The sequence below is a fragment of the Vigna umbellata genome, chromosome 3 (assembly GCF_029865625.1).
Source record: "Vigna umbellata cultivar VRB3 chromosome 3, Vumbellata_1.0, whole genome shotgun sequence".
NCBI classification, from domain to species: Eukaryota; Viridiplantae; Streptophyta; class Magnoliopsida; order Fabales; family Fabaceae; genus Vigna; species Vigna umbellata.
This window is the reverse complement of record NC_142167.1, coordinates 34,413,377-34,485,465: the sequence shown is the minus strand read 5'-3', so window position 1 is coordinate 34,485,465 and position 72,089 is coordinate 34,413,377. Positions and strand designations below refer to the sequence as shown.

Here is a 72,089-nt window from a genome sequence, read left to right as displayed (position 1 = left end):
TCAAGACCCTGCAATGGTGAAGAAGTATAGAATTAGGTGAAAAACATTAACATTATGTTCGGAAAATATCAAAAGAATAAGACCATTGTGAAAAAACGATCAATATTGTTTAATCTTTCATACTAATCTAAACTTAATATATGACATTGTATAAATGTGATGCACATTGAAAAATATGTATGTGATAGTGTTATCGAGATTTTACTAAACGTAAAAGGAAAGACAAAAGGTGAGTAAAAACACGACAAGATTTGGTTGACATGTGCATTCGTTTTGAGTTACATCCACAATCATTTAGAAGACGCACCTACTTATCCCTAACCTGTCACACTCTTTCTAGAAAAGAAAAAAAAATTGTAAATGTTTAAGCATTATGTTATTCTTTAAATATTAGTAGTTTTATTTCTATGCAAAATTTAAAGTTAGTTGGTTTAAAGTCTCACGACTGTCCTGTGTTGATGCAACAACTTTTACCAATAGTTATTCTAGCCTTACTTGCTTCTGTTGGATATGCTTTAACATGTTTGAGTATGTTTTTTAATGTCATTTGAAAAAAAGTTATTGATCCTCGAGTGTTAGATGATTTGGCAAATGAGATCATCAAACTATTGTGTCAATTGGAAATGTATTTTTCACCTTCATTTTTTGTATTATGGTTCTTTTGATAATTCGTCTAGTGAGGAAAATTTGATTATGTTGGCCGATTTTCTTGAGATAAATGTATCTAATTGAGAGATACATAAAGATCTTAAAAGGATATGTCAAAAAATTAATTTTGATCAAAAGTTTCAGTTATAGACTGATAGAGTGTATATATCTTACATAAACAATACATAGTCTCTTTCCAACCAAATACATCTAAAGTTAACCCTTGAAAATGCACAATAACAAGAATAACTCCAATAAAGAATTTTGAATAAAAAAAAAACATATTACCAATATATTTACCTCTGTTACCTTTGAAAAAGTCACCGATAGTGAGACCAAAACTTTCACAAGCTACATCATTAATATTTTTCTTAATCTAACCAACATCGTCAAAACACGTGTATATGAGAATTATTTCTCTCAAATATAGTGGTTATATAAAAAGATTTTAAAATAAGAATATGATACATATCATTATCTGTATGCTTCGTAGAAGAATTACCTATTAATTTTACATGTTCTCTAATAGTGTGTATAGAAGTTTGTAATACAACACTTTGTTGGGAATGAAATATTTTGTTAAAATTTATTATAATTTTTTATCTTTCAAACCATCTAAATAGTATAAATTACAACCAGTTAATCAAATGATTTTCAAAATAAAAAACTTCCTGAAAACTTAATAAAAATAATCAAATGAGTCCGCAAATTCACAAAAATGTCACTACAAATCCATAAAAATATTGTGAATAATTTAATGATAACAAGATTTATATTTTTTTCTCTATTAAGATCAAATAATAAAAAGTAAGTTATATTTGTGTAACTTCTAAAATAAAATATTAAATAAATTAAGAGTATTGACATCTTCACCTTTTAAGGTATTGTGGAAATTTTGTAAGATTTGATAAATTATTGTGTTGGTTGAGCTTTGTTCTCGTGGACGATCTTCTTAGGAATTAGTCTATCAAGTGTGCGGACCCTTGGGCCCAAGAATGAGTGAGTACAGAAATTATTCCGTCAATAAAATAATTTGTTTAATATAATTTTTATATATTTATGTGAGTTATTTATATTCTCTCAAGTACGCTTCCATGTATGTTTTTAATTTGATTATTTTCAAACATGTATTTTTGTATAACAATGGGTTAATTTGCATACATTCAGAATACGTATTTCAAAATGAGTATTTAAAAAAACCACTTATTATAAAAAAGAATTTATCACTAAAAAAAAGTAGGAACGGCTTATTTTTAAAATACGTAGATTACACATACGGAAAAGGTAGTAGACGTATATTAATTATTATTATTATTATTATTTTAAAATTACAAAAAGAACTCACCCTACAATTAAAAGGAGATAGTTTTTAAATGTACACTTAATTTAGCTTTTATATGTAGACTTAAATTTTAAATAAATCTAAATAAATCTTAAACTGCAATAATTAAAAATAAAAGTCAGTTGATAGATATGATTTATGTATTTTTTTTTCAAATGTTTTTTCTTAAAATGTTTATACACACAATAAATATATTAAGTTTACAAATAAATAAAAAAATACATATAATTTGATACTATATTACTTTTTTTCACAATACATTTTAACATGTATATATGAATTCATTTTTAATAATAAATTTTAATAACCATATAAAAATTATACATATAATATATATATATATATATATATATATATATATATATATAGATAAATATGCAATATTTAAAACATTTAAAAATAATACGTTTAATGAATATACGATATTTAATCATACGATATCCAAAAGCATTATTGAAACAACTTTTATACTATAGAATCATTTTACTTTATATATTTATAAAAAATTGCATTAATAGCCTTAAATGGTAAATTTGTTGCATTTCTTATGAAAAATAGATGAAAAAACACAATTAATGAGTTGGATTGTGTTTTTGGAAATTTTTCATAAAATTTTGTATGATGAATGAATGATTTGTTAAGTAATTTTTTAAATGATAAAATTTTGTATAATGAATTAATGATTTGTCAAGTAACTTTTTAAAGAAGAATGTCTTACATAATCTCAAGTTATATGAAAGTTGATTTACCTCTAAATAATATTTCTATTGTATATAATAACATATAAATTTCATATGTACATAATTACTTAAGGATAATATCCACGTGTAATTTGTATAGAAATTCCTTCTATACGTGATTATTCGCATGATCCATTTTGTAATTACATACAAACCTTATTGAATGTAATTATATACACATTTGTAACCATTGAGTGTTATTAAATTTAACTACAAATTTCAAACGTTTTTTTTTATGAATTTTGGCTACAAATAATCTTGATTTTTCTTGTAGTAAGTTTGACAAACACAATCAAACACATTTTTGTCAAATTTTGTTTTCACAAAAACTCTTCTTTTTAGTTTATATGTAAATCAATAATATGTAATGTAAAAGGTTTAAAGGGATTAAAGATTTATTCTAAATTTTTCTATACTAGTTTGTTTATAAACAACAAAATACATTTATATATCAATCAATTTGATTGAGTACCAATAAATAAACTAATGTTACTTATATAAGTAGGTATTATTTAAATCTCATCCACTCGTATCTAAAACAACTAAAGTATTATTTGGACACAATTATTTTAGGTTAAAACCTATGTATTATTTGGAACACAGTCACTCTTCATGATGAGTCTCTAACTCCAACCAAGGATGAAGACACATACTTAGGAAAAATAAGCTTCTTTAGGGGGAAGTTTCTTCATCTTCTTTCTTTTATTTGGTTTAATTTTTCTTCTTTTTTATCTTAGAATAAATTATAGACTCATGAATTACTTCTTTTTTTTGTAAGATTATTGTTGGACACCCTTAGTTTGATAAGGGGAGAACCTAGATGGATTAAGAAGGGCCTTAGAGCTTGGTCCAACATGTGGGGTTTCATTTGAAGTGGAAAGGAGCTTGATTGACCTTCTAGATGGTAAAAAATGTGGGAGAGAGCTTTGGAGAGAAAGGGAGACTTTTGTTAACCTTCTAGATTGCTTTGACACTCTTGGAGAGCAAGGAAGAGAGCATGGACTACCTAGGTTACCCTAACATTTTATATTTGTTAAGAGGTCCTTAATCGTGCCTAAGGGAGTCTCCATATCACATGTAAAGGATTGATAAATATTGAATTTGAGAGACACATTTGTTCTCATTTGTGAGCTTTGCTCTTGTGAGAGTGTTTAATCTTGCTCTTATCTTGAACCTTGGTTCAAGTGATGACAACTACCTATTGTCTTTGGTAGCCTAGTTCCCAAAGTGGTGTGCCTCGTTCCATTTCCTCGTTCCATTTCCCATCCCATTCTATTCTCTTCATCTTTTGTTATTTTATTCCATATTTTTTTATGTTATTACTTTTATGCTTTCGCACCTTTTAGGTTCATTATTATTATCTTGTTTTGTTTCAATTGAAACCTTTCTTCCTCTATTTTTAGCTCCTTGAAGTGAACTTTCATATCTAGATAACTATTTGATTATCTTAATGTCCAATAAGAATCTTCTTAGAGTTTTCTTGAGAAACTTTAACATAAAACCTTGCACTCATTTAAAATTGTAAGATGGATCTACATCAATTGGCTAAAACCATTAATTATTGTTCGGAATGCAATCACGTCTTCCTAAGATTGAGTATTTTTTAAAACACAACCACTCCTGACTAAGATTGAGTACTATTTAGAAACATAACCACTTCAGGCTAAGATTTAGTATTTTTTAAAACATAATCACTTCTAGTTAAGATTAACTATTGTTTGAAACACAATCATTCTTGACTAAAACTAAGTATTCTTTGAACAACAACCACTCCTGGATAAAATTGAAAGGTTTTAAAAGAAAGTAATCTAAAATATTAGTGGGATGCTCACTAGAAAGAGGGTTATTATGTCTTACGATGGATACAAGATAAATTTGATTCTTCTAAATAGCCATGAACACAGATAATGTTCTTCCTCACAAGTATAAATTAAGGATTGCTTAAGAAAACCAGGGTTTGTTTATGTTTTTATTGTAAAAGTTTCATCAGCCTTCCTTCTTCACCAAAATCTTCTTTATATAGAGCTTGAAAATAAGATTCATTACAAGTTCTTTAGAGTTTTTATGACATAATTGTAAGTTTTTCTTTTGCTAATGCTTTTTCTTGCGTTTGACCACATTTTGAAGTTGTAAAACACACAAAAATGATAAAACAATTGGCTCTATAAGAGGGTTGAGTAGAATTTTAGATTCTTTTTCATATAACACTACACTAGATCGTCTAGTTCACAAAGATCAAACATATAAAATATTTTATATTGGTTTACCCAAATTCATAAGTTATGTCTAATTCTCTTTTAAGCACACTACTTAACAGGTTATACTAATCAACGAACGATTATAATGAGTACATCAATCTCTCCAAGTTACAATGAGTACACAAACCTCTCCCGATTGTGAATACAATTTAAGCTCACTTGTGAAAGCTTCACAATGTGAAGCATTTACACATTTTTCTCACAAGCCATAAAGAAAATAAATTATACAAGAAGATCTAGAAATATGTATTGTTGATGTAGGTTCTAAAAAATCAACTTGTTCTCTTTATATAACTTCTTAAAATTTGACCGATGATTCTATATAAGGTAGACTTGGATATATAAAGTTTTCGTATTGAGATCTCAAGTTGTATATTTCCTCTTTATGATAGAGAATGCTTGCTTTGGAATGATTTAATTTGATCTCCTCAAAATTCATATGTTTTAAGTCTTATAAAGGAAACAATTGGAATAATGTATGCAAATATAACACTTAAGTATAATTAATCATACTTAAGCATGAGCACATAAGATTATTTGTTTCCTAAATAATTGATCATAGACACGTTGGATTCATACAACCAATTTATTCATAAATAAAATAGTCGTTTGAGATTAATTTTAACTTAGTCTATAATGCATTTATCAGTTTGATTTGATTGATTTTATTAAAACTAATTTTAATATATCAAACGTCGTATGTAAAAGCGTTAAACGATATCTTTATGGTTGTTTGATTAGAGATAGAAACATACTTATCAAAATATCCTTCAATTGGATAAACACACATGTTATCATCATATGAAATGTTAATTCACATTATTTATATTGTTTGTTATCATTAAAATCATTAGGTAGCTTATACGCATTAAATCGTCTAAGGAGGTTCATTATATATTTTGATCTAAAATTAAATGCTCTTGACTAAACATTAAATGCATGTTTTCTCAGGCAACATCTCTAGAATAGGCATGTAGCATTTTTGTTTTCACTTTTTAAGCAAAGCACATGGCCTTGAAATAGTTAAGTGACTCTCCAACATTAACATCTCGCCTTTTTCATAAAAGGTCTTTGTATGAGACAACTTTCAACACATTTTTCAAGAGGTCTTGATGCTAATAAAAAAAAGTTGAGTTATTCTTAATATAATGAAGAAACATGTATTTATAAGCCTAAAATAACCATTTATATGCTTGATGTGTATTATGAAATGTACAAGATTTTCATCTCTTTCTTTCTTATAAACAAAGTATGCTTATTTGAATCTACCGAAACAAAAACTTATGAAGAAGATAAAGAGTATACATAACGTTTATGTTTAACAAAACATACTAAATCACATTTGCAGTTAAGTTAAATTTGTTTTACATTTTTGTTGTTGAAATACTGCCAAAATCATACAAAGACTATATTAAACTAAGAGCTAACAATTTTCTAAGTATATTTTTATTATATAATTATGCACCTACATGTATATGTATCCATCTTTATGAACCAATAATAATTAAAATTTAATTTACAGATAAAGTACACATATATTTATATACTAAATATTATATTCTATAATAATAAATTTTCTTCAAATAATAATTTTACAATTAATCATGAGTATAAAATCATATTGTGTATAAGAAAATAATAGGTTAAACCCCTTTAGTTGCCCCTATTTATGTGGGTTTTTCCCAGTTTGATCCCGTTTTTTTAAAATTTTCAATTGAATCCTAAAAAGTGCTAATTTGAATCAATTGAGCCCCTACCGTTAATTTGGCTTAACAGGGTTAAGGTTTTTCTGAGATTGGAAATTGACATGTCAATTTTTTTAAACGTGACATTCTCATACCTTTGTACGTGGAATATATTATTAAAAAGAAAATTCTGAAAATTGAAACCCAAAGGTTCATCGTCTTCCTCAAACATCGAGCTATCTTTCGTTGGCATTTTATTAGAGAAAAAGAAAATGGAAGATGACTGGGGCTTGAATGGGTTTTCGCGTTTGGAATCGGGGTTGAAATTGGGTTTCCTGATTGTTGCGATTTTGGGTGTTCTCTTAAATCTTTTCTGCAGTTTTGGGTCTCACGAATTGGGGGTTAGGGTTTGCAATTTGTTCTTGCAAATTGGGGTTTTTGATCTTGTTTAGGAATTCTCTTCTAGGTGCTCTATTCTTGTTTTCTCAAATTGCACTTTGGGGTCAGAGTTCTGCTTCTTGTGTTCTTGATCTCGTAAGTTTCATTTGAGTTGATGATCGAGATTTTGGGATTATGGCTTTCAGGTTCTGTTTTGGAATTGGGGTTCATATTTTGAGATAACAACAATTATTCTAGATGTTAAAGCACGATTTGGAGAAGCCAAGCGATGACTCAAGACCGGTTGGAATGTTAAGCACGTGGAAGAAAGAGGTCTAAGATGGATCGAGATCGGTGTTGCCAGGGGGAACAACGACATCAATTGGGGCAACCAAACTACCAGGGGGAACATCAACGACTTGTAGTGTTGGGTGGTGTTTGAATGACGACGAGGTAGGTTGATGAAGATGTTCGCGAACTGGTGGAGAAATCGAACTCGGGACGGCGTTGCGATTCGCGTTCAAGGGTTCTGCTGGAGAAGATGAAGATGGTTGTTGGAATGCTATAAATTGATTGCGTGACGGCGGCACAAGGTGGTCTTGCGGCGGCGACGCTGGTGTTGGGTGATGGCGAGGTTGCGACAAGGTGGTAGGGTGGCTAACGGCGGCCTAGGGTTGCCCATGGTGCTGACGATGGCACAAGCACATTCCTCTCAACATGCCACGTTTACAGAAATTGACACGTCAACCTCTAACCTCAGCAAAAACTTAATTCCGTTAAGCTAAATTAATAATAGGGGCTCAATTGATTCAAATTAGCACTTTTTAAGACTCAATTGAAAATTTTAAAAAAATAAGGATCAAACTGAGAAAAACCACATAAATAGGGATAATAATAAATAGGGATAACTAAAGGAGTTTAACCAAAATAATAATATTATAAAAGTTAATTATATATTGTATTTAATAAACACTACCTTTAATAAATATTAAATTAATCATACTGTTAAAAGTTTTGGTGGTCTCAAAGTCGAGCATTCAAATTGTTCATGACTTTTGTCTATTCTTTAATTTATAGGTACATAGTATGGTTGTAAACTGAATAATAAATATATATCTTTGAATCTAAAGATAAAAAATATTAGAAAAATGATATTATTTTTATCTGCAAATAAATTATTAACTTTTAAGAACATAATGATCTTTTTTATTATCTTATATTTAGAGAATTTATGTATTTTATTTATGAGCTTTATCTTGTTTATTTGATTTTGATCGAATAATATCTATATGATTCCAAGATTCCTTAATTAGCACTTGAACGTTTTCCAAAGCTATGATGGTACATATACTAAAACTATATTAATGTTATTTTTATCATATACAATATAACTTCAATAAATTTACTAAATATTACATTTGTTAGTTTTAAGGAGTATATTCAATTTCACGTGATTAAAAATTGTAAATGCTAAAATAAATTTTGAGATAATTATGATAAAAGTTAGAAAATTCGGTATAACTTCGAAATCTTTTTCAGAACAATCAACTTTATTATCTCAAAATATTTGATTGGATTATACACAGTTTTTTCTTTTTTACCATTTACAATTTAAATTCTTATAAAAACACACATTATGATATTTTTTAATCAAACAAATAACTGATAAAATATATAAGAAGTAATCAAACAAATGTTTTTCAAATTTGTGAGTGAAGTTTTCTTAGAAGCTTTTAACAAAAATACAAAATTTGAGAAAAAGATTTATGAGACACTGTAATTTATTTGGGTAGCGATATTCCAACAACGCAAATTTGACAAAAATTTGACAACGCCACGTGTCAACTTTTAAGTGGACGTAATTTGAATGTTATTTGTAATTAAAAATCTGATTTGGAGGGGCAGAAGTTAGGATTCCGAAAGTGCCCTCTTCATTTTCGAACTGTAACTTCTGTCGTTATCAACCTATTCTCTCTCCATTTTAGGGATTTGAAATTCATTTGAACTTCTCTCTTCATAACTGTTGTTCGTCCTCCATTGTAAGGGTTTCGTTTGTTTTGAAGATCTCTCTGTCCCGCTTCCCTGTGACCATTTCTTTGGTTTGAATCTCTGTGGACATTGGGTTTGTTTGTTTGAGTTGTAGATCACCGTTGTCTCCTTCGGTGTCTCTGTGAACTCGTCTTCTTTGTTTGAGTTGGAGATTACGCTTGTCTCGTTCGGTGTCGATTTTATCGAAGTTGTTACCTTTTTGTGCAATGGGTTCGTCCGGTGACAATGGTTCTTCGAACAAGGTATGAACTTTTTCATGTTTCCGTATTCGTATTTTGGGGTTGGGTTTTTGGTCTTGCATCTGTTCGTCATTTTTTTGATGTTTTTTACTTTTGGGTTGTGACTTACGTTGGTTATTTGTATCAAAAAACAATTGTTTTTTGCAGTTGTTTGTGTATGTGTTGCAGGTAAATTTGTTACATGGATTGTTTGTTGGTTGTCAATTTAGATGATTTGAAGAAACAAGAAAAATCAACAATCAATAGAAAACACATAAAAGTTATTAATGATGCTTTAGAGGAACAAGATGCTGTAATTGAAGAATTTGAAGAAGAGTTATCTGCATTGCAGGCTAAGCTGCTTGAAGAGAAGAATAAAGATGAAGGTGGTTACACTGTAACCAACATGATTTTTACAATAACTTTGAATGTGAAGTGAAGGAGGAGTTTACAGGTTGTTTATAGGTTTACAAGTGAGGTCCTGCACCATTGACACAGGACAGATGCACTTGTAATCGATTATTGGGACCGTGTAATCGCTTACCAGGAAAAAACTCCCCTTTTGTGCTGAAAGTTGAGAAGAACTACCAGGCCTGACTTAAGCACTCCCCAGGGTTATTTTGGAGTCCTTTTGACTGTGTTTTGAAGGTTTTTTGGATGGATCATTATTAGAATACTTCAAGTTGGAATACTTCAATATTAAACAAATAAAAAAGGAAAAATAAAGGGTATTGAGTAATGAAAAATTATAACAATATTAACAACCACATAGATTAATAGGAAAACGTAACAACAGTTCAACAAACCATAAGTTTTGAAATTAAAAAGTACACAACAGTATTAGAAAACGTACATAACAGTTCATCATACATTGCTGCACTAAACAACTCATGACCATTAAACTCAGTCAATCTCTTTAGGCTCGACACTAAAACACCAAACATTATTAAACCGAATACTATTAACTAGAAACTGTTTGGACGAACGCTCAAAGATAAAGCCTCCTCGAGACCCAACGCTGCCTATGACGGAAACTATTAGGACGAACGTTTATAGTCTGCGTCGAATACCTAGATCACTTAACCGAACACATAGAGTACAGACCGAACGTCTAGAACCTTGGCCGAATGATCTCGACTTAACCAAACAGTATTAAATCAAAATCTGACCGAACGGTACTAAATCCATTCTGACCGTTCGGTACTAAATCAAATCCTGAGAGTACTAATTTTATCCGAGCGCTAAAATTTCTAATACACTAAAACCGAACGTTCATGATCCAACCTTAAGAATATCAATTTATAACCGAACGTTCAAGATCTAAATTTACGAATATCAATTTAAGACCGAACGCACACTAATACATCAAAACCGAACGTGAATATCAAATTAATACCGAACGCTCATGATTGCAACCTAAGAATACCACGTGAAGACCGAACGCTCAGGATTGCTTCATGAGAATACTAAATTAAGGACGAATGCCTAAAATCACTAATTCACTGGATACTGTTTGGACGAATGTCTAATATATTACTAACTTTACCTAAGGACGAACGCGAACGCTCGTTACCTTAGAACACAAAACCGAACGCTCATGCTATTTTGGCCGACCACTAATTGGTCGAGCAAATTGGACGAACGTCCAATTTTGACTAACCAAAATTGAACGTACGCGCGTTCTGCAGAATTCTACAGAATCGCATCAGATTTTTCCAGAAACCAGAAACCCCATTTTCATCCCCTTCCATTTCTCAGTGCCAAGCCCACTTAAGGAGATGATGATGGAGGTTTCCTGGTGGTGGCTGGAGCACTTCCAGGTGGAGAGACCCACCACCAACTGCTGCTGCCCACTTTTGCTGAACGTAATTTGGGTTCCTTATCACCCCTCCGGTAAGCAACTTTGCAGCTAGCATAATATATTAGGATCCCCTGATTAATTGGGAGGTTACAGTAACTTGGTGTTATTTGATTCTTTCCGAGTCAGAGTGGGTGAGCGGTGGCTGACTTAGTGCAGATTTGGTAACAGGAAACCTAGGTTAATCTGGTTTGGAGAGGTATGATAAGGGGAGAGAGGTTTTATGGTTCGGGAACGAGAATTCCCTGTTGTTTTACTGCAGAATCGCTAAAGGAAATAGGTGTACTGAGCTTGTGACAAAACCACTCGCTAACCAAAGAGGAAGGAACAATGCACCTAAGCGACGAAGGAACAACGGTGCCAGCGGAAAAACGAGAGCTTTGGAGAAATGGCGCACAGAAAGCACTTCAATGGCGTAGAGAGAGACGACTTCCTCCAAAGACACTGGTGGACCCAAGCGACGGAAGAACAACGGTGGACAGAGACACCACTTCAATGACAGAGAGAGTTTCAAAGGAAGGAACTTCAATGACGGAGATAGAGTTTTGAAGGATATTTCGGTGAAGGGGGAGAGAAAGTTTCGAAAAGGGGGAGAGAGAGTTTCAGAGGGGGAAAGAGAGTTTCGAAAAAGAGGAAAGAGACTTTTGCAGGGTTTCTGAAAAGCGCCAAAAAGTTTCTGAAAATTATTCCAAAAATGCCCTCCAAAACAAAATGAATCTTTAAACAAAATTTAATAAAAACAACCAATGACAGTGAGACACGTGTTGTTGTCAAATTGTTGTCAAAAATCTATTGTTGAAGAAACGTTTTCCTATACTTTATGCATGCAGTCATGCAGGCTTGGTTGAGGAGGGCGAGAAATTCTTTTCCTCCATGATCAATGACCACAACATTTCTCCCCAACGTGAACATTATGGTTGCATGGTAGACCTATATTGCAGAGCCAAACTCTTGAGAAAAGCATTGGAGCTTATTGAGACTATGCCTTTTCCGCCAAATGTTATCATCTGGGGATCCCTAATGTCTGCTTGTCAAAATCACGGTGAGCTTGAATTAGGGGAATTTGCTGCAAAACGAGTACTTGAGTTAGAGCCTGATCATGATGGGGCCCTTGTAGTTTTGTCAAATATTTATGCCCAAGAAAAACGGTGGGATAATGTCGGACTGGTCAGGAAATTAATGAGTCATAAAGGTATCTCAAAGGAGAAGGCATGTAGTAGGATTGAACTAAATAACGAGGTGCATGTGTTTATGATGGCAGATAGATATCATAAGCAATCAGATGAAATATATAAAAAGTTAGATGAGATAGTGAGTCAACTGAAACTAGTTGGTTACACACCAAGCTCTTCGGGAATTTTGGTTGATTTGGAAGAGGAAGAAAAAAAAGAAATAGTTCTCTGGCATAGCGAAAAATTAGCACTGTGCTACGGCCTAATTGGTGAGAGAAAAGAATCATCATGCATTCGTATAATTAAAAATCTTAGAATTTGTGAGGATTGTCATTCCTTTATGAAACTGGTCTCAAAGGAGTACCGAATAGAGATTGTTATGAGAGACAGGACTAGGTTTCACCATTTTAGTGGTGGAATTTGTTCTTGTAGAGACTATTGGTGAATTATTCCAATCTGTAAATTGAATTAAACTGGCATATCCTCATTTTGGGCCTTCCCTGTATATGCCAGGGCATGTACTTCAGCTTGGCAAGGGTTAACTACTATAAAGTTGATCATCATTCCTAATTTTGTTTAAAATTACCATAAATTCATTTTCTTTTGGTTGAACACCGCTCATTTGGCAGTAAATAATTGAAAATTTTGACCATGTTACTTTACAGATACCATATCTATAGTAGTATTAGACTGACATCAAACTCGATCCAACTTGACACAGGCATAACAAGCTTACTTTCAAAATATGCATTAAGAAATTATATGGGATAAAAAAGGTGCCTCTAAACCTTCATTAAGCGGCTAGAATCTTCTTCCCTCAAGGTTCTACAAAATTTCCTTTACCAAACCCATTTCATATTGGAAATCTAAACAAGTTCGTATTTGACTCCGGAGGACTCTTTTTTTTCTATTATTTATGAACCTTATTTTGCTTAAAAGATTAGCATACAGATGTATTAAACGTATTTTTGTAACAAACTTAAGATTAGCATACAGATGTAAAATAAAGTGGTAGAAACAGTCGAATTTAGATTCACTGGGTTGAAATTCAAGTTCATCACTCAGGTAATTTTCTACTAACGCAATCGACATCCTAGGCGCATACAGCCTCTGATCCCTCAAATGACAGTTTCAGAATCATTCAAACTAAATTACTAATCCCTTAGCTAATTCAGTTCTCAGATTTGCCTTAAACACAATGTCACGATGACTAAAAGTTCCAACCTATGTCTAGGAATTGAAATCCTTTAGTTGTTCTATCCTAGGTCCGCGGTCTCATACATTTCCCAATGATTTAACCGTTCAATTAGCTCAAGATTTCCATCGTAGGCATGAATAATCAAGATAGAACACAAAATTCATACAAGATCATGCATTAAGTTGGTCTAGTTGGTATTCTTAGGCTTCAATCTCGAGCGTTCGGTTTTGGTGTAATAGTTATTGTAAGCGTTCGGTCTTAAGTTGGTATTCTTAGGCTTCAATCTCGAGCGTTCGGTTTTGGTGTAATAGTTATTGTAAGCGTTCGGTCTTAAGTTGGTATTCTTAGGTTTCAATATCGAGCGTTCGGTTTTGGTGTAATAGTGATTATAAGCGTTCGTCCTAATTTGGTATTCTCGGATAATGATCCTGAGCGTTCGATCAATCTTGAGTGTTCGGTCTTAAATTGATACTTTTAGGTTTCAATCTTGAGCGTTCAGTCTTTGTGACTTAGTGATTGTACTCAGAAAGTGATCTTGAGCGTTCGGTCTTGGTTTAATTGTGATTGTGAGCGTTCGGCCTTAAGATAGTATTCTTAGGTTTCAATCTTGAGCGTTCGGCCTCTGTTTAATTGTGATTGTGAACGTTCGGCCTTAAGTTGGTATTCTTAGGTTTGGATCTTGAGCGATCGGCCATGGTTTAGTTGTGATTGTGAGCGTTCGGCCTTAATTTGGATTCTTAGGTTTGGATCTTAAACTTTCGATCTGAATTTAATAGTCTTAGGTTTCAATCTTGAGCGTTCGGCCTTGGTGTATTAGTGAGTATAAGCGTTCGTTCTTAACTTGGTATTCTCAGGTAGCAATCTTGAGCGTTGGGTCTTAATTTAATAGTCTTGAGTTTGGATCTTGAGCGTTCGGTCTTAATTTGATAGTCTTAAGTTTGGATCTTCAACGTTCGGTATTATTATGTGATTAGTGATTGATAGCGTTCGACCAAACAGTACCCGACCAATTAGTGGTTGGCCAAAATGAGCGTTCGGTCTTGTATTCTTAGGTAGCGAACGTTAGCGTTCGTTCTCAGGGTGATTTTAGCGTTCGACGTTAATTTAATATTCTTAGGTTTGAATCTTAAATGGTCGGTCTTGGTGTATTAGTGGTTATGGCGTTCGGTTTTAATTTGGTAGTCCCAGTTGGTGAACCTGAGCGTTCGGTTTTAAATTGATAGGTTTCAATCTTGAGCTTTCGATCTTCGTGAAACAGTGATCGTAGGCGTTCGTCTTTAAATTGGTATTCTCAGAGTGATCTTTAGCGTTCGGTCTTGGTTCTGGATTAGTATTTGTAGGGGTTCGGTCTTAAGTTGGTATTCTTAGGCTTCAATCTCGAGCGTTCGGTTTTGGTGTAATAGTTATTGTAAGCGTTCGGTCTTAAGTTGGTTTTCTTAGGCTTCAATCTCGAGCGTTCGGTTTTGGTGTAATAGTTATTGTAAGCGTTCGGTCTTAAGTTGGTTTTCTTAGGCTTCAATCTCGAGCGTTCGGTTTTGGTCTAATAGTTATTGTACGCGTTCAGTCTTAAGTTGGTATTCTTAGGTTTCAATCTCGAGCGTTCGGTTTTGGTGTAATATTGATTATAAGCGTTCGTCCTAATTTGGTATTCTCGGATAATGATCCTGAGCGTTCGGTCAATCTTGATTGAGTGTTCGGTCTTAAATTGATACTTTTAGGTTTCAATCTTGAGCGTTCAGTCTTTGTGACTTAGTGATTGTACTCAGGAAGTGATCTTGAGCGTTCGGCCTTGGTTTAATTGTGATTGTGAGCGTTCGGCCTTAAGATAGTATTCTTAGGTTTCAATCTTGAGCGTTCGGCCTTGGTTTAATTGTGATTGTGAACGTTCGGCCTTAAGTTAGTTTCTGTTTCACGATTAATTAATGATAATTAATTAAAATAAAATCATTAAACATAATTTATATTTTGAAAAATAATTTTAGATTATTTTTCTAATAGGTTTTAGTCTGACAATAAAAATAAAAGTAATAAATTTTTATTTTTTCATTTTTCAAAAAAATTGAAAAACATGAACATATAAATATAGAGACTTGAGACGTAGAGACAAAGGAGGAAGGTGGGGTGATCCTTCCCTGAAAAGTAAAACAAAATAAAAGGCTTCTCTACATTGAAAACAAATCACAAAGAACAGCATATATAAAATTATAAATACATGCAACTAAAGAATACGTTTTCCTTAAATTAGTAGCATAATATAAGATTTTTTTGGATTTATTTTATTTGTTGAATTTTTTACTGTTAATCTTCTCTTGTTAAATCAAAACCAGAATAACGTCATGACTAATAATAATTGATGTTATAAAAACTGTTACACTAAATATATTGAAATAAAAATAAAAATTACATATTTATACAGATTAAAATATTTATAATTTAAAAGGTTGATTTATAATTTAATTATTTTTTAATTAAAAAAATTACTTATATAATAAATAAAAACTACTTACAATAAAATTATTAAAAATATTTATATTTAATTTTATTACTATAATAATAAGAATAATTTTTTCTACCATCACAAAAAGTGATCAGATACAAATGTTTTCACTACTATCTATACGTATGAAGAGGATTTTCTTTTTAGTATCCGCATTTGTTTTTTAAATTTATCCTTTAAATAATTTTTTTTAAATAAAATAATTATTTTATCAATTTTAATTTTTTTTACATATAACTTTTTTCTAATTTGTCATTTTTTAATTTAATTATAAAAGTACCTATAAAATAAATACAAATTATTTAGAATAAAGTTATAAAAATTATTCATATTTAATTTCATAACTATAATAATAATGATAATTTTATTATTTTTTATTATCATGATGGATACATATGTACTGTTTTCACTAGTATTGTCTAATAGCAATATGATCAATTACTAAAATTTTAAACATGGATAATATATATGTATTATTTAAAAACTTAAGATTACTCTTAAAGTGATTTGTGTAACGTCCAATTATATACATCATGCATATATAATAAAGACGTCATCATGCATAATATAGGAAAGCAGTCAAGAATAATTTAAGGATTACAGTCATCCTCAGAATAGTGCGGAATTAACAACAAGAGTATTAGAATTTCTCCATGAAAATCACGGAGAATTTAAAACTTAAAACACACACGAGTTCTTCCAAACATTAAGAATTACGAAATAAGACTAGCTAATCTAAGCTGCAACACTGCCGTCTTCATCAAGAGCTGCTTCCAAAGTATCCTCCCCGTCATCTGCTCCCATCCAAGTGGATGATCATCGCCAAAGAAACATACCCAAACAGCACACAACACAAACAATGCAAGGGTGAGCTAGATATAAAAAGCATGTTATACATATAGCACAATTAATTCATGCAATCATTCATAGATTCATATAAAAGAACAATTAAAGCATACTCATTGATCCATATTTCACACACTCCCATGACATGTAAACATTCATCCAAACATGGTAAACTGACGTCACAAGACTTGTTACTTTATACTCCGACTTGTTGCTTTATAGACTGACTCGTCCGGACTAGAATGATTACCGAGCTATGGTGGGTCTTGCACTCGTGGTGGCTCTATGAAACTTGGGCACTCCCGCCCTGGCACTACCGCCTTGTGAAACTTGGGCACTACCGCCCGGTGGAACTTTGGGCACTCTCGCCCGACCACAATCACGAGGTGAATCCGTTATCACTCACCTTGGATCATATGGAAGCATCCAAGACTAGGACCTCCTGCTACTCCTCACCACATGTTCAATCCTCTCTACATGAGAAGAAAGACCATTGGAGTTTCAGGATGACCCCCAAAACTGAGCTACCATGTAATCATTCTATACAACCCCAAAACACCACCATGTATCCTCTCCTTGAGGATCATGGAATTACGTCCATGAATTATACTGTTACTTTAAACCTTATCCCAAGTCATGAATAACCAGATACCTCCATAATATCACATTAAATCCAACGTATTTTGTAACATCCCAAAATACAGTAATTACCATAATTGAGAATTAATTACAATTAATAATACAAACAGTGCAGTCTTTAAATTTATAGATCAAAGTTCAAAAGCCAAAAGGCTTAAATACAAAATAACGTACGCACAAGACAGAATCAGGGATGATTAGGACGAACGGCTTTACAAAATACTTAGCCGAACGTCCAAACTACACTAAGATTTACAGTGCTATTCTAACGAGCGCTCTAAGGCTCGGCTTTTACTTCCACTTCAACCAGATTTGCATCTTCCAAATTTTCTTCTTCTAGCATTTCTTCAAGAGATGCTCCACCATCTGCTCACATCCACACGGATGATCATTGCAAGACAAGACGAACGTACATAGACAGAAGACAACACAATGGAAATGCAAGGGTAAGCTTATATTATTTAATTCATACAATTAAAACATACAATTAACATTTCAATTTACACATACAACATGTAACTTAACATAGAATAACATAGAGATAAGTATATATATATATATGACAGACCGTCCGGACTGTATGAACCATGTAGTTACAAGCGTCCTTGCACCCGAGTGGTGTAGTAGCCGGGATATACCTAATCAGCTGCCACTCGAGGTTAATCCTTCGCCCATGCTAAGTGATGAACTAAGGACCTCCTGCCATTCCCACACATGACTACCCCCTTCTACGTGAAGATGAGTATCACGGAATATCAGGATGGACCGCGAGTCCTAACTTATCCATGTTCATACTTAAACAAATTTAATATTTAACACATCTGAGACGTTCCTCCTTGGAACGCTCGTTCAAATTCCATAATCATATAACCATTTAATATAGTGTTCAAACGTCTTATCCTTTCATAGTTATAATATTTTCATTCTATGTTCCACTCTCTTAAAAAGACGAACGTTCAATTTACTGAAGGAAGAGGACGAACGTTCAAAAGTCAGAGTTAGAAGAACCCATAATAAATCATAAAGATTTCAGAATAATAAGACCAAGCTTCAGAATAATTTTAAATACTAAGAAGTCAGATTAACTCAACTTAGATGAAAAGACATCAAGGAGAAGACTTGACTATATGGGGAACTTTGTATTTGAAAGGGATAGGCTGCCAGTCAATGACCGAACGCGTCAATATAAATTTTACCAATTGTTTGAACGAACGCTATTTACGTTCGGTAAGGAATTTAAAGATAAGGACGAACGTGCGGTTTAAGACCGAACACTTTATTAAAGCGAACGCTCGGTATATGACTGAGCACCAATCATGACGAACGCTTGGTAAAAAACCGAGCGCCATTTAGAACGAACGCTTCGGTATAAGACCGAACGTTATTTAGGACGAACGTTCGACATAAGGCCGAACGCTATCAAAGACGAACACTCGACATAAGACCGAACGCTATTAAGGACGAACGTTCGACATAAAGCCGAACGCTATCAAAGACGAACGCTCGACATAAGGCCGAACGCTATTAAGGACGAACGCTTCGGTTAAAGACCGAGCGTTACGTATTTATAAAGTTTCAAATATTTATATACAGCTGAGTTGAACCGAACGCTCATTCACTCAAATGGGGACGCTCGTTCACGAGCGGAGTTCCTTCCAAATGAAAGAATTCCATTCTAAGTTATTTTCCAGGAAAACTGAACGGTATAAGACCGTACAGTAACGAGCGTCATTTATCAAGGGAATGATTTAAATTTCAGATTTCTCAACCTTAAGAACTTTCCAGATTTCAACATTTTAACTTATACTTTATACTTCATATGATTCTCAGATTTATGAACTTTATAACTTTCACTTCAAAATGATTCACATTCAACAATCATCACTTTAATAATTCATACATTACAATATTCATCCATCATTCATACGTATCAAACTAACATGCAAAACAAACCAGAACTCATATCCAATATCAGTGAACGTTCATAAAGGCTCAAACATCATACTTTCATACATGCAAATCAGATCAGACAATCATGCAGTATAAATTAAACATATAAGCTTCCCTTACCCGGATTGCAGTGTTCGTTCTAATGCGAAGATTGGGTTTGTCTCTTACAGCGTTCTACCCTCGGTTTCCCTAACACTTTCACTTGATCTAAACATCAAAATCAGAGATGGCTCAGATATAGTCCATGCATGAACCGAGAGTATGATCTCGCATGAAACCCTAATGGATAACTACTAGAGAAGGGAACTTACCAGCTTGGATTCTAATTCTGTTCGGTCCAAAAGGAAGATCACAGCTGGACGAACGTTCCTACGGCTCTGAAATGGAATTTGGAGAAGGCTTGGTGAGTTATAGTAGAGAGAAGTTTTACTGGTTTTAGAGAGAAGTTGGAGAAGATGAAGAGGTGAGCTTCGTGAGGAAGAAGATGAGTGATGCAGGTGAGAGAGAGTTTTCGAAAATTCTGATTTTGTTAAACTAACGTTAGTTTGGACGAATGTCTCCCAAACTGACACCTGCACACCAAGCTCTGAATTGGAAGCTTCCAACGTGACAAGTGGTGTGTGTGCATGCAGAGTTTAGTGCGCTTTTAAACCCTGCGCGTGTGACGTGGTGCGTTTTTCAGTGCACAGCAGAGATGCATCAGAGTTGGGAGTGGGTTTTTAATGGAATGAACATTGATTGTGGTGCGTGTTAAGTGGTGAGGTGTCAGAATTATATTTGCTTAATTATCCAGGGTTTCACATATTTCATACATTCACATAAATCCCATCACAGTATATATTTTCCAAACATTTTGCACATAATTCAATTCAAGAGAAATGAACTTAAAACCCAATATTTTCATAACACAATTTCAACGAACGTTATCTGCCGAACGGTATTGAACGAACGCTATTTACCAACCGGCCGAACGCTATTTCACCGAACACACTATTAGGCCGAACGCTGAGATTGATACTTAGGACGAACGCTATTTACCGAAAACACTATCAGAACGAACGCTAAGATTGATACTTAGGCCGAACGCTGGGATCAAGTACTTAGGCCCAACGCTATTTTATCGAACACCATATTTGACGAACGCTAAATCCGAATACTAAAAGAATCGAACGCTACAATTTCTAGTACATTAAGACCGAACGTTCATGATCCAACCTTACTAATATCAATTTACATCCGAACATTCCAGATCTAAATTTAGGAATTTGAATTTAAAACCGAACGCACACTAATACATCAAAACCGAACGTGCAAGATTAAATCCTAAGAATATCAAATGAAGACCGAACGCTACAATCACTAATTCGCCAAGCGAACGTTCAAGATTCAAGCCTGATAATACTAAATTAAGTCGAACGCTACAGTTACTAATACATGAAGACCGATCAATTGAACGCTTAAGATTGAAAACTAAGTATACCAACTTAACAACGAACGCTCCAATTCAATTAGACACCCAGACGAACGCTCAAGATCACCGTTGGGGACTACCAAATTAAAAGTGGATGCTACAATCACTTATACATCAAAACCGACCGTTTAAGTTTGAAACTTAAGAATATCAAGTTAATATCGAACGCCCATAATTGAAACCTAAGAATCCACAGTAAGACCGAACGCTCAGGATTGAAACTTATCATACCGAATCGGGGACGAACGCTCACAATCTCTAATCTACTAAGACCGAACGCTACAAATTTCATCTAATTAAGGACGAACGCCTAACATTACTAATTCAATGGGGTATTGTTTGGATGAACGTCTAGTGTATTACTAACTTTACTTAAGGACGAACGCGAGCGCTCATCTTAGAACACAAAACCGAACGCTCATGCTATTTTGGCCAACCACTATTTGGTCGAGCACTGTGTGGACGAACGTCCAATTTGGCTCATCAAATTGGACGAACGCGCGATCTGCAGAATTCTGTAGAATCGTACCAGATTTCCAGAAAACCCAGAAATCCCAATTTTTCATCCCTTCCTTCCCAGATTTGCATCAAACACAACATATATCATCAATCAAACAAAAGATCTAGCTCCCCTTACCTCTTGAAGACTTCCTTGGATCTTTCTCCAAAAGATTTGCAGTAAGGTCTTTACTCCTCCGGATGCAGCACCCAATACCCTTCTTGAATTTATCTCTCCCAGAACTTGCAGCAACTCTTTCACTCCTCCAGATGCAGCACCGAACACTCCTCTTGAATCGATCTCCCCCAAGACTTGAAATCCAAAGCCTCCTTGCACTTCAGCAGCTTCCCACTTCACCCTCTCACAGATATGGCAGCAATGATTTCACTCCCTAAGTGCAGAACCCATACCCCTTTTTATCTCCTACGAGGAATGATTTTTGAATGGTGCCAAAACTGAAAGGAAGGGCTTGAACGTGTGTTGTTCCCCTTGTTGCCAAATAAAATAAAATCCCACTTCTTTCAATGGGACGGCTGGTGCTTTCCAGCACTGATCGTCCCCATCCCCTTCTTTTTTATTATTTTTTTTTTTTATTAAAAAATTTATTTAGGTCCTTACAATTTGATTGTTAATATAAATAGACTATGTTTGAGAGGGAAACAAGGAATCACTATGGTAAGGCTTGCAATCTTTGATGGAATTGTTGAATACTAGCATGCCTTACTCCACCAATATCAGACCCATGTTGTTTCCACAATTCAGTGATTCTTGGTTCTAGCAACAACCTTCACCAAAAGTAAATAATGTGCATGGCAAGTTCAATAATTTAACCTCTAAATTAGAGCTAATACAGTTTCAGATTCCAACTAATAAACTGTTCCTGGGAGATAGTAATAGTGTAACATCCCAAAATTTATACAGTCAGCAACTATATAATAGAATATTAACATGTATTAATATGATAAAGCAGTTTTACAATATAAGAGAACAAAGCTCAATAATGGCCGAACGGCCTTACATAAATACAAAAACTACGAGCGCTCAAAAATAATAAGGACGAACGGTTTACAAAAGAAATACCGAACGTCCAAATACTAAGCATAAAACCAAAAGGACGCTCGCTCTAAAGCCGCTCGCTACTAAACTAAACTAAGGTATAACCGAACGACCTACTGTTCGGCCTTCACTTCAATTTCTACTAAGTTATCTTCAGCAATAACTTCCTCTTCAAGCGCTTCCTCCAGAGATGCATCTCCCTCTGCTCACATCCACACGGATGATCATTGCATTGACAAGACGGACGTACAGATACAGACAACACAATGGAAAATGCAAGGGTAAGCTTATCGAATTTAATTCAAGTAAAACATACAATTCATACACATCAAATACGTCACAACACATACATAAAATTCATTCATTCATTCAATCATATTCCTGATACTAGACTGACCGTCCGGACTGTATGAATTTTGTGTAGCTACGACGTCCGTGCACCCAGGTGGAATAGTTGGAATACTCGTCAGCTGCCACCTGAGATTAGTCCGTTCTGTCCAAGTTACAGTTATGGACTAAGACCTCCTGCCATTCCCACACATGACATACTCCTCTCTACTTGAGAACGAGCACTCACGGAATATCAGGATAACCCGCCAGCTAAGCTTACCACATTCATACTTTACAAATCTCAAATTTCCATTCAAGAGTCGTTCCTCTCTGGAACGCTCGTTCAAAATCCACAATCATAATTTCATCTCTTCTACCGTTCGCACATCTTAATCTTTCCTCTTATTCACATTTTCACTCTTAGTTCCACTTTCATAAAAAGACGAACGTTCAGCTCTCTTTGTAATAGAAGACGAACGTTAACACAATACCGAGAAAGGCTCATTCACGAGTAGAATAAAACCAACACAGGTTATTAGACGAACTCCATTACAACTTGAATCAGTTAGATGAACTGACTCTAGTACGATCTGGAAAATACTTAGAAGGAATTAAGTATGAAAGCTCTAAGCCGAACCCACAAGAATATACCACCAAGAGAAGAATTAAAACTGTACCAAGATCCATTCGTTTATGAAGAAACGACTGCCAGTGAATGACCGAACGCGTTTCGCGAACTTACTGAAATTTAGGACGAACGCTTTTTAAATTTATGGACGAACACTATTAAAATTCAAGACGAACGCTATTTCATCTCGTTGATAATTACGGAAAGAACGAGCGTTCGGTATAGGACCGAGCGCTACTTATCACTTAAGCTTTGAGACGAGCGTTCGGCATAAGACCGAGCGCCACTTAGGACGTACGCTTTTGGGTCGAAACTATTCGCTGATTTAAAATCATAGAAATTTGGGATTCATATAAGATGAGATACTTAAAGTTTATGTTTTAGCAATTTGACTAAGTGTCCAAGGGTAGATTTTCAAGCTTCTCAATTTCTCACATAACACTCCTGATGTCTACGTTTGGCCGAACGCTCAAACGTAAAGTTATGTATAGGAGGGCGTTCGTACTCGAATAGAATTCTTTCCAAATGAAAGGATTCAGCTTTTTCAAAGAAGTTACAGAAAATACCGAACGGTCAAAGACCGTTTCGATAACGAACGTTCATTATCATATACATCTCATTAAATTTCTCACTTACAGTAACTCATTTTCCAGTATAAACTTTCATACATTTAATTAACCATATCATAGTATATCCCATAATTCTCATGCATCGAAGCATAATCATATACCAAACATCCAATATCAAAATCATACTTCATACAAAATTTACAGAACGTTCATGCAGTACAACGCATCTAATTCACAGAACATTCATACATCACAGTATAACACAAGAATTAAATCTAATAAGCTTCCCTTACCCGGATTCAGTAGTGAACGTTCTAAAAGTGAGTGGTTTTGACTCGTCCAAAGGTGGCTTTCTATTCTCAACGTTCCTCTTAAACTCTTCAACTAAAATTAACCAAAAGAAAACGAAAGAACTGAGTTTACACCCATGCATGCAGCTGGATCTGGGTTTGTAGGAAATCCAGAAACGAGCGTCTTAGGTTGGAAAACTTACCGGTTACAGAACTGGACGTTGTTCGGCCTAAGATGAAGCTCTCGGTGCAGGGAACGTTTCTGCGGTTTCTGAAACGTGATCGGAGAGGAGAATGGTAAGTTACGGAAGAGAGAAGGAGAAGGGGTTCTAGAGAGAAGGAGGAGAAAAATGGAGGTCTGATTTTTCTGGGGAAGATGAAGGTGCACGCAGAGAAGGGGAAGAGTGTTTCAGAAAATCAATTCTCTTCCCAAGTCAAACGGACGTTATCTCTTGCGCTGACACCTGGCTTCCACTGTCAAAAACAGAACATTCCAAATTGACACCTGTCGAACGTGCGTCAGAGAAAGGTGAGTGCGTTTTAATGGCACTGCACGTGTGGCGGGGTGCATTTATGGAAGCAGAGAGGTGACTCAGCAGGGAAATTAATGGGACGTGACAAATAGAAAACAGTACTGTTTATTTCGTCTGTGAAATATGGTTCCAGGGGTGATTGATCTAAACAGCTGTTGTAGACTCAGAGTTGGAAAGGTCTTCATGATTCCTCATCCGACGCCAACGACGAGATCTTCTATGAGCCCGATTCTGTGTTCTTGATGGTTGTTTATTGGGGGAATCAGAATGAATTGTCTCTTCCAAAGGATGAGCATAACCAAAAACACAATCAAGAGGGTCTGACTCCCACAGCGTATCAGGAGCAGTGTTTATCTGTAATCAAACGTATACTTGGTCTATCATTTTAATCCGGTGAAAACTGTATCTTTTTATGTTAGGCACAATAATTTGTTGTTTCCCTCTGCTACAAACAAGTACATTTTTTCAGAGTTTTAATTCTATCAAACTAAAAACTACTTTTAAAAAGAGATTATACATGACCATATTGTGCTGTTCTTTTGAAGCGAGATAAGGGAAATTTTGGCACAAAATCGACACTGATAAGTCATGAATAAACCTATATAAGACATCAAAACTCTATTTTCAATCCAAAACTTTAGACAACAGGTTTACAGGTCATTTTACTTACATCATCTTATTTATTTTTACCCAAAACTTGCTTCTTGCCTATAATTCCTTAACACATTTTATGAAGTCCTTTATTGTACTGCTCTCCCAACAAGTCAGTAATTTTTACTTTGATTCTCGTTAAAAAAATATTTTTCAGTTTCTCAATTTATACTTTATATTTCCATTTGGTTTCTCCCCAAACTTTTTCACGCATAAGTTGAATTGAATCCCGAAAGATTTTCCAATTTATCTTTTACCAGGTTGATCAGTATGGAACTCGTGTGTAAGAAATCATCATTTATTGTGAGTGAGACAACTAGTGAAGCTACAGTACGTCAGTACTATTACCCTTCCCCTCTAAAACTTTTGCAATGTTTGCAGCCACCAGTGAAGCTACTGTTTTATTTTCTTTAAAGAAAACAATTAACAAAGCATACATCGATATTTTGCAACCCATTGACATACAACTGAGCTTTAAATCATGTTTATTTTTCCTTGAATAATGCACAGTACTCAAGGAGGTATGTACCTAACTTTCTCAGTGTGCACAAATGAAGTTTAACAGTTCCTCTCCCCTTCCCCAAGACATTTGAGAAGGCCAAAGCAAAATATACCCCCTGGTGTCCCCAACTCAGTCTATATATATCCTTCTATCCTTAAATTAGTTAGAAATTAGCATATTTGATTGCACTAAAAGCTTTAATTAAAGAACAAGAAAAGGGAAGTCTAAGAATACTTACAAAAGTATGCTTCATCTCATGATTTGGTTTTTTGCTGTTGGTGACATTTTCAGACCTGCCTTGGGATTTATCATTAGAATCATAACGAGAATGGTCTTCGGATTTATCATAAGAGTCTTGATCATGAGTCCTACGACCATGGACTGCCTCGCTAAAGAAATTCCGGTATCTCCATCTTAATTTAGGATTATTACTCGAATCGTCAAAAATCCTCTCCAAATAGAAATGCTTAGATATAAGCCGCATCACGGAGGGATCATTCTGGTTTTTTGTCACCATTCTGAAATTTAACAATAATTAAAATGAGGGATCATTCTGGTATTTTGTCACCGTTCTGACATTTAACATGGACAGTTCCAATTGCAAAGATGATAATAATATTTCAAGCAAAGTATAGGCATAAACCTTTAACTGGTTACAACAAATAAAACAGGTTTTAATTCTCAACTCACATATTTCATAATTAACTGACAATGATTAGGATTTTTTGTACGTATTTATCAATCAAGTTAAAATTGCTACAGTGGGTCCTGGTGTTTGCATTTGAAGCCATTCTTGCTCCTATTCTTTGTATAGGTTTAATTAATACAATTTAGACTTTTACTGCCCTTTTATAGTAAGTTTTGCTTTTATAACTATATCTTATTTTAAATATGAGATGGAAAACTGGAAACAATTGGACATAAAATCTCAAACTGTATCTGCCTAATAGGAGGCAACAGCTAAAATGACATTACATGTTTATTAAATTCAAATGGTAAAAAAAAACTGTTTTTTGATCAAGTGATACCAAAGACCAAAGTTATGTTTGTAAATGCTAGAAGGAACTAAACTAGTAGAAGAACAGGAGTGGCTAAGCACTTCAACAAGATAACTAGAATGCAAAAGAGAAGTGAAAAACTTAAATGTGGAAAAATCTCTAGATTAATTGGAACAATTTCAACTGCCGTCAAATTCTTCTGTATAAAATTTGACAGCTAGAACATTACAAGGTATCAGTTAAATCCCATATCAATTTTGTTTGGACTAATAATAGTTCCGTTTTTAACCAATAAGTCGGTTGGGGAAGGGGGATTTTGCAGTGAAAACAGAAATGAGTGTTTGGATTACCATATCTGGTACCAAACACTCATTTACACTTCCCAATGCACAAAATGGAGAAGTTATAACATTACTGGATTGAAAGAAAAGCATAGGTTACTTCATGTGAACTGTAACACAAAAACACTATAATGGTCACCTTATTTTCAACTTACCCTAAATACTCCTATACCAAGTAATAATAAACTTTCCTTGCTTTTAATAACTCTTCACCATCATTCCTATCAATCCTAGACTGTCTTTGATATTATTTGAAACTTGTTGCCTATATTCCTCCATTTAATAACGTACTTTCTACTTCTATTCAGAACATATAATTGACACTTCACATTGATCTTGTTACACAAAAAAAGCTTTGCAGTTTTAATCAGCCACCCACCTATCTACACAACTCGTCATAGTGGAAGAAAGCTAAGCTGAACTGCTCTGCTTATGACAGCATTTACTTTATTGCCTACCTAAAAAACTCCACAGAATGAGATGACAATTGGAACTCATAGCACAAATAAAAAATGTTTACCAAGTCTTAGCAACTGAGACGAGAAAACCTACATATTCGCTAACTCCTTCTGCAATGTGCTACCATCCATTGCAAGAATCAGATCTGCAAGAGAATACAATATTCTATTACCTAGCCAATGTCCACAGATAGTACCAGCTCCTGAAAAAGCATAAGACAAAAAACAAGACTTTCATAGGAAGGCCTTAGTAAAACACTAGAAATAAAAATAAAACAAGTGGTTTCACTTACCGACTGAAAGGTAGGCTCTGATTGCTTTACTGAGACTGAAAGGTGCTGCAATAAAGGTATAATGCTCATGGTCATACTAACCCCAATGAGAATCTGCTGTGACTATGACACTATTACTAAAATATGTAGGACTCTTCCTGGCTATGCAACTCTAAAACAAGAAGTTAGACAATGACCCCCTCCCCCATGGCGGGGGAGGCCCTAGTAAAACAGTAGAAATAAAGATACGAGTAGTTTTTCTTACTGCCTGGAAGGTTGACTTGAAGTGCTTGTGCTTTACCGAGATTCTGAGTTGCTGCAATAAAGGTATAATGCTCATGTTCATACTAACCCCAATGATAATCTGCTGAGACTATGGTAAAATAATCAAAATATATAGGAATCTTCCTAGTATGCCGCTATAGAATAAGAAGTAAGACAATGACCCCCTCTCCCTCCATCAGGATGTTAAGGTAATAGAACAATGCTTTTTTTTTTTATATTTCTTAGCTTAGTTATCCTTAATATCACTACCAGTGCCTGGATTAGTCACCAGTCCAATTACTTTTAACACGTTAAACATACAATGTCTCAAAGCCTTCATATATTAAAACAACATTCATTAAATCATTATAAATTAGCACGAGAATAATCAAGGATGCTAAAATCACAAATCAGTCCATGCAGCTGCACCCCCAGCAAGTGCACTAGCAGAGAAATCGCTCAGAAATCTAGTTTTCCACGAATGAAGAATATTAGCTTCCCGAGGTGTCAAATTTTCCTACAAAAGAAAAAGACAGATATTTGGTGATAAAGCCGATAGCATGGACTATGTTAAGTCCATCATCAACGAACTTTCACAATGTGTGCACGAAACCTTTTCAATGATATTTGAAGGCAAAGAATCATGTCCTTTTATGACGATCACCACTTATAAAAAGCTGATTTTAACTAAATTTATTCCACATGTGAAAGCATTTATCTTGAAGTCCAAGTTGCACACCCAAATTAAAATTAAGTGAAGAAAACACCGAATCTCAGAATTAACCTGATCCGAGATATACATTGACACTGATTTGTAAAAAATGAATTGAAGAAGAAAGGAATTAAAAGCCCTAACTGAAGAGAAAATGGAGATAAAAAGGAAAGAACCTTCTTCCAAATGATAACTTTCTCAAGATCTGCCCATACTCCAATAAAACTCATTACCGTTCCCTTCTCTTCTTGCTTCCTTTCAGTATCAGTTTCTCCTTCTTTGAAAGAAAAAGAAATATAAAGTGTTAAAAATATAGCATCAATTCTACTCATTAATTATAATCACATAAAACTGCTGTCTGGGGCAACTATATGCATTCTTCATTTTATTTTATAATCTTTATAAATATATAAATTTTCTATTCTATAAAAGTAGGATAATTAAATATATTATTTATTAAAATCATGTTATGATACAAAAATCAGTTATATAGTATTAAATTCCTAATACTTACTGATTAATTATGCTTATAAACAATTGTTTTTTTTTTCAATCTAGGTTTTGTTATTATAATTTTAAAATCTTATTATAAATTGAATAGAAAAATAATTTATCTGTATGAAAGAATTATATAAAATATAACTGGGGTTTAATAGAAATTTATCCTTGTCAAAACGTGACTATTTTTGCTCTAAGAAAAATTATAACTTATTTCCACTTGCATTTTATAGAAATTTATATCATCATTCATGTATTTATTAGGATTTCAGTTTGAAAATTACACGTTTTTTTTAATTTTTCAAAAGATAATTTTTATATGATAAATATTATTTAACATGTTCTAATAGAATAATTAATATTCATAATTCTTTTTTAAAATAATTAATTACCATATAGTCATAATATATACATATATATATATATATATATATATATATATATATATAATTATCTATAAATAGATTCTTAAATATATTTTATAAATAGATTGTTTTCTTATTCCAGTCATCTTTAAATATATCATTTTTTGTTTTAAATTTTTATAAACATGTCTCTTTTTTTAATCCTAAAAATGCAGAAACTACAAGATTCATAGTTTTACAGAATTGTTTAAGTTCACTTTTACTCATGATTAAAAAAACATTAAAATATACTATTTGTTAATAAATAAAAACTGTCACAATTAATTTTTTGACAGCATAATTTTAATTAAGAAAAAATGACTTATTAATATAAATGTATATTATATAATAGTAATGTGATTTATTATATTAAAATTGGTGTTTTCGAAACCGATTAAATTGAAGATGCATATGAAATTTAATATCATTTTCATTGAACTTTATTTAGATTTTAACTGAATTCTTTTTTACTTTGATGAAATTGAAGAAAAAAAATATAATTAAGTTAGTCAATTTATTCAATTCACTAATTAATGATAAATTAGACTAAATTCAAAGTTTTAGACTTGTTAAATGTTTAGTTAGATTAATTTATCCGTAGTTAACAGAGTGACTTGAGAACACTAACTAAAATTATACATGAATAATATTTTAAAACTTAAGATTAATTTTAAATGATAGGCTTGCCATCTTTGGTGGAATGGTTGAAAACAAACAGGTCTTAGTCCACCAATATCAGGCCTATAGTGTTTCCACAATTCAGTGATTATTCTCTTCAGCAACAACCTTCATGAAAAGCAAACAATGCGCATGGGAAGTTAAAAAATTTAACCTCTAATTATTTACGAAATTAAATCTAATAGGGTTTTAGATTCAATTAATAATTGTTCCTGTGAGATAGTAAATGATAGCATTAAAGGGTGATTGATCTAACAGCTGTTGTAGGTTGGAAAGGTCATCATGATTCCGCTTCCGACGCAAACGGCGAGATCTTCTTCGAACCCGATTTTGTGTTCCTGAAGGTTGTTTATTGGAGGAATCAGAATGAATAGTGTCTTCCAAAGGCTGAGTATAACCAAAAACACGATCCAGTGGGTCTGATTCCCACGTCGTACCTGCGTTTATCTGCAATAAAATGTATACCAAAAAAATGTTATATTCAAAACAAAATCGATCGTTTTAATTATCATTTTCCAGAGTATACAGAATCTTTTTGTAATAGACACAATAACAAAAAATCCCACCCGTGTTCTCCAACACAGTCCATATCCTTCTATCCTTAAATTAGTTAGAAATTAGTATATTTAATTACACTATAAGTTTTAAGTAAAGAACAAGAAAAGGGAAACTAGGAATACTTACAAAAGTATGCTTCGTCTCAAGATTTGGATTTTTGTTGTTGGTGACATTTTCAGACCTGCCTTGGGATTTATCATTAGAATCATTACGAAAATGGTCTTGGGATTTACAATAAGAGACTTGATCGTGTGTCCTATGACCATGGACTGCCTCGCTAAAGAAATTCCGGTCTCTCCATATTAATTTAGGATTATTACTCGAATCATTAAAAATCCTCTCCAAATAGAAATGCTTAGATAGAAGCTGCATCACGGAGGGATCGTTCTGGTATTTTGTCACCATTCTGACATTTAACAATAATTAAAAGGTTTAATCCTTTACTACATCCCTATTTATGTACGAATTTCTCAATTGGGTCCTCGTTTTTTAAAGTGTATCAAAATGGTCCCTAATTTTGAAAATTGATATCAATTGAGTCCTTTCCGTTAAGTTGGCTGGACGGCGTTAAAAAAATTGATGAGTGGGATGCTGAGATGACGAACGAGCGCTCGTCAACCAGCGAACGAACGCTCGTCCATCAGCGAACGAACGCTCGTCGACCACCAAACGAACGGTCGTCCAGTGTGGAACGAACGGTTGTCCAGCAGTAAGAGGTCGACGAGCGTTCGTTCTCTGGTGGACGAGCGTTCGTTCGCTGGTGGACGAGCGTTCGTTCGCTGGTGGACGAGCGTTCGTTCGTCATCTCAGCATCCACTCATCAATTTTTTTAACGCCGTCCAGCCAACTTAACGGAAAGGACTCAATTGATATCAATTTTCAAAATTAAGGACCATTTTGATACACTTTAAAAAACGAGGACCCAATTGAGAAATTCGTACATAAATAGGGATGTAGTAAAGGATTAAACCTAATTAAAATGTGTAAATGAAATGAAAAGCAACTGAATCAAAATAACGATGAAATAGGAGAGATCACTGGAGATTGAAGCTGTTTTTTTTCTCTTTCCATGTCACCCCTCTTTAGTGACAAAGCAATCCGGAGATATACATAATTTCATGGGGGACATGGACAGTTCCAATTGCAAAGATGATAATTACATTTCAAGCAAAGTATCCACTTGGTAGGCATAAACCTTTAACTGGTTACAACAAATAAAGCAGGTTTTAATTCTCAACTCATATTTCATAATTAACTTTCAATGATGTGGATTTTTTGTATGTTCTTATCAATCAAGTTAAAAGTGCTACTGTGGGTCCTGGTGTTTGCATTTGAAGCCACTCTTGCTCTTATTCTTTTTATTGGTTTAATTAATACAATTTAGACTTTGTACTGCCCTCTTATAGTAAGTTTTGCTTTTATAACCATATCTTCTTTTAAATATGATGATGGAAAAATGGAAACAAATTTGACTTAAAATCTCAAACTGCCTAAGAGGCTGTGTCACCGATGTAACAGCTAAAATGACATTACATGTTTATTAAATTCAAATGGTAAAAAAAAAATTGTTCTTTGATCAAGTGATACCAAAGACCAAAGCTATGTTTGTAAATGATAGAAGGAACTAAAACTAATAGAAGAATAGGAATGGCTGACAAGATAACTAGAGTGTAAAAGAGAGATGAAAAACTTAAATTTGAAAAAATCTCTACATTATTTGGAACAACTTCAACTGTCATCAAATTCTTATATATAAAATTTGACAACTACAACAATACAAGGTATCAATTAAATCCCATAGCAATTTCATTTGGATTAATAATAGTCGAGTCTTCAACCAATAAGTCAACTGGGGGACGGGGGATTTTGCAGTTAAAATGGAAATGAGTGTTCGGATTACCATATCAGGGTTCCAATCATTCATTTCCATTATCCAATGTACAAAATAGAGAAGTTAACACTGCTGAATTGATTGAAAAAACACGGGTTACGATCATGTGAACTGTAACACTATAATAGTCACCTCATTTTCAACTTACCCAAAATACTCCTATACCAAGTAATAATAACCTTTCCTTGATTTTAACAACTCTTCACCATCATTCCTATCAATCCTATATTGTCTTTGATATCATTTGAAAAGGTTGTCTATATCCCTCCTTCTAATAACGTACTTTCTACTTCTATTCAGAACGTGTAATTGACACTTCACATTGATCTTGTTACACAAAAAAAAAACCTTTGCAGTTTTAATCAACCACCCACCTATCTACACAGCTCGTCACAGTGGACGAAAGCTAAGCTGAATTGCTCTGCTTATGACAACATTTATTTTATTGCCTACTAAAGAACACGAAAGAATGAGATGGTAATTGGAACTTATCGCACAAATAAAAAATATTCACAGTCTGAGCAACTGAGAGGAGAAAACCTACATATTCGTGAACTCCTTCTGCAGTAAGCTACCATCCATTGTAAGAACCTGATCTGCAAACGAATAAAAGATTCTTCGACCTTAGTAAACTCCAGAGTAAACACCAGCTACTGCAAAAGGATAAGACAACTTACAAGACTAACGTATGAAGGCCTTAGTAAAACTGTAGAAATAAAAATACAATAAGTGGTTTCTCTTACCAAATGAAACGTAGACTCGAATTGGTGTACTGAAATTCATAGTTACTGCAATAAAGGTATAATGCTTATGGTCATACTAACCCCAATGAGAGTCTGCTCTGTCAGTATAATTAAAATATGAAGGACTCTTTCTGGTTATGCAACTCTAAAAGAAGAAGACAATGAGTAGTTTCTCTTACTGCCTGGAAGGTTGACTTGAAATATTTTTGCTTTACTGAGATTCCGAGTTGCTGCAATAAAGGTATAATCTTATGGTCATTCTAACCCCAAATGATAATCTGCTGAGACTATGGAAGAATAATAAAAATATACAGGAATCTTCCTGATTAGAATAAGAAGTAAGACACTGACCCTCTCTCTCTCCATCATGATGTTAAGGTAATAGCTAAAACAGAAAGAACAACGCTTTCTGTATTTATTTCTTAGCTTCGTTATTCTTACAATCACTGCCACTGCTTGGATTAGTCACCAGTCCGATTACTTTTAACACATTAAACATACAATGACCCAAAGCCAAAAATTTCATATTAAAGCAATATTCACTAAATCATTATAAATTAGCACCACAATAATTAAGATACTAAAATCACAAACCAATACACGCAGCTGTGCATACCCAGCAAGTGCACAAGCAGTAAAATCCTTCACACATCCCCTGTGGAGCGAGTTAAGCATATTATTTTCCGCAGGTGTCAAATTTTCCTACAAAAGAAAAAACATATATTTAGTGATAAAGCCTATAGCACGGGCGTCTGTCAAGTCCATCATCAACGAACTTTCACAATGTGTGCACGAAAACCTTTTCATGAAATTTGAAGCCACAAATCATGTTCTTTTATGATGATAACCAATTAAAAGAAGCTGATTTTAACTAAATTTGTTCCAAATATAAAAGCATTTATCTGGAAGTCCAAATTGCAAACCCCAATTAAAATTAAGTGACGAAAACATTGAATTTGTGCTTTCAAACGCCAGAATCAAGAAAAGTAGAGAGTGTAACAGTAAAACTCGGAATTAACCTGATCCGGGATATGCATTGACTCTGATTTGTTAAAAATGAATCGAAGGAGAAAGGAAATTGACATTGAAACAAAATAGGGAGGGAAATTAAAAGCCATAGCTGTAGAGAAACAGGGAGAAAGGAAGGGAAGAACCTTCTTGAACTCGAGAACTCTTTTAAGATCGAGCCATGCGTTAATCAAACTCATTACGTCACCTTCTCTTCTTGCTTCCTCTCTGTATCAGTTTCCCAGTATCAGTTTCCCAGTATTAGTTTCTCCTTCTTGTTAGGAATAACAGAGTTTCTCAAAGTATCGCAAAATCTAAACGTTGTTGCAGTTAAGACTCGTTCTCTTCTCCCAAATGCTTGGGAGTCATATTGATTAGGATTTTAGTTTGGAATTCAGGTATAGAATTTTTTTTAATTTTTTTCAAAAGATATTCTTTATTATAATAAATATTTTATAACATGTAACTTATAAAATAATTAGTATTCATAATTCTTTTTGAAAGTACGTAATTATCTGATGAATAATTGAATTTATAATATAAAAGTGTATGAATTATTCGCAATTTAATTTAGAAATTCTTATAAACAATAAAGAAGCATGGCCATGAGCATTCGCGTGAGCATGAGCATTGGCATGAGCATGAGCACGAGACTTTGCAGCACGAGGATGATTGGTATAGAAAAGGGAGTGTTGGAATCATGCAAGACGCTAAGACATGTGAAGCAAGTGCATGCTCAGATCCTCCGTTCAAAGGTTGACCACTCTAATTCTCTGCTTCTCGAACTCCTTCTTTGTTGTTGCGCCCTTCCTTCTTCTTCTTCTTCTTCTTCTTCTTCTCCTTCAGCCCTTCACTATGCGCTTTCTCTTTTCACCCAAATTCCAAATCCACACACTCGTTTCTCCAACCAACTCTTCTGTCGGTTCTCTCGTGGCCCCACACCGGAGGGGACCCTCCTCCTCTATCGCCTCGTCCGGAGAAACGGTACCCTTCTGGACAGGTTCAGCTTCCCCCCTCTGTTGAAGGTCGTTTCCAAACTTTTTGCCTTGAATTTGGGCTTGGAGGTTCATGGCCTGGTTTCCAAGTTGGGCTTCCATGACGACCCTTTTATTCAAACCGCCTTGATTGCCATGTACGCGGCATGTGGACGTATTATGGATGCCCGTTTGGTGTTTGACAAAATGTCTTACAGGGATGTCGTTACCTGGAATATTATGATTGATGGGTACTCCCAGAGTGGTCATTATGACCATGTTTTAAGGCTCTACGAAGAAATGAAGATTTCTGGTATGGAGCTTGATTCTATTATCCTTTGTACCGTGCTTTCTGCTTGTGGTCATGCGGGAAATTTAAGCTATGGCAAAGCAATTCATGAGTTCATTAACGATAATGGTTTTCGTGTTGACTCACATCTACAGACTGCTCTTGTTAATATGTATGCGAGTTGTGGTGCTATGTATCTGGCTAGGGAAGTCTACGATCAACTTCCTCAAAACATTTGGTTGTTTCTACTGCTATGCTTTCGGGGTATGCGAAGATTGGTTGGAGAAAGATGCGCGCTTCATTTTGACCAAATAGTTGAGAAGGACTTGGTGTGTTGGAGTGCCATGATATTGGTGATGCTGAAAGTGATCAGCCTCAAGAGGCTCTTGAATTGTTTGATGAGATGCAGCGACAGAGAATAGTGCCTGATCAGATCACGATGCTGAGTGTCATTTCTGCTTGTGCTCATGTCGGTGCACTTGTTAAAGCTAGATGGGTTCATTCATATGCAGATAAAAATGATTTATATATAATAATATGATTTATATTATAATAATAATTATATTAAAAACAAAAAATAAAATAATTAAAAATAAAAATAATAACAAAAAGGTAAATTATATTAAATAAATTATTTAAATATACTAAATTATATTAAAATATTAATTAAATTAAATAATTATTAAAATTTATATAAAATAAAATTTTAACATTCTTTATCGGATATGGATATCCGATTTATAACTTATCGGATATCGATATCCGATTAACAAATTTTCAAAATTTTTATTTTTTTTAAAATTTTAATAATTATTAGATTTAATTTAATATTTGATATAATTTAATATGTTAAATATGATTTTATGTATTATTTTTATTTTTATTTTTATTCTTATTTTAGTTATTATTTTCAATTTTTTAATAAAACTATTTTAAAAATATAAATTATATTTTATTAATTATTAAAATATATAAATATAATAAGTATATATTATAATTTTTATTTAAGTTTAATATTAAATAAGAAAGGTGCAACTCCTAGGTTCGTCATGGGCTGCTCCTTTCTTTCTGTTGAGGCGCAACTCCTATTCACACTCCCGCAAATAATAAGAAAGGTGCCTCGGGCCTGACAAGCAAATACCCAATTGCACCCCCAAATTTCATCCTCACACTTGGACGGATCAAGTAAAGAAAAGGTATTGGTCCAAACAAAGGAAATTCATTTTTTATCCACACCCTGGTTTTTATCTCTGCACCCCTTTTATTTTTTATGCTTTTATTTTTTGTTTTGCTTTTATTTTATTTTTATATGCTTTTAATATTTTTTACTATTAGATTTTACTGTATGTAACTCCTTTGTATGATAGCCCCCACCCCTTTGTTTTATTATATCTATTGGATTTGTTTGTTTTGTTTTACATAAAAAATTACAAAAAAATATAAAAAATAAACAAAACAAAGCCGTGTGCGTGCTCGCGCGATCGTACGCATCAGCCTAGTGCTCATTACGCAAATAATAAAAGAAAAAAGTCGTGTGAGTGCTCGTGTGATCGTACGCATCAGCCTAGTGCTCATTACGCAAAAATCTAAATATTACGTCAAAATACCAAAAAAAATATAAAATCTTCAAAAACTAAAAAAAATCAACACTTTCAAACAACAAACAATCTTCCTAGCCAGAACTACGTGATCCTTGATTCTCCATCAAAAGTGGAGATACGTAGGAGCAAGGCTAGACCTTGTCAGGTTCACTTTCCCAAAAATCCAAATTTATCCAAAATCATTTCCAAACAAAATTCTCAAACAATTTCCTAAACAAAATTTCAAGCAGTTTTCTAAAAGAACTACGTAACCCTGATTTCTCATTCTGAATGAGAATACGTAGGAGCAAGGTCAATCCTTGTCGGGCACAAAAAACTAAAAAATATATTTTTTTTCTCTAGAGTTTTATTTTAGGGGATAGTTAAACATTTTGAAAACCACATCATATTTGCGTATTTAGTTAAAGGTACTGCCTTAAGGCAGGCGTCGTAGGGTGCTAATACCTTCCCTACACGTAACCGACTCCCGAACTTAGAATCTCATGTTCGTAGACCATGTCTTATCATTTTATGGTTTTTCCGTAGTTTTCAGAATAAACTATGGTGGCAACTCCAAATCTCTTTTTTCAAGTATCGCGTTTTTATTTCGGGTCGTCATCCCGTTGCGATTCTGGTTGCGACACCACCCTCACGAGGTTAGTCCGTTCCGCGCCCTGGAGCATACTGGAAGCCTCCAAGACTAGGACCTCCTGCTACTCCTCACCACATGGATCAATCCTCTCTACTTGAGAATGAAAGACCATTGGAGCGTCAAGAAAACCCCCAAGACTGAGCTACCATGCAATCATTCTATACATCCCCAAATCACCCACCATGTATCCTCTCCTTGAGGATCATGGAATTACGTCCATGAATCATACTCTTACTTTGAAACTTAACCCAAGTCATGAATAACCAGATACCACCATATTATCACAGTAAATCCAACATATCTCATACATTCACATACTTTTCACATAAATCACATCACAGTATATATATTCCAAACATTGTGCATACTCAATTCAACCCAGAACAAGAGCAAAGTGAACTTAGAACCCAACACTATTTGGACGAACACTATTCGCGAACGCTATTTGGACGAACGCTATTTACGAAACACTATTAGGCCGAACACTATTTGGACGGACGCTATGAGATTCTACACTATAGGCCGAACGCTACAACACCGAACACCATATTGGAGTCAACACTATTTGGCCAAATGCTAAAACCGAACACCATATTGGACTCAACACTATTTGGCCAAACGCTATGAGATTAAGCACTATTTTAGATCGAATACTGTTTGGACGATCATTCAAAGATCAAGCCTCATCAAGACCGAACGCTGCCTATGACGAGTACTACCTGAGGATAAACATCATCGAGAACGAACGCTAACCGTCACTAATGTACCAAGACCGAACGCTTAAGATTGAAGCTTGAGAATATCAGATCAAGATCGAACGCTAACAATAATTAATACACCAAGACCCCGAACACTTACAATCTAAACCTCAGAATACTTGATCCAGGTCGAACGCTATCAATCACTAATCACATAATAATACCGAACGCTCAAGATCCAAACTTAAGACTATCAAATTAAGACCCAAAGCTCAAGATTGCTACCTGAGAATACCAAGTTAAGAACGAACGCTTATACTCACTAATACACCAAGGCCGAACGCTCAAGATTGAAACCTAAGACTATTAAATTAAGACCAAAAGTTTAAGATCCAAACCTAAGAATCCAAATTAAGGCCGAACGCTCACAATCACAACTAAACCATGGCCGATCACTCAAGATCCAAACCTAAGAATACCAACTTAAGGCCGAACGTTCACAATCGCAATTAAACCAAGGCCGAACGCTCAAGATTGAAACCTAAGAATACTATCTTAAGGTCGAACGCTCACAATCACAATTAAACCAAGGTCGAACGCTCAAGATCACTTTCTGAGTACAATCACTAAGTCACAAAGACTGAACGCTCAAGATTGAAACCTAAAAGTATCAATTTAAGACCGTACACTCAAGATTGACCGAACGCTCAGGATCATTATCCGACAATACCAAATTAGGACGAACGCTTATAATCACTATTACACCAAAACCGAACGCTCGATATTGAAACCTAAGAATACCAACTTAAGACCGAACGCTTACAATAACTATTAGACCAAAACCGAACGCTCGAGATTGAAGCCAAAGAATACCAACTTAAGACCGAACGCTTACACTAACTATTACACCAAAACCGAACGCTCGAGATTGAAGCCTAAGAATACCAACTTAAGACCAACTTAATGCATGATCTTGTATGAATTTTGTGTTCTATCTTGATTATTCATGCCTACGATGGAAATCTGAGCTAATTGAACGGTTAAATCATTGGGAAATGTATGAGACCGCGGACCTAGGATAGAACAACTATAGGATTTCAATTCCTAGACATAGGTTGGAACTTTTAGTCATCTGTGACATTGTGTTTAAGGCAAATCTGAGAACTGAATTAGCTAAGGGATTAGTAATTTAGTTTGAATGATTCTGAAACTGTCATCTGAGGGATCAGAGGCTGTATGCGCCTAGGATGTCGACGCTTAATTTTAAGGAATTGTGTTAGTAGAAAATTACCTGAGTGATGAACTTGAATTTCAACCCAGTGAATCTAAATTCGACTGTTTCTACCACTTTATTTTACAATCTGTATGATAATCTAAGTTTGTTACAAAAAATACGTTTAATACATCTGTATGCTAATCTTTTAAGCAAAATAAGGTTCATAAATAATAGAAAAAAAAGAGTCCTCCGGAGTCAAATACGAACTTGTTTAGATTTCCAATATGAAATGGGTTTGGTAAAGGAAATTTTGTAGAACCTTGAGGGAAAGAGATTCTAGCCGCTTAATGAAGGTTTAGAGGCACCTCCACCTTTTTATCCCATATAATTTTCTTAATGCATATTTGAAAGTAAGCTTGTTATGCCTGTGTCAAGTTGGATCGAGTTTGATGTCAGTCTAATACTACTATAGATATGGTATCTGTAAAGAACATGGTCAAAATTTTCAATTATTTACTGCCAAATGAGCGGTGTTCAACCAAAAGAAAATGAATTTATGGTAATTTTAAACAAAATTAGGAATGATGATCAACTTTATAGTAGTTAACCCTTGCCAAGCTGAAGTACATGCCCTGGCATATACAGGGCAGGCCCAAAATAAGGATATGCCAGTTTAATTCAATTTACAGATTGGAATAATTCACCAATAGTCTCTACAAGAACAAATTCCACCACTAAAATGGTGAAACCTAGTCCTGTCTCTCATAACAATCTCTATTCGGTACTCCTTTGAGACCAGTTTCATAAAGGAATGACAATCCTCACAAATTCTAAGATTTTTAATTATACGAATGCATGATGATTCTTTTCTCTCACCAATTAGGCCGTAGCATAGTGCTAATTTTTCGCTATGCCAGAGAACTATTTCTTTTTTTTCTTCCTCTTCCAAATCAACCAAAATTCCCGAAGAGCTTGGTGTGTAACCAACTAGTTTCAGTTGACTCACTATCTCATCTAACTTTTTATATATTTCATCTGATTGCTTATGATATCTATCTGCCATCATAAACACATGCACCTCGTTATTTAGTTCAATCCTACTACATGCCTTCTCCTTTGAGATACCTTTATGACTCATTAATTTCCTGACCAGTCCGACATTATCCCACCTTTTTTCTTGGGCATAAATATTTGACAAAACTACAAGGGCCCCATCATGATCAGGCTCTAACTCAAGTACTCGTTTTGCAGCAAATTCCCCTAATTCAAGCTCACCGTGATTTTGACAAGCAGACATTAGGGATCCCCAGATGATAACATTTGGCGGAAAAGGCATAGTCTCAATAAGCTCCAATGCTTTTCTCAAGAGTTTGGCTCTGCAATATAGGTCCACCATGCAACCATAATGTTCACGTTGGGGAGAAATGTTGTGGTCATTGATCATGGAGGAAAAGAATTTCTCGCCCTCCTCAACCAAGCCTGCATGACTGCATGCATAAAGTAACCTATAAACGTAACCGCATTGGGCTCAATATTTTGTACTTTCATCCTATGGAAAAGAGCTATGGCACTATCAGCATCCCCATGAATGGCGAAAGCATTGATCATGCTGGACCAAGATATCACATTTTTTCTTGGCATATTCTCAAATACCTCTCTTGCTCTGGCCAAGTTGCCACATTTAGCATACATATCAACCAGGGCATTGTTGATGGGAAGAGCCCTTCCAAAACCATTTTTATCTGCATATCAATGAACCCATCTAGCTTTAACAAGTGCACCAACATGAGCACAAGCAGAAATGACACTCAGCATCGTGATCTGATAAGGCACTATTCTCCGTCGCTGCATCTCATCAAACAATTCAAGAGCCTCTTGAGGCTGATCACTTTCAGCATAACCAAATATCATGGCACTCCAACACACCAAGTCCTTCTCAACTATTTGGTCAAAAATGAAGCGTGCATCTTTCTCCAATCCAATCTTCGCATACCCCGAAAGCATAGCAGTAGAAACAACCAAATGTTTTGAGGGAAGTTGATCGTAGACTTCCCTAGCCAGATACATAGCACCACAACTCGCATACATATTAACAAGAGCAGTCTGTAGATGTGAGTCAACACGAAAACCATTATCCTTAATGAACTCATGAATTTCTTTGCCATAGCTTAAATTTCCCGCATGACCACAAGCAGAAAGCACGGTACAAAGGATAATAGAATCAAGCTCCATACCAGAAATCTTCATTTCTTCGTAGAGCCTTAAAACATGGTCATAATGACCACTCTGGGAGTACCCATCAATCATAATATTCCAGGTAACGACATCCTTGTAAGACATTTTGTCAAACACCAAACGGGCATCCATAATACGTCCACATGCCGCGTACATGGCAATCAAGGCGGTTTGAATAAAAGGGTCGTCATGGAAGCCCAACTTGGAAACCAGGCCATGAACCTCCAAGCCCAAATTCAAGGCAAAAAGTTTGGACACGGCCTTCAACAGAGGGGGGAAGCTGAACCTGTCCAGAAGGGTATCGTTTCTCCGGACGAGGCGATAGAGGAGGAGGGTCCCCTCCGGTGTGGGGCCACGAGAGAACCGACAGAAGAGTTGGTTGGAGAAACGAGTGTGTGGATTTGGAATTTGGGTGAAAAGAGAAAGCGCATAGTGAAGGGCTGAAGGAGAAGAAGAAGAAGAAGAAGAAGAAGAAGGAAGGGCGCAACAACAAAGAAGGAGTTCGAGAAGCAGAGAATTAGAGTGGTCCACCTTTGAACGGAGGATCTGAGCATGCACTTGCTTCACATGTCTTAGCGTCTTGCATGATTCCAACACTCCCTTCTCTATACCAATCATCCTCGTGCTGCAAAGTCTTGTGCTCATGCTCATGCCAATGCTCATGCTCACGCCAATGCTCATGGTCATGCTTCTTTATTGTTTATAAGAATTTCTAAATTAAATTGCCAATAATTCATACACTTTTATATTATAAATTCAATTATTCATCATATATAGATAATTACATACTTTCAAAAAGAATTATGAATACTAATTATTCTATAAGTTACATGTTATAAAATATTTATTATAATAAAGAATATCTTTTGAAAAAAATTAAAAAAAATTCTATACCTGAATTCCAAACTCAATATTAGTGTAAGGGCAGAAACGGAAAAACATAAGTGGGAGGGGTAAAAGTGAGAAATCACACTCAGAGATAGGATTAAGTAATAATCCCACGTGCAAGGAAGAGAAAGCTGAAATCAGAAGCTTCGAGAGAGAGAGCGAGAGCGAGAGTGAGAGCTTGAGAATGGAGAAAACTAGGGTTCGTAACCCTTGCTGGAAAAGCAGAGATGAAGGTGATCAGAGTAGAGAGAAAAATGAAAGCAAGCACACATACAAGGTACTGAGTAACATCTACTTGTATTTCTGTTTTAAATTCCTTTTATAGCTTGTTCTGATACATTTAATCTGTTTTGTTTTTGTTTATTCTAACACTCCTCCTAAACAAAAACTAGATTTTATTGAAGAAAAACACTTGTTTCACCGATTCAATCGGTGAAAATTCTTCTCCTGTGATTCTGAGCTTTTTGGACCGATTAAAATCGGTACAAACACTTTCTCTGTAGCATACGAGTACTTTCCACCGATTAAACTCGGAGAAAGCTCTTCCTAGGTTGATCTCCTCCTCTCCGGCGGAAACCCTAGGTTTTCGTCCTCCTCCTGGTGCGATCTTCACTGATCTCAGCTCGCACCATCCCAATCTGCTTTCTGAGTGACTGAAAACGCTCACTTTTGAGTGCTTTGGTGAGTATATCTGCTAGTTGGTCTTCGGATCTGCAGTGTACTACATCCAGTCTACCACTACTGACTTGTTCTCTGATGTAGTGAAATCGGGTCTCGATATGCTTGCTCCTGCCGTGAGATGCAGGGTGCTTAGCAAGATCTATGGCTGACTTGTTGTCAACAAGCAGCCTCACTCTTCCAGTTAGCTCGATTTGCAACCCTTCCAATAGGAATCCAAGCCAAGTTGCTTGACAAGTAGCTTCACAGGCAGTTATGTATTCTGCCTCACATGATGACAAGGCAACCACTGGTTCCTTTCTTGAACTCCATGAAATTGGTGTTCCTCCCATGAAGAAAATATAACCAGCAGTGCTCTTCCTATCTTCCTTATCACCACACCAGTCTGCATCTGAGTAAGAAGTGATTTGCACTTCTTCCCTAGTCTCTCCTCTTCCCAACAGTATTCCATAAGAGTGAGTGCCCTGCAAGTATCTTAGAATGCGTTTGACAGCATTCAAGTGTGACAATCTGGGGCATTCCATATATCTGCTCACCACTCCAACACTGTAACTCAAGTCAGGCCTTGTGTTACAGAGGTATCTCAAACTTCCAACAATACTTCTGTAAGCTGTTGGATCTACAGCTTCTTCATCTGGCTCCTTTTCAAGTCTCAACCCCACTTCTGCTGGGGTGTTGGCAGCATTGCAGTCAACCATTTCAAACCTTTTTAGTAAGTCTAGAACATATCTGGACTGATGCATCACAATTCCATTTTCAGTCTCAGTAAATTCTATCCCAAGGAAATAGCTAAGCTTTCCCAAGTCACTCATCTCAAATTCACTCAGCATTTGAAGTTTGAAATCTGAAATCAACTCCTCACAGCTCCCAGTGACTAATAGGTCATCAACATATAGGCATACAATTAACTTCTCTTGTCTGCCACTGTGTTGGCAGCTCTTCACATACAACCCGTGTTCTGATACACACTTCTCAAAGCCAATACTGTTCATGAACCCATCAATTCTCTGGTTCCAAGCTCTTGGAGCCTGTTTAAGCCCATAGAGAGCCTTTCTCAGCCTGTATACCTTGTCATGCTGCCCTTTAACCTCAAATCCCAGTGGTTGTACCACATACACTTCCTCTTCCAGCCTTCCATTTAGAAAGGCTGACTTCACATCCAACTGGTGTAGGGACCAGTGAAATTTAGTAGCTAGAGACACCACCAACCTGATTGTCTCTACCTTGGCCACAGGAGCAAAAACTTCACCATAATCAACTCCAGCCTTTTGTAGAAAACCCTTAGCAACCAGCCTTGCCTTGTGTGCCTTACAACAACACCTTGTGGATTTATTTTTGACTTATAAACCCACTTTAATGCTATGGGCCTCTTATTAGAGGGCAGATCAACCAACTCCCAGGTCTGATTTCTCTCTATAGAGTCAATCTCTTCCTTCATTGCCTTATACCACCTTTCATCCTTCACTGCTTCATCAAATTCAACTGGTTCTGCTTCTGCTATTAAAGCAAAGTGAACAAAGTTACCTTCTGATGTGAGTGTGGCCTCATAGGATAAGTCATAGTCTCTTAGATGTGCTGGCAGTTGTGAAACTCTTGATGACCTTCTCCTGCTGTCATCTCTTCTCTCCCCTGTCTCCACTGTTTCCACTGTTTCCTCTCCAGTAGTGACATCTTCCAGATTAATGGTTGATGCTTCCTGCTCACTTGTCTCCCACTGCCATACTCCAGCTTCATCTACTACAACATCTCTACTGATGCAAACTGCTCCTCCTATAGGATTATACAGTTTGTAACCTCCAGTGGCATTGTACCCAACCAAAATCAGTGGCACTCCCTTGTCATCTAGCTTCTTTCTCAACTGGTCAGGTATATGCTTGTAGCATATAGAGCCAAAAATTTTCAGATGTTTAACATCTGGTTTCACCCCTGTCCAAGCTTCCTCGGGTGTCAAACCATTTAGTCTCTTTGTTGGAGACAGATTAAGGACATATGTGGCTGTCAACACAGCCTCTCCCCACAGAAAATTAGGCAACATTTTACTCTTCAGCATGCACCTAACCATATTTAATATGGTTATGTTTTTCCTCTCTGCTGCACCATTGTGCTGTGGTGTATAAGGAGGGGTAACTTCATGCACTATCCCTTCCTTTTCACACAGCTCTTTAAACTCAGTGGAGGTATACTCTCCTCCTCCATCTGTCCTCAACACCTTAATCTTCTTCTCACACTGCCTCTCAACTAGAGATTTAAATTTCTCAAATGTCTGCAGCACCTCCCTCTTTCTCCTAATCAAATAGACCCAACATTTCCTGGTCCAGTCATCAATAAAAAGTAGAAAATACCTGCTGCCTCCAGGTGTTTCTACTTGGATAGGGCCACACACATCTGAATACACCACTCCTAATTTTTCTGTTGACTTCTGGGGTAAGTTTTTCTGAAAACTGCCCCTAGTCTGCTTGCATTGGACACACTCCTTGCAAACTGTTTCAGGAATTTCCACTTTAGGCAAGCCACTCACCATATTTTTCTGGCTTAACAGTGATAAATCTCTGAAATTTAGGTGTCCAAATCTGAGATGCCATAGCCATTCTTCTCTATTTTCAGTTGCAGTAAAACAGTGATGTTTTACTGCACTCATTACCACCCGAAAAGTCCTGTTTTGTGACAGCTGGGCCTGCACAACCATCTTCTTATGCTGATTGAAAATGCTGAGACAGTTATTCTCCATTTTCATCACATATCCCTTCTGTAACAGCTGTCCCAAGCTTAGCAGATTCGTTTTCAGCCCTGGTACATACAGTACCTCTTCAATTATCACCTCTTTCCCTTCTGCATCTCTCAGAACAACTCTCCCAGATCCTTCTGCAGTCAAACTTCTGTCATCTGCAAACCGGATCTTCCCTTGTGCAGCTCCTTGCATTTTCACAAACCAGTCCTTCCTTCCTGTCATATGGGTAGAGCAGCCAGAATCCAAGTACCATGTTGTGCTCTCTGGCTGCTCCTCTCCTGTGTTGGCCATCAACATCACAGCTTCTGAATCTGACTCCTCCTCCTCCTGGGCCAGATTAGCCCTCTTCTTGGGTTTGTTTTTAGCACCTTCACCTTTCCAGCACTCTTTTGCATAATGCCCAAGTTTTTGGCAATTATAGCATTTCACTTTCTTCTTGTCAAACTTCCAATCTCCTCCAGATTTCTGGTTTTTCACTGGTGCAGATTCTCACTGGAATCTTCACCTTGCTGTTCCTGTGAATCTTTACCTTTCTTGCTGCCCTTATTCCACTTCTTGAACCCCTTTTTCCCTTTAAACTGAGATCTGGCCTGTAGGGCCTGTTCTTGGCACTGCTTGCGCTCATTGATGCGATACTCATGAGCTTCTAATGAGTGCAGCAGTTCCTCAATCTCCATAGACTCTAGATTACGTGCTTCTTCAATAGCCACTACCACATGATCAAATCTGGGGGTTAGAGTTCTTAGGATCTTGTCAACAATGTACTCATCCGAAATTGTATCCTTGCATGCTCTCATTTTATTTACCAGTTCTTGAACTTTGTCAAAATATTCTGCCACAGTTTCACCTTCATCCATGATCAGAATCTCAAACTGCCTCCTTAGGGCCTGTAATTTCACTTTCTTGTTTTTTTCTCCATCACCATACATCTTCACCAGAATGTCCCACACTTCCTTAGCAGTAGAAGCCTTAGAAATCTTGTTAAAGATCTTTGGGCTGACACATTGATACAACAAAAATCTGGCCTTGCTGTCCAATTTCACCTGCAGTTTATAACTTCTTTTCTCCTCTTCAGTAGCTCTTTCACTCAAATCTGGTAACCCATCTTCTATAACTTCTGACACGTCTTGAAAACCAAAGATGGCTTGCATCTTGATGCGCCAGTCATCAAATAGTTTTCCATCAAATACAGACAGTTGCCCCTGTATTCCTCCAATACCTACCATCACTTTCTTGCTAGCTTCTTGATTTTACCCACACACAAAGGAACCTCCTTTCTCCACTTCTGGATATACACACTTCCAGTTACCAATCACACACCCACTATACACACCAGGAACACCAAGCACCTATGCTCTTGATACCATATTAGTGTAAGGGCAGAAACGGAAAAACATAAGTGGGAGGGGTAAAAGTGAGAAATCACACTCAGAGATAGGATTAAGTAATAATCCCACGTGCAAGGAAGAGAAAGCTGAAATCAGAAGCTTTGAGAGAGAGAGAGAGAGCGAGAGTGAGAGCTCGAGAATGGAGAAAACTAGGGTTCGTAACCCTTGCTGGAAAAGCAGAGATGAAGGTGATCAGAGTAGAGAGAAAAATGAAAGCAAGCACACATACAAGGTACTGAGTAACATCTACTTGTATTTCTGTTTTAAATTCCTTTTATAGCTTGTTCTGATACATTGAATCTGTTTTGTTTTTGTTTATTGTAACACTCAAATCCTAATCAATATGACTCCCAAGCATTTGGGAGAGGAGAACGAGTCTTAACTGCAACAACGTTTAGATTTTGCGATACTTTGAGAAACTCTCTTATTCCTAACAAGAAGGAGAAACTAATACTGGGAAACTGATACTGGGAAACTGATACAGAGAGGAAGCAAGAAGAGAAGGTGACGTAATGAGTTTGATTAACGCATGGCTCGATCTTAAAAAAGTTCTCGAGTTCAAGAAGGTTCTTCCCTTCCTTTCTTCCTATTTCTCTACAGCTAGGGCTTTTAATTTCCCTCCCTCTTTTGTTTCAATGTCAATTTCCTTTCTCCTTCGATTCATCTTTAACAAATCAGAGTCAATGCATATCCCGGATCAGGTTAATTCCGAGTTTTACTGTTACACTCTCTACTTTTCTTGATTCTGGCGTTTGAGAGCACAAATTCAATGTTTTCGTCACTTAATTTTAATTGGGGTTTGCAATTTGGACTTCCAGATAAATGCTTTTATATTTGGAACAAAATTAGTTAAAATCATAAAAGAACATGATTCTGTGGCTTCAAATTTCATTGAAAAGGTTTTCGTGCACACATTGTGAAAGTTCGTTGATGATGGACTTGACAGACGCCCGTGCTATAGGCTTTATCACTAAATATATGTCTTTTTCTTTTATAGGAAAATTTGACACCTGTGGAAAATAATATGCTTAACTCGCTCCACAGGGGATGTGTGAAGGATTTTACTGCTTGTGCACTTGCTGGGTGTACAGCTGCGTGTATTGGTTTGTCATTTTAGTATCTTAATTATTGTGGTGCTAATTTATAATGATTTAGTGAATATTGCTTTAATATATGAAATTTTTGGCTTTGGGTCATTGTATGTTTAATGTGTTAAAAGTAATCGGACTGGTGACTAATCCAAGCAGTGGCAGTGATTGTAAGAATAACGAAGCTAAGAAATAAATACAGAAAGCGTTGTTCTTTCTGTTTTAGCTATTACCTTAACATCATGATGGAGAGAGAGAGAGGGGTCAGTGTCTTACTTCTTATTCTAATCAGGAAGATTCCTGTATATTTTTATTATTCTTCCATAGTCTCAGCAGATTATCATTTGGGGTTAGAATGACCATAAGATTATACCTTTATTGCAGCAACTCGGAATCTCAGTAAAGCAAAAATATTTCAAGTCAACCTTCCAGGCAGTAAGAGAAACTACTCATTGTCTTCTTCTTTTAGAGTTGCATAACCAGAAAGAGTCCTTCATATTTTAATTATACTGACAGAGCAGACTCTCATTGGGGTTAGTATGACCATAAGCATTATACCTTTATTGCAGTAACTATGAATTTCAGTACACCAATTCGAGTCTACGTTTCATTTGGTAAGAGAAACCACTTATTGTATTTTTATTTCTACAGTTTTACTAAGGCCTTCATACGTTAGTCTTGTAAGTTGTCTTATCCTTTTGCAGTAGTTGGTATTTACTCTGGAGTTTACTAAGGTCGAAGAAGCTTTTATTCGTTTGCAGATCAGGTTCTTACAATGGATGGTAGCTTACTGCAGAAGGAGTTCACGAATATGTAGGTTTTCTCCTCTCAGTTGCTCAGACTGTGAACATTTTTTATTTGTACGATAAGTTCCAATTACCATCTCATTCTTTCGTGTTCTTTAGTAGGCAATAAAATAAATGTTGTCATAAGCAGAGCAATTCAGCTTAGCTTTCGTCCACTGTGACGAGCTGTGTAGATAGGTGGGTGGTTGATTAAAACTGCAAAGGTTTTTTTTTGTGTAACAAGATCAATGTGAAGTGTCAATTACACGTTCTGAATAGAAGTAGAAAGTACGTTATTAGAAGGAGGGATATAGACAACCTTTTTCAAATGATATCAAAGACAATATAGGATTGATAGGAATGATGGTGAAGAGTTGTTAAAATCAAGGAAAGGTTATTATTACTTGGTATAGGAGTATTTTGGGTAAGTTGAAAATGAGGTGACTATTATAGTGTTACAGTTCACATGATCGTAACCCGTGTTTTTTCAATCAATTCAGCAGTGTTAACTTCTCTATTTTGTACATTGGATAATGGAAATGAATGATTGGAACCCTGATATGGTAATCCGAACACTCATTTCCATTTTAACTGCAAAATCCCCCGTCCCCCAGTTGACTTATTGGTTGAAGACTCGACTATTATTAATCCAAATGAAATTGCTATGGGATTTAATTGATACCTTGTATTGTTGTAGTTGTCAAATTTTATATATAAGAATTTGATGACAGTTGAAGTTGTTCCAAATAATGTAGAGATTTTTTCAAATTTAAGTTTTTCATCTCTCTTTTACACTCTAGTTATCTTGTCAGCCATTCCTATTCTTCTATTAGTTTTAGTTCCTTCTATCATTTACAAACATAGCTTTGGTCTTTGGTATCACTTGATCAAAGAACAATTTTTTTTTTACCATTTGAATTTAATAAACATGTAATGTCATTTTAGCTGTTACATCGGTGACACAGCCTCTTAGGCAGTTTGAGATTTTAAGTCAAATTTGTTTCCATTTTTCCATCATCATATTTAAAAGAAGATATGGTTATAAAAGCAAAACTTACTATAAGAGGGCAGTACAAAGTCTAAATTGTATTAATTAAACCAATAAAAAGAATAAGAGCAAGAGTGGCTTCAAATGCAAACACCAGGACCCACAGTAGCACTTTTAACTTGATTGATAAGAACATACAAAAAATCCACATCATTGAAAGTTAATTATGAAATATGAGTTGAGAATTAAAACCTGCTTTATTTGTTGTAACCAGTTAAAGGTTTATGCCTACCAAGTGGATACTTTGCTTGAAATGTAATTATCATCTTTGCAATTGGAACTGTCCATGTCTCCCATGAAATTATGTATATCTCCGGATTGCTTTGTCACTAAAGAGGGGTGACATGGAAAGAGAAAAAAAACAGCTTCAATCTCCAGTGATCTCTCCTATTTCATCGTTATTTTGATTCAGTTGCTTTTCATTTCATTTACACATTTTAATTATTGTTAAATGTCAGAATGGTGACAAAATACCTGAACGATCCCTCCGTGATGCAGCTTCTATCTAAGCATTTCTATTTGGAGAGGATTTTTAATGATTCGAGTAATAATCCTAAATTAATATGGAGAGACCGGAATTTCTTTAGCGAGGCAGTCCATGGTCATAGGACACACGATCAAGTCTCTTATTGTAAATCCCAAGACCATTTTCGTAATGATTCTAATGATAAATCCCAAGGCAGGTCTGAAAATGTCACCAACAACAAAAATCCAAATCTTGAGACGAAGCATACTTTTGTAAGTATTCCTAGTTTCCCTTTTCTTGTTCTTTACTTAAAACTTATAGTGTAATTAAATATACTAATTTCTAACTAATTTAAGGATAGAAGGATATGGACTGTGTTGGAGAACACGGGTGGGATTTTTTGTTATTGTGTCTATTACAAAAAGATTCTGTATCCTCTGGAAAATGATAATTAAAACGATCGATTTTGTTTTGAATATAACATTTTTTGGTATACATTTTATTGCAGATAAACGCAGGTACGACGTGGGAATCAGACCCACTGGATCGTGTTTTTGGTTATACTCAGCCTTTGGAAGACACTATTCATTCTGATTCCTCCAATAAACAACCTTCAGGAACACAAAATCGGGTTCGAAGAAGATCTCGCCGTTTGCGTCGGAAGCGGAATCATGATGACCTTTCCAACCTACAACAGCTGTTAGATCAATCACCCTTTAATGCTATCATTTACTATCTCACAGGAACAATTATTAATTGAATCTAAAACCCTATTAGATTTAATTTCGTAAATAATTAGAGGTTAAATTTTTTAACTTCCCATGCGCATTGTTTGCTTTTCATGAAGGTTGTTGCTGAAGAGAATAATCACTGAATTGTGGAAACACTATAGGCCTGATATTGGTGGACTAAGACCTGTTTGTTTTCAACCATTCCACCAAAGATGGCAAGCCTATCATTTAAAATTAATCTTAAGTTTTAAAATATTATTCATGTATAATTTTAGTTAGTGTTCTCAAGTCACTCTGTTAACTACGGATAAATTAATCTAACTAAACATTTAACAAGTCTAAAACTTTGAATTTAGTCTAATTTATCATTAATTAGTGAATTGAATAAATTGACTAACTTAATTATATTTTTTTTTCTTCAATTTCATCAAAGTAAAAAAGAATTCAGTTAAAATCTAAATAAAGTTCAATGAAAATGATATTAAATTTCATATGCATCTTCAATTTAATCGGTTTCGAAAACACCAATTTTAATATAATAAATCACATTACTATTATATAATATACATTTATATTAATAAGTCATTTTTTCTTAATTAAAATTATGCTGTCAAAAGATTAATTGTGACAGTTTTTATTTATTAACAAATAGTATATTTTAATGTTTTTTTAATCATGAGTAAAAAGTGAACTTAAACAATTCTGTAAAACTATGAATCTTGTAGTTTCTGCATTTTTAGGATTAAAAAAAGAGACATGTTTATAAAAATTTAAAACAAAAAATGATATATTTAAAGATGACTGGAATAAGAAAACAATCTATTTATAAAATATATTTAAGAATCGATTGACAATTTCTTGTAGTATATTTTAATAATTTACTTGAAAATCATTAAATTGATATTTTTTAAAAATATATTGTATTTATTGTTTTTTATTTTATTTAACTGTTTATTTTTCTTGAAAATTCACAGTTGTAAATTTGTAAAGTCTAACAAATAATTAAGAATAGTAATGGTTAAAAATGATACTTGATTAATTTATTATAAAAAATTAAACTTTAAATAAAGTTTTCTATTAGTAAATTTCATTTTATAGTCATTTTTCTAAATTTTTTTTTTATCTTATCTCTATACCATTAGTTACATCTTTCATAAACTTATAGATAATTATATATATATATATAATATATATATATATATATGTATATATTATGACTATATGGTAATTAATTATTTTAAAAAAGAATTATGAATATTAATTATTCTATTAGAACATGTTAAATAATATTTATCATATAAAAATTATCTTTTGAAAAATTAAAAAAAACGTGTAATTTTCAAACTGAAATCCTAATAAATACATGAATGATGATATAAATTTCTATAAAATGCAAGTGGAAATAAGTTATAATTTTTCTTAGAGCAAAAATAGTCACGTTTTAACAAGGATAAATTTCTATTAAACCCCAGTTATATTTTATATAATTCTTTCATACAGATAAATTATTTTTCTATTCAATTTATAATAAGATTTTAAAATTATAATAACAAAACCTAGATTGAAAAAAAAACAATTGTTTATAAGCATAATTAATCAGTAAGTATTAGGAATTTAATATTATATAACTGATTTTTGTATCATAACATGATTTTAATAAATAATATATTTAATTATCCTACTTTTATAGAATAGAAAATTTATATATTTATAAAGATTATAAAATAAAATGAAGAATGCATATAGTTGCGCAGTTTTATGTGATTATAATTAATGAGTAGAATTGATGCTATATTTTTTAACACTTTATATTTCTTTTTCTTTCAAAGAAGGAGAAACTGATACTGAAAGGAAGCAAGAAGAGAAGGGAACGGTAATGAGTTTTATTGGAGTATGGGCAGATCTTGAGAAAGTTATCATTTGGAAGAAGGTTCTTTCCTTTTTATCTCCATTTTCTCTTCAGTTAGGGCTTTTAATTCCTTTCTTCTTCAATTCATTTTTTACAAATCAGTGTCAATGTATATCTCGGATCAGGTTAATTCTGAGTATTACTGTTATACTCTCTACTTTTCACTGTCATTTCTTGATTCCGGCGTCTGAGAGCTGAGATTCGGTGTTTTCTTCACTTAATTTTAATTTGGGTGTGCAACTTGGACTTCAAGATAAATGCTTTCACATGTGGAATAAATTTAGTTAAAATCAGCTTTTTATAAGTGGTGATCGTCATAAAAGGACATGATTCTTTGCCTTCAAATATCATTGAAAAGGTTTCGTGCACACATTGTGAAAGTTCGTCTATGATGGACTTAACATAGTCCATGCTATCGGCTTTATCACCAAATATCTGTCTTTTTCTTTTGTAGGAAAATTTGACACCTCGGGAAGCTAATATTCTTCATTCGTGGAAAACTAGATTTCTGAGCGATTTCTCTGCTAGTGCACTTGCTGGGGGTGCAGCTGCATGGACTGATTTGTGATTTTAGCATCCTTGATTATTCTCGTGCTAATTTATAATGATTTAATGAATGTTGTTTTAATATATGAAGGCTCTGAGACATTGTATGTTTAACGTGTTAAAAGTAATTGGACTGGTGACTAATCCAGGCACTGTTAGTGATATTAAGGATAACTAAGCTAAGAAATATAAAAAAAAAAAGCATTGTTCTATTACCTTAACATCCTGATGGAGGGAGAGGGGGTCATTGTCTTACTTCTTATTCTATAGCGGCATACTAGGAAGATTCCTATATATTTTGATTATTTCACCATAGTCTCAGCAGATTATCATTGGGGTTAGTATGAACATGAGCATTATACCTTTATTGCAGCAACTCAGAATCTCGGTAAAGCACAAGCACTTCAAGTCAACCTTCCAGGCAGTAAGAAAAACTACTCGTATCTTTATTTCTACTGTTTTACTAGGGCCTCCCCCGCCATGTGGGAGGGGGTCACTGTCTAACTTCTTGTTTTAGAGTTGCATAGCCAGGAAGAGTCCTACATATTTTAGTAATACTATCATAGTCACAGCAGATTCTCATTGGGGTTAGTATGACCATGAGCATTATACCTTTATTGCAGCACATTTCAGTCTCATTTCAGTCTCAGTAAAGCAATCAGAGCCTACCTTTCAGTCGGTAAGTGAAACCACTTGTTTTATTTTTATTTCTAGTGTTTTACTAAGGCCTTCCTATGAAAGTCTTGTTTTTTGTCTTATGCTTTTTCAGGAGCTGGTACTATCTGTGGACATTGGCTAGGTAATAGAATATTGTATTCTCGTGCAGATCTGATTCTTGCAATGGATGGTAGCACATTGCAGAAGGAGTTAGCGAATATGTAGGTTTTCTCGTCTCAGTTGCTAAGACTTGGTAAACATTTTTCATTTGTGCTATGAGTTCCAATTGTCATCTCATTCTGTGGAGTTTTTTAGGTAGGCAATAAAGTAAATGCTGTCATAAGCAGAGCAGTTCAGCTTAGCTTTCTTCCACTATGACGAGTTGTGTAGATAGGTGGGTGGCTGATTAAAACTGCAAAGCTTTTTTTGTGTAACAAGATCAATGTGAAGTGTCAATTATATGTTCTGAATAGAAGTAGAAAGTACGTTATTAAATGGAGGAATATAGGCAACAAGTTTCAAATAATATCAAAGACAGTCTAGGATTGATAGGAATGATGGTGAAGAGTTATTAAAAGCAAGGAAAGTTTATTATTACTTGGTATAGGAGTATTTAGGGTAAGTTGAAAATAAGGTGACCATTATAGTGTTTTTGTGTTACAGTTCACATGAAGTAACCTATGCTTTTCTTTCAATCCAGCAATGTTATAACTTCTCCATTTTGTGCATTGGGAAGTGTAAATGAGTGTTTGGTACCAAATATGGTAATCCGAACACTCATTTCTGTTTTCACTGCAAAATCCCCCTTCCCCCAACTGACTTATTGGTTAAAAACGGAACTATTATTAGTCCAAACAAAATTGCTATGGGATTTAACTGATACCTTGTAATGTTCTAGCTGTCAAATTTTATACAGAAGAATTTGACGGCAGTTGAAATTGTTCCAATTAATCTAGAGATTTTTCCACATTTAAGTTTTTCACTTCTCTTTTGCATTCTAGTTATCTTGTTGAAGTGCTTAGCCACTCCTGTTCTTCTACTAGTTTAGTTCCTTCTAGCATTTACAAACATAACTTTGGTCTTTGGTATCACTTGATCAAAAAACAGTTTTTTTTTACCATTTGAATTTAATAAACATGTAATGTCATTTTAGCTGTTGCCTCCTATTAGGCAGATACAGTTTGAGATTTTATGTCCAATTGTTTCCAGTTTTCCATCATCATATTTAAAATAAGATATAGTTATAAAAGCAAAACTTACTATAAAAGGGCAGTAAAAGTCTAAATTGTATTAATTAAACCTATACAAAGAATAGGAGCAAGAGTGGCTTCAAATGCAAACACCAGGACCCACTGTAGCACTTTTAACTTGATTGATAAATACGTACAAAAAATCCTAATCATTGTCAGTTAATTATGAAATATGTGAGTTGAGAATTAAAACCTGTTTTATTTGTTGTAACCAGTTAAAGGTTTATGCCTATACTTTGCTTGAAATATTATTATCATCTTTGCAATTGGAACTGTCCATGTTAAATGTCAGAACGGTGACAAAATACCAGAATGATCCCTCATTTTAATTATTGTTAAATTTCAGAATGGTGACAAAATACCAGAATGATCCCTTATATCTAAGCATTTCTATTTGGAGAGGATTTTAGACGATTCGAGTAATAATCCTAAATTAAGATGGAGATACCGGAATTTCTTTAGCGAGGCAGTCCATGGTCGTAGGACTCATGATCAAGACACTTATGATAAATCCGAAGACCATTCTCGTTATGATTCTAATGATAAATCCCAAGGCAGGTCTGAAAATGTCACCAACAGCAAAAAACCAAATCATGAGATGAAGCATACTTTTGTAAGTATTCTTAGACTTCCCTTTTCTTGTTCTTTAATTAAAGCTTTTAGTGCAATCAAATATGCTAATTTCTAACTAATTTGAGGATAGAAGGATATATATAGACTGAGTTGGGGACACCAGGGGGTTATATTTTGCTTTGGCCTTCTCAAATGTCTTGGGGAAGGGGAGAGGAACTGTTAAACTTCATTCGTGCACACTGATAAAGTTAGGTACATACCCTGCTTGAGTACTGTGTATTATTCAAGGAAAAATAAACATGATTTAAGCTCAGTTGTATGTCAATGGGTTGCAAAATATCGATGTATGCTTTGTTAATTGTTTTCTTTAAAGAAAATAAAACAGTAGCTTCACTGGTGGCTGCAAACATTGCAAAAGTTTTAGAGGGGAAGGGTAATAGTACTGACGTACTGTAGCTTCACTAGTTGTCTCACTCACAATAAATGATGATTTCTTATACACGAGTTCCATACTGATCAACCTGGTAAAAGATAAATTGGAAAATCTTTCGGCATTCAATTCAACTTATGCGTGAAAAAGTTTGGGGAGAAACCAAATGGAAATATAAAGTATAAATTGAGAAACTGAAAAATATTTGTTTAACGAGAATCAAAGTAAAAATTACTGACTTGTTGGGAGAGCAGTAGCAATAAAGGACTTCATAAAATGTGTTAAGGAATTATAGGCAAGAAGCAAGTTTTGGGTAAAAATAAATAAGATGATGTAAGTAAAATGACCTATAAACCTGTTGTCTAAAGTTTTGGATTGAAAATAGAGTTTTGATGTCTTATATAGGTTTATTCATGACTTATCAGTGTCGATTTTGTGCCAAAATTTCCCTTATCTCGCTTCAAAAGAACAGCACAATATGGTCATGTATAATCTCTTTTTAAACTCTGAAAAAATGTACTTGTTTGTAGCAGAGGGAAACAACAAATTATTGTGCCTAACATAAAAAGATACAGTTTCCACCGGATTAAAATGATAGACCAAGTATACGTTTGATTACAGATAAACACTGCTCCTGATACGCTGTGGGAGTCAGACCCTCTTGATTGTGTTTTTGGTTATGCTCATCCTTTGGAAGAGACAATTCATTCTGATTCCCCCAATAAACAACCATCAAGAACACAGAATCGGGCTCATAGAAGATCTCGTCGTTGGCGTCGGATGAGGAATCATGAAGACCTTTCCAACTCTGAGTCTACAGCAGCTGTTTAGATCAATCACCCCTGGAACCATATTTCACAGACGAAATAAACAGTACTGTTTTCTATTACTATCTCCCAGGAACAGTTTATTAGTTGGAATCTGAAACTGTATTAGCTTTAATTTAGTAGATAAATTAGAGGTTAAATTATTGAACTTGCCATGCACATTATTTACTTTTGGTGAAGGTTGTTTCTAGAACCAACAATCACTGAATTGTGGAAGCAGCATGGGTCTGATATTGGTGGAGTAAGGCATGCTAGTATTCAACAATTCCATCAAAGATTGCAAGCCTTACCATAGTGATTCCCTGTTTCCCTCTCAAACATAGTCTATTTATATTAACAATCAAATCACTTTAAGAGTAATCTTAAGTTTTTAAATAATACATATATATTATCCATGTTTAAAATTTTAGTAATTGATCATATTGTTATTAGACAATACTAGTGAAAACAGTACATATGTATCCATCATGATAATAAAAAATAATAAAATTATCATTATTATTATAGTTATGAAATTAAATATGAATAATTTTTATAACTTTACTCTAAATAATTTTCATTATTCAGATTGTGAGCGTTCATTATCAATTCGGTATTTTAGGTTTCAACCTTAAGCGTTCGTCCCTAAAGTGGTATTTACAAGAAGTAATCTTGGGCGTTCGGTATTGGATATTAGTGATTGCAGTCGTTCGTGTTTAATATGAATTCTTAGGTTTGAAACTTGAACGGTCGGTTGTGGTGGATTAAATGAGCGTTCGGTCTTAAGGTGGAAATTCTTAGAGTTCGATGATGAGCGTTCGGTATTAAAATAATATTCCTAGGTTTGGAATCTTAAACGGTCGGTTTTGATGTATCTGTGATAATAAGCGTTCGGTTTTGATTCAATAGTGGTTGTAGGCGTCTGTCCTTAAATTGATATTTGCAGTTATCTTTAGCGTTCGGTCTTGTTTCGGTATTAGCAATTGAGCGTTCGGTGTTGATAAGGTATTCTCGCTTCTGAGCGTTCGGTCATAATTTGGATTGTTAAGTTTGGATTATAAACGTTCGTTTTTAAATAATTGTGATTGTGAGCGTTCGGCCGTAATTCGATATTTTAAGTTTGAGATCTTAAACGATCGGCCTTGGTATATTACTGAATATGAGCGTTCGTTCTTCACTTAGTGTTTAAATCCAATATGGTGTTCTGTAAAATAGCGTTCGGCCTAAGTACTCGATCCCAGCGTTCGGCCTAAGTATCAATCTCAGCGTTCGGCCTAATAGTGTGTTCTGTGAAATAGCGTTCGGCCTGTGGGTAAATAGCGTTCGTTCAATACCGTTCGGCAGATAACGTTCGTCCAAATAGTATTATGCAAATGTTGGGTTTTAAGTTCATTTTCTCTTGAATTGAATTATGTGCAAAATGTTTGGAAAATATATACTGTGATGTGATTTATGTGAATGTATGAGATATGTTGGATTTAATGTGATATTATGGGGGCATCTGGTTATTCATGACTTGGGATAAGGTTCAAAGTAACAGTATGATTCATGGACGTAATTCCATGATCCTCAAGGAGAGGATACATGGTGGTGTTTTGGGGTTGTATAGAATGATTACATGGTAGCTCAGTTTTGGGGGTCATCCTGAAACTCCAATGGTCTTTCTTCTCATGTAGAGAGGATTGAACCATGTGGTGAGAGTGGCAGGAGGTCCTAGTCTTGGGTGCTTCCATATGATCCAAGGTGAGTGATAACGGATTAACCTCGTGAGTGTGGCCAGGCGGTAGTGCCCAAAGTTCCACCGGGCGGTAGTGCCCAAGTTTCACAAGGCGGTAGTGCCAGGGCGGGAGTGCCCAAATTTCATAAAGCCACCACGAGTGCAAGACCCGCCATAGCTCGGTAATCATTCTAGTCCGGACGAGTCGGTCTATAAAGTAACAAGTCGGGGTATAAAGTAACAAGTCTTGTAATGTCTATTTACCATGATTGATGAACTTTTTCATGTCGTATGAGTATGCTTTAATTGTTCTTTTATATGAATCTATGTATGATAACATGCTTTTTATATCTAGCTCACCCTTGCATTGTTTTGTTATGTGCTGTTTGGGTATGTTTCTTTGGCGATGATCATCCACTTGGATGGGAGCAGATGACGGGGAGGATACTTTGGGAACAACTCTTGATGGAGACGACAGTACTGCAGCTTAGATTTGCTAGCTTTTATTCCGAGGACTCATATTATTTGAAAGAACTTTTGAGTGTTTAATTTTTTAGTTGTCCCATAATTTCCAGGGAGAAATTCTAATACTCTAGTTGGAAATTTCGTACTATTCTAAGGATGACTGTAATCCTTGATTAACTCTTGACTGCTTTCTTATATTATGCATGATGACGTCTTTATTATATATGCATGACGTATATATTGGGATGTGTAACATCCCAATAAATAGTAATTACTATTAATCAGAACTAATCACATTTACAGAAATTACAGTGCAGTCTTAATATTTACAACAGCTGCTCAAAATAAAAACCGAACGTACAAAGTTATACAGCGTTCAGTTTTCTAACTACCAGGCTTCACAAATCTGGACGAACGGCCTTACAAAATAAATAACCGAACGTCTCAAAATACAGCACATAAACGCTAGAAATTTCTAAAGAACGAACACTCTACTGTTCAGCTTTAACCTCTACTTCTACCAAGTTGGCATCCTCCAAATTTCTTCTTCCCAGCATTGCTTCAAGGGGTGCCTCACCATCTGCTCACATCCACAACGGATGATCATTGCATTGACAAGACGACATACAAAAACAGTAGACAACACAAGGAATTTGCAAGGGTAAGCTTAGGTGTCAATACCCAATTTCGTCCGGATTATTTTTATAGTTTTATTGCATTTTGGTTGTCACATATTTAACCTTTTTATTATTCATTTACCTATTTCTTTTTTAGTTCTATTTATTTTATCTTATTGTTTTTATTACCCTTTTTCTTTATTGCTTATTTTGTTTTTATTCTATCTCTTTCATTTATTTTACTTTTTTTCCTTTTATTTATTTATTTATTATTTATTTTCTTCTTCGTTTAATTTAATTCTTATTTTTCTTAAATTTTTATCTTTTCATAATTATTATTAGTTAAAAGGTTTTAAAATAAAATAAAATTAAAAAAAATATATAAATAAAAAAAAAATGAAATGAATCAAAAAAATGAGAAAAGGACAAATTGGCGAGGGGACACGATGGAGGAAAACGGTTTCCTGCTGTGGGAGACAAACTGGTTTTGGGAGCAGGCAAGGACAAGGCACGTTTTGGGATGGCAGAGACGTTTTGGAGCCTGCATGGCACATACACGATTTGATATACGGAATGGCAGGGTGGCACAAGAAGGGGGAGAAAAGCATAGAGAAAGTGGGATTTTGGGAGGAGCTACAGGGGCCTTCATCAAAGGAGAGAAATCGATTGCTGGAAGAAAAAAAAGAGGGGATTTCAGACAGCTTCGGGGGTTTTCATCTCCGATCATCATCCAGCCGTAGGGGATCCACCATTTGACAAAGGCCAGCGGATACGCGTAGCTAGCAGCAGCCAGTAGAGCTCCGAGAGGTAAACACCTTGCTCACTTCACTTGTGTGGTCATGTACGCTTACTGCATTATACTGCCTTTTATGCTTATTTCGTCTTGCTTGAGTATGTCTGTGGTGAGTCTTCCACATTCTCCTTCCTAGATTCTTTTTGCACACTTTCATCCCTTCCCTCTTCGTTTTCACCTCCAACTCTGGATCTCCAGGACCTGGACTTCAAACTCCATTCTCAGTCACCCAATCTTCATCCATCATCCACCCTCACTGAGGAGAGGGACCGCTCTCTCCATTCCCATATCTTCACCCCTTTCATCTTCGTCCCTTTCGAATACCCCAACAAACATAACCCATCATCCACTACACCTATCACCGCTCAAAAAAAAAACACCGTTGATGCCGCCATTCATTCGTCAGATACTCCCTTCACCATCCAAATTCACCCATGGCCATATCTTGACACTCACGGCTACCGCCAACACCCTTCCAGTCACCTTCTCCTTCCACTCCCATTTTTCATAGACCGGGGACTAAGCCTTCAAGCCTCCCTTCATTTCCAATCATCATCACCAGCAAAGGATTTGAACCCCTGAAGCTCGAAAGAACATTCAATAATCATCTCTCAACAAAATTGATCTCTTTTTATCCTTATGACCATCATTTTCACTCGCCCATTGAATCGTCTCCCTCAATATCCATTCATCTTTCATTTTGTCCTCCATCTGGTTCAATACCTGAAAAACAGAGAAGAACTCACTCGGTTTCTAACCTCAACCATGTTTCCCATCACTTAAACTCATCTCAGCACCCAAAAGAAAATAAATATCAGAGGGTATGGGAATAATCGTCGGCTGCAAGTTCTAATCTCAAACGGAGGAGGAGAGATTTCGCCTCGACCGGCGACGGCTCCGATGGCTCGCAGCTGCCAGTCGGATGGAGGTTGGGCGCGCAGCGGGGGCTGGAAGCAGTAACGCCGTGGCCGCCGCTTGGTTTCGAGAACACTTGCTGTCGCCGGCGGTGTCAGGACTGGTGGAAGTCGTCGGAGCTGCGGTCAGTTCTGACTAAGGCGTGAGCACACCGACAGCGAGAAGAGGGTAAGAGACCTTGGTCTCTGGAGAGTGTGTGAGTCGTGGGAGTGAGCTTACGGAGAGTGTTTGAATCTGAGTGGGTGAGGAATGGAAGGGAAGGTGCCAAACCCCTAGGAGATTCTAGGTTAGAAATCACCCGGGTGGGCCAAGCCCATAAATAACGCACGTTAAGCCTTTTTAGAACGTTCGTCCCCTACCTCCTCAACGAACGTCTGTCCGTCCACTTCTTGGACGGACCATTTGGTGACCAACTCCCAACCGAACGCTCGTCATTCAACGCCAACAACGAACGCTCGATCCAACGAGCGCTCGTCATTCAACTCCTGACCGAACGCTCGAGCGCTTGTCATTCAGCCCTTTCCCAACGAACATTCAACTCCAAACCGAACGCTCGTCATTCAACGCCAACAACGAACGCTCGATCCAACGAGCGCTCGTCATTCAACTCCTGACCGAACGCTCGAGCGCTCGTCATTCAGCCCTTTCCCAACGAACGTTCAACTCCAACCCGAACGCTCGTCCCCAACGAGCTCGTCATTCAACGCCAACAACGAACGCTCGTCCCAGCGAGCGCTCGTCATTCAACTCCTGACCGAACGCTCGAGCGCTCGTCATTCAGCCCTTTCCCAACGAACGTTCAACTCCAAACCGAACGCTCGTCCCCAACGAGCTCGTCATTCAACGCCAAACCGAACGCTCGTCCTCAACGAACGCTCGTCCACAACGAGCGCTCGTCCTTCAGCCTCGTTTCCCAGCATTCGCTCGTCCCCCAACGAGCGCTCGTCCTTCAGCCTCGTATCTCAACGAACGTTCGTTAATCCACCCAACGAACGCTCGTTCTTTCTCCCCACTTTCAACGAACGTTCATTAATTCCCCCAACGCTCGTTATTTCTCCTCATTCTCAACGTCCGTTTATGATCCACCCAACGTTATTTTTATTCGTTTGTTTTTCTTATTTCATTTTATTCTATTTCATTTATTTTGTCTATCTTATTTCATTTGTTTTATTTATTTCTTTTATTTTTATTTTATTTATTATTTTATTTTCTTCTATCTACTCATTCTACATATTTACTTATCCTAAATATATATTTAATAATGCAATATTTACAATTTAAATAAAGTAATTTATCAAAGTACGTTTTAAAGGTTTAGGCACATGTGTGATCGCACGCATCGTCCTTGTGCTGAAAACCTTTTCTCTTTCTTAATAAAATTACAAAAATATGTTTTAAGGGTTTAGGCACATGTGTGATCGCACGCATCGTCCTTGTGCTGAAAACCTTTTCTCTTTCTTAATTGAAATTACAAAAAATATGTTTTAAAGGTTTAGGCACATGTGTGATCGCACGCATCGTCCTTGTGCTGAAAACCTTTTCTCTTTCTTAATTGAAATTACAAAAAATATGTTTTAAAGGTTTAGGCACATGTGTGATCGCACGCATCGTCCTTGTGCTAAAAACCTTTTCTTTTCCTTAAGTAAAATTAACCAAAAATATGTTTTAAAGGTTTATGCACATGTGTGATCGCACGCATCGTCCTTGTGCTAACAACCTTTTCTCTTTCTTAAACAAAATACAAAAAAGGGTATAAAATCTTCAAAAACCCGAAAACATCAACAATTTTAAACAACAAATAGTCTTGCTACCCAGAACTACGTGATCCTTGATTCTCCATCAAAGTGGAGATACGTAGGAGCAAGGCTAGCCCTTGTCAGGTTCACTTTCCCAAAAATCCAAATTTATCCGTAATCATTTTTCAAACAAATCTTTCAATCAATTTCTCAAAAATCAATCAATTTCTCAAACAAATTCTCAAACATTTTCAAAAAGAACTACGTAACCCTGATTTCTCATTTTGAATGAGAATACGTAGGAGCAAGGTCAATCCTTGTCGGGCCCAAAAAACTAAAAAATATGTTTTGTTTATTTAGAACTTTATTTTAGGGGATAGTTAAACATTTTGAAAATCACATCATATTCGTGCATTTAGTTAAAGGTACTGCCTTAGGGCAGGCGTTGTGGGGTGCTAACACCTTCCCCACGCGTAACCGACTCCCGAACCCAGAATCTGGTTTTCGCGGACTGTGCTTTATCGTTTTATGGTTTTTCCGTAGTTTTCCATAATAAACTATGGTGGCGACTCCAAATCTCTTTTCAAAACCCGATTTCTTTTTGGATCGTCGTCCCGTCGCGATTCCGGTTGCGACAGATGGCGACTCCACTGGGGACTCGAGAGTCAGGCCATTTAATTAGATGCGCGAATTTGACATGATTTTTCTTTGTGTTTTTCTTCCCCTGTTTTTTTCTTTATTGTGTTGATAGTTGGAATAACTGCATGTGAATTGTTGAATATGGAACCCTAGGGTAGAAAACATGTTTATATCTGCCTGGGAATTTTTCTGGTTGTTTTGCAGGTGAGGGTTTGGGTATGCATTGCATTCTCCCTTCACACACACACTTTGCATATCATGAGTGGGGCCCTATACCCGGGTCTGAGCGTAACTTAGAATTAGAGGAGTTGTGTAGCGGTGTCATTCTGGGATGTACTTCCTGTCTGGCTATCGTGAGAACTCCAGCTAGAGTTTGTTCTCTTCACTTGTGTCTCCTCATCTAGTTGATTACTCGACTGTTGTGGAGATGCTATGAAGGGGGCCATAGCTCTAGTGACCATTGACCTCTAGGTTCAGGAGACCATCCTTGTGAGATTGCATATACTTGACCTCGAATCCAAGCCATTGAACCTTTATTAGGGCACAAAGGGAGAAACGTGTATTCTTGTAATCCTCACGCTGTTCGTTCTCTTTCGAAAATTATGTTATTGCATTTTCATACCATGCATGCATTTGATTCATCGTGTTGTTTTATTATCATGCATCATATTCATGCATCATTTAGTAACATGTTGGTTTTAGGGGAAATCACAGGTATACACTTGACTTCACACGAGATGGATGTTGACACCAGATCTGATGCTACACTGCATACCAACTCCGCCATTTTAAGAAAGAAGTCTAGCCTAAGGACACATGTTGGAAATTTGACCGGGTTGATAAATTTAGGCCGAAGACTCAAGACCATACAGAGAGAAGCCTTCGGGAGGAAATATGGGAATTTGTTGAGTTTAATGGAGGTGAAAGTACAGTTGCCCGCTATTACAGCTCTAGCTCAGTATTATGATTCTCCCCTGAGATGTTTTACCTTCCAGGACTTCCAGCTGGCACCAACTGTAGAAGAATTTGAGCATATTCTGGGCTTGCCATTAGAGGGTACCAAGCCATATCAGCACTTGGAGCATCATGCCTCTGTTTCTACCCTTGCTGTTATAATGAAATTACAGCCCAATGAATTGGAGAACCGGTTGATAACGAGACATCAAATTCGGGGGCTGACACAAGGTTACCTTGAACAATATTTGCACGACCTGGGCGATAGGGAAGAATGGGAGACCTTCATGGATGTACTAGCCCTCACTGTGTTTGGCATTGTCCTGTTTCCCAAGCTGGAAGACTTTGTAGATTACACTGCTATTGATGTCTTCGTGGCAAAAAAGACGAGATCAGAAAACCCCGTAACAGCAGTCCTCGCAGATGTGTATGGGACTATGAGTTTTTGCCAGGAGAGAAAAGGGAAGAGGATTCTTTGTTGTTTGCCGGCGTTATATGCGTGGATGACGGCACGAGTATTTAAGGGGGTAGTCGATGTTAGAAGTTCACCTGAGAATCTGTCGCATCAAGGAGGTAATGGGTGGGCTCTTTTCTTTGCCGGTTTGAGAGAGGGAAACGTAAAATGGCGCCTTCCTTGGCTTGAGACTAAACCATCTATCCAACATTGTGGCAACTTCCCTAACATACCTCTCATAGGCGCTAGGTATTGTATTAACTACAACCCTATTTTGGTCCAAAGACAGTTCGGATATCCTATGAAGGGAGCGCCTTCACCAGATTATCTCACAGCCTTCTTCATCTACTATGAGGACGGACATTGTACTGAAATGTTGAGGAGAGTCAGAAGTGCCTGGGAAAATGTGGTGCGAGCAGAGAAGGACCTGAGGAGTGGAGTGATGGATAGCAGGGTTAGTTATCATACCTGGATTCTGGAGAGGGTAAGAGAAGTCAAGTTGCCTTTCAAGCCCATCAATGATCAATCGGCAGTGAAGAACATCCCAAGCCCCAGAAAGTGAAGAGGTGAAACAGCTGAAGGTGAGGTGGAGAAATTGAGGGTGAGGAATGCTAGGTTGGAAAATGAATTACAGAAGCTCGCAATGATTTTGTGGATATGAGGAATGATAACGAAGAAAAGTCACGGGCTTATGAAAACATTGTCAAAAGCCAGAAGGCAGAGAGAGATTATACATTCCGAGTAAAACAGGATCTTGCGGCCGCAAGTAAGGAGTTATCCATGAGGGTGAATGAGAAGAATGTGGCTCTAGAAGAGGGCAGACAGTGGAAACAACTCTATGAAGAAGCCAAGAGGGATAAGAGGGAAGCCCTAAAAAGACTAAGGGAAGCGCAAGTCCAAGTACAAGAATCGGGGCATCAAATGAAGGAAATGGCTACATCATTTGAAGCGGAGTTGAATCAGGAGCGCTGGAAGCTGGCAGAGGCTGAAGGGGAATATCGAGCCATGTTAAAGCAGATGGAGGATTACATCGAGGAGCAGGAGGAGCGATGGAGGTCGATGGAATTTGAAGAAAGGCATCAGGCCTTGATAAAGCGAATGAAAGAGCACATCGCAGAGCAAGAAACGGCCGTAAAGCATTGGAAGGAAAGCTTCTCTCAGTTGGCTGCTTTGGCAAATGGGGCAATTGAAGACATCCCAGAATGGTGTCGGAAGCTGAAGCGAGTACCCACTTTTATAGCCCACCAGTAGAGATAGAGCTTTTTATTAATCACTGTAAACGTTGATAGACGAGATGAAATCCCTCATCACTCGGGATAGGAATTGATGTATTTTGAGATCTTTATGATTTGTTTCCTGTAAGAAATGTAATGAACTTGTTTCCCTTTAAATGAAAGGTGTGGGATGTTGTTTAGCATCTGCTTGTGTTAATTTCCATCAGTGATGTCATTACAATCTTGTGATTTCCCCCTATTACTAGCATGCATCATCTTTTCTTTTGTTCAGCATGTTTCATTTCCATCTAATTAATTAAAATAATAAAGCAGTACGCGTGAGAAAAAACGACGACCAAATTTCCACGACATCCCTACCGGACCCGGGCAAACTCAAAAGCCATGGCAAGCTGGGAGGAGTCACAAGAGTCTCTCAAAACGGATGTTGGCCAGTTGAAGGACCAGATCGGCCAGATCTTGGCGACGCTTGAATCCATGAAGACTGCTGGAGAGTCTTCATCTACGCATGTTGGGGGAATGCTCACCCTTATCCCCAATGTTCAACGCTGCGAGCCAATCTGTTCCTTTCCCACTGTATGGTTTACCTCCGGGTTACACTCCTCCTGTAGGAGAGTACTCAGAAGCTGAGCACGCTTCATTCTCGTTTCCCGCGACTGTCAATATACCACCAATCGGCACTCAGGGACCTGTCTTAGTGTCGGCTCCCATGGTGGGCACGGGAATGAATGAGACCAACACCACTGATGGAATTCGGGTGACCCCAGTACCGCCTGTGGTTGCTAGGGAGGATTTTTCAGCCGAAGCTGCACCACACGCCACGGTGGTTGGGGGATTCGGTAGCCTCGTTGGAGCTACGGGTAGGTTGGAAAGTCTGGAGGCGAGGTTGAGAGCTGTTGAGGGTTGAGAGCTACGGGTTTGGAGATGCGGCCAGATTAGTTTGGTTCCGGGCTTGAAAATCCCGCCTAAGTTCAAGGCGCCGGAGTTTGAAAAATATAGGGGTAACACTTGCCCTAAAAGCCATGTGACCATGTACTGCAGAAAGATGGCTGCGTATGCTCATGATGAGCAGCTACTCATCCACGTTTTCCAGGAAAGTTTGGCTGGGGTGGCATTGAACTGGTACACCCACCTGGAGCCATACCGAATTCGTTGTTGGGCGGATCTAGCTGACGCCTTCGTAAAACAATATGTATACAATACTCATGTTGCTCCGGACCGTCTGCAGCTGCAGAATATGACAAAAAAGGACAATGAAACTTTCAAAGAGTACGCCCAGCGATGGAGAGAGTTGGCTGCGCAAGTTGAGCCGCCGTTGTTTGATAAGGAGATGGTGTCGATGTTCGTAAACACACTCCAGCCGCCATTTTATGAGCATATGGTTGGGAATGTATCTGTCAATTTTGCTGACACCATCATCATTGGTGAGAGGATAGAAATTGGATTGAAAAACGGGAAGATAGCATATGGCCCACCTGCAGCTACAAACTACAAAAAGCCCAGTTTCAATCAGGGGAAGAAAAAGAGGGGGAGGTACATGCTGCGTCGGTAATGCCTGCGTGGAGAGGACGAGCTCCCAATCCTAATTATCGACCATACTTAAACCCACCTCCTTATGCTGCTAACACCACGTTTGTTCACCAAGCTAGGCCTCAACAACAACAAGCGTATTATCCACCGCAGCGTATCCCAACCGAAGCTGCAAGACCGGTCGCAAACATGGGCCCAAATCTGAATGTGGGTCACAACAACAACCCAAGGGGAAATCAATTTGTTAGGTTCACCCCAATCCCTATGACCTACACTGAATTGTTACCTAACCTAGTCAAAAAGGGTCTGGTCGCCATTTGTCCGATGAAGCCTGTACAGCCGCCGTATCCTAGGGGTTATGACGCGAATGCCAGGTGTAGTTATCATGCAGGAGGCGTTGGCCACTCGACCGAAGGATGTATGGCTCTCAAATACAAAGTTCAGGCTCTGATAGATTCGGGTTGGTTAAAGTTTCAAGAGGACCAGCCCAACGTCAATACTAATCCATTGTCCGGGCACGGGAGTTCCTCGACGAACGCCGTCGAGGTTGGAAACCATGATCTGATAAGAGATGTGGGCGAAATCCGAAGTTCTAGGAGGTTTATCTTTGAAGCTTTGTTGAAGAAGGGCCTAGTGAAGGGCGATTATGATCTGGGTATAGCGTGCGCACTCCATCCGGAGGCCGGGCACTCTATTGAGGAATGTATGGAATTCGAGATTTTTCTACAAGACTTACTTGATAGAAATCTGATGCAAGTGTGCCGCAAGGTCAGAGAGGAGGAAGTATTTGCACAAATTGGTGGAGAATCTGATGTGACTCTACCCGAACCTTTGGTGATCCATTTTACTAGGACCACCCCTGCACTGGTAACTGAAGGAAATCCGTCTGTGGTCATCCGAGTGCCAACTCCTTTCCCTTATAAGAACGAGAAAGCCGTCCCATGGAGATATGGGGCAACTGCATTAGACGAGGGAGAATATGCAAATCCGACTGTGGAAAACATATCAGGCATTGGTGGAATGACCAGAAGTGGTCGAATCTTTACACCACCAGAATTGGCGAGAGAAAGAACCAATGATAGGGAAGCATCAATGGCTGCAAAAGCAAAGGAGTTCTTGAGGGGAAGAACGTGGAGGCCGAGGAGACCCCCGACACAGAGGAGAAGAGGGAAATATCTGAAGAAGAAGTTGGTGAATTCCTAAAGTTCATACAACAGAGTGAGTACAAAGTGGTGGAACAGTTGAATCGCATGCCTGCCCGGATCTCCTTGCTAGAATTACTCATGCACTCTGCCTCGCACCGAAAGTTGTTGATGAAGATACTCAGTGAGGCTCATGTAGAACAAGGTATTTCTCTGAACAAGTTCGAGGGCATTGTTGGCAACATCGTTGCTAATAATTACCTCACCTTCACTGATGAGAGATACCTGTTGAGGGGAGAGGTCATAACAAAGCCCTTCATGTCTCTGTGAAATGCCTGGATCACGTTATAGCGCGTGTCTTGGTGGACAATGGCTCCTCTCTGAACGTCATGCCAAAATCGACATTGGAGAAGCTCCCCTGTGATGGAATGCATATGAAGCCGAGCTCTATGATTGTGAGGGCATTTGACGGCAGTAAAAGGGTAGTGATGGGAGAAATTGAATTGCCCGTTCAAGTCGGTCCTTGTGTCTTTCAAGTGACCTTTCAAGTTATGGATATCCTCCCGGCTTATAGCTGTTTGTTGGGTCGCCCGTGGATCCATTCTGCAGGAGTTGTGCCTTCCACACTACACCAAAAGCTGAAATATGTTATGGGAGATAAGCTGGTGATAGTATCAGGAGAGGAGGACCTCCTTGTGAGCGGACCATCATCCTCCCGTTATATTGAAGTAGCCGAGGAAGCTCTCGAGGCAACTTTCCAATCTCTGGAGATCGTGGGAAACACCTACGTGGAGCCATTCGCGATCAGTCCACATCTGTCGCGTGCTTCTATCATGATGGCCAAAGTCATGTTAAAAGAAGGTTACATGCATGGGAAAGGTTTGGGTAGGTATGGACAGGGGCGAGCATTCCCTCTGGAGGTCGTCGAGAACAAGAATAGGTATGGCCTGGGATACAAGCCCACCAAGGAGGATAGGAGAAGGCTGATAGAAGAAAGGAGGGAGCGCAGTCTGGCTCGGATGGAAAGACGGGAGCCCAAAGTGGGAAGAATTCGTATCTGTGACCTCAAGGAGAGCTTTCGCAGTGCTGGTTGGGTTAACACTGGCCACATAGCAGCTGTGGGAGATGAAGATGGATCGGAAGGTTCCAGTTTCGTGTGGGCCTGCTCCCCGGATGCACGACTCGACAACTGGGAGATGCTGGATTTGCCCGTGATGCTTAATTTGAATAAGATGTAATAACTTTAATTAATCCTATAGCTTTACCCGGGGCTTTAGGATTCATGACTTACGGGTTGACGCTTTTAGTTTATTATGCTCAGCGCGATAATCAAAGTGTGTTTGTTTGTGTTTTATCATCATTTTGCATTCCTCGTCGTTTTTCGTTTATTTATTTCCTTTTCATAAACTCAAATAATGCAGATATGACAATGAATGTTTTGAAAGTAA

The 72,089-nt window shown here is 36.3% G+C and overlaps 3 protein-coding genes and 4 pseudogenes across 6 annotated transcripts; 4 read left to right on the top strand and 3 right to left on the bottom strand.

Moving 5' to 3' along the window:
• Positions 1–11,506: 11,506 nt before the first annotated feature.
• On the top strand, positions 11,507–12,793 carry LOC148202364 (pentatricopeptide repeat-containing protein At4g14820 pseudogene; annotated as a pseudogene).
• A 9,588-nt stretch (positions 12,794–22,381) lies between these two features.
• LOC148202363 (uncharacterized) lies at positions 22,382–29,346 on the bottom strand. The gene is made up of 8 exons (XM_088110552.1): positions 29,229–29,346; positions 28,755–28,857; positions 28,342–28,395; positions 28,098–28,142; positions 27,899–28,007; positions 26,246–26,525; positions 24,325–25,208; positions 22,382–22,706 (listed from the first exon to the last, which is right to left on the bottom strand). The coding sequence occupies exons 1-7, from the start codon at positions 29,280–29,282 to the stop codon at positions 24,999–25,001; spliced, it is 855 nt and encodes a 284-aa protein (XP_087966678.1). The 5' UTR covers positions 29,283–29,346; the 3' UTR covers positions 22,382–22,706; positions 24,325–24,998.
• Positions 29,347–30,772: 1,426 nt separating this feature from the next.
• LOC148202362 (uncharacterized) lies at positions 30,773–34,428 on the bottom strand. Its single transcript, XM_088110933.1, has 6 exons — positions 34,419–34,428; positions 34,004–34,054; positions 33,825–33,869; positions 33,626–33,677; positions 31,317–31,596; positions 30,773–31,079 (listed from the first exon to the last, which is right to left on the bottom strand). The coding sequence occupies exons 3-6, from the start codon at positions 33,862–33,864 to the stop codon at positions 30,828–30,830; spliced, it is 624 nt and encodes a 207-aa protein (XP_087967059.1). The 5' UTR covers positions 33,865–33,869; positions 34,004–34,054; positions 34,419–34,428; the 3' UTR covers positions 30,773–30,827.
• A 1,027-nt stretch (positions 34,429–35,455) lies between these two features.
• On the top strand, positions 35,456–36,636 carry LOC148202361 (pentatricopeptide repeat-containing protein At4g14820 pseudogene; annotated as a pseudogene).
• A 4,271-nt stretch (positions 36,637–40,907) lies between these two features.
• LOC148202360 (pentatricopeptide repeat-containing protein At4g14820 pseudogene) lies at positions 40,908–43,139 on the bottom strand (annotated as a pseudogene).
• A 5,090-nt stretch (positions 43,140–48,229) lies between these two features.
• Positions 48,230–52,360, top strand: LOC148202359 (uncharacterized). Of its 3 annotated transcripts, none has more exons than XM_088110025.1 (8): positions 48,230–48,390; positions 48,643–48,724; positions 49,156–49,261; positions 49,631–49,681; positions 49,816–49,860; positions 50,008–50,059; positions 51,538–51,817; positions 52,054–52,360. In XM_088110025.1, exons 1-8 carry the CDS (start codon positions 48,341–48,343, stop codon positions 52,303–52,305), a joined length of 918 nt encoding a protein of 305 aa, XP_087966151.1. In that variant the 5' UTR covers positions 48,230–48,340; the 3' UTR covers positions 52,306–52,360. The 3 variants fall into 3 exon arrangements, with proteins under 3 accessions (XP_087966151.1, XP_087966152.1, XP_087966153.1); XM_088110026.1 differs by lacking the exon at positions 49,816–49,860 and adding an exon at positions 49,768–49,779; XM_088110027.1 differs by having other exon boundaries at positions 48,243–48,390; positions 48,514–48,724.
• A 1,699-nt stretch (positions 52,361–54,059) lies between these two features.
• LOC148202358 (uncharacterized) lies at positions 54,060–58,757 on the top strand (annotated as a pseudogene). Its single transcript, XR_015784614.1, has 6 exons — positions 54,060–54,206; positions 54,640–54,749; positions 55,355–55,410; positions 55,501–55,609; positions 56,985–57,251; positions 58,263–58,757. The product of XR_015784614.1 is annotated as an uncharacterized LOC148202358 (transcript).
• The last annotated feature ends 13,332 nt before the right edge of the window (positions 58,758–72,089 follow it).

Bases quoted from the DNA above. Each gene is read 5' to 3' on its own strand.
- LOC148202363 (XM_088110552.1), bottom strand. From the start codon at position 29,282: ATGAGTTTTATTGGAGTATGGGCAGATCTTGAGAAAGTTATCATTTGG. The intron at 28,396-28,754 runs CTGATTTGTGAT...ATACCTTTATTG, and splicing joins TGGGGGTGCAGCTGCATGGA to CAGCAACTCAGAATCTCGGT. The intron at 28,008-28,097 runs GTAAGTGAAACC...ATGCTTTTTCAG, and splicing joins CAGAGCCTACCTTTCAGTCG to GAGCTGGTACTATCTGTGGA.
- LOC148202362 (XM_088110933.1), bottom strand. From the start codon at position 33,864: ATGAATTTCAGTACACCAATTCGAGTCTACGTTTCATTTG. The intron at 31,597-33,625 runs GTAGGTTTTCTC...GTTAAATGTCAG, and splicing joins CAGAAGGAGTTCACGAATAT to AATGGTGACAAAATACCAGA. The intron at 31,080-31,316 runs GTAAGTATTCCT...ATTTTATTGCAG, and splicing joins TTGAGACGAAGCATACTTTT to ATAAACGCAGGTACGACGTG.
- LOC148202359 (XM_088110025.1), top strand. From the start codon at position 48,341: ATGAAGGTGATCAGAGTAGAGAGAAAAATGAAAGCAAGCACACATACA. The intron at 48,391-48,642 runs GTACTGAGTAAC...AAACTGATACAG, and splicing joins AAAGCAAGCACACATACAAG to AGAGGAAGCAAGAAGAGAAG. The intron at 49,682-49,815 runs GTAAGAGAAACT...CCTTTATTGCAG, and splicing joins TCAAGTCAACCTTCCAGGCA to TAACTATGAATTTCAGTACA.